This window comes from Triturus cristatus, chromosome 10, assembly GCF_964204655.1.
Source record: "Triturus cristatus chromosome 10, aTriCri1.1, whole genome shotgun sequence".
Classification (NCBI taxonomy): domain Eukaryota; kingdom Metazoa; phylum Chordata; class Amphibia; order Caudata; family Salamandridae; genus Triturus; species Triturus cristatus.
The window spans coordinates 877,117,345-877,189,433 of NC_140593.1; positions in this window are offsets into that span (position 1 = coordinate 877,117,345).

The following is a 72,089-nucleotide window of genomic DNA, read 5'->3' on the forward strand; positions in this document are numbered from 1 at the left end:
TGCCATTATTACAGACTTTTTCTCCTATTCAGAAGCTTTTGTTTCAACCAATTTCAGGCATTAAAGTGACTCTAAACACACTTATTTTTCTTCCAAAAGTGATAATTTACATGGAATAGTCATTTACAGTCAAAAAATTAAAGATAAAAAAATTTCCATTTCTGACCATCTGGAGAAATTTCGACAGGTCACGGGTCATCGTTTTTCATCAGAAAATTGATTTTTTTGGACTGTAGAAAAATTGATTCAAAATGTCATTTGGAATGTGCCTCATGTTGAATGACTACTTCTTAAAGCCTCAATGTGACCAAAATTGCCATTATTACAGACTTTTTCTCCTATTCAGAAGCTTTTGTTTCAACCAATTTCAGGCATTAAAGTGACTCTAAACACACTTATTTTTCTTCCAAAAGTGATAATTTACATGGAATAGTCATTTACAGTCAAAAAATGAAACATTAAAAAATTTCCATTTCTGACCATCTGGAGAAATTTCGACAGGTCACGGGTCATCGTTTTTCATCAGAAAATTGATTTTTTTGGACTGTAGAAAAATTGATTCAAAATGTCATTTGGAATGTGCCTCATGTTGAATGACTACTTTTTAAAGCCTCAATGTGACCAAAATTGCCATTATTACAGACTTTTTCTCCTATTCAGAAGCTTTTGTCTTAACCAATTTCAGGCATTAAAGTGACTCTAAACACACTTATTTTTCTTCCAAAAGTGATAATTTACATGGAATAGTCATTTACAGTCAAAAAATGAAACATTAAAAAATTTCCATTTCTGACCATCTGGATAAATTTCGACAGGTCACGGGTCATCGTTTTTCATCAGAAAATTTATTTTTTTGGACTGTAGAAAAATTGATTCAAAATGTCATTTGGAATGTGCCTCATGCTGAATAACTACTTTTTGAAGCCTCAATGTGACCAAAATTGCCATTTTTACAGACATTTTCTCCTATTCAGAAGCGTCTATTTCGACCAATTTCAGTCATAAAGTGACTCTAAACACACTTATTTTTGTTCCAAAAGTGATAATTTACATGGAATAGTCATTTGCAGTCAAAAAATTAAACATAAAAAAATTTCCATTTCTGACCATCTGGAGAAATTTCGACAGGTCACGGGTCATCGTTTTTTATCAGAAAATTGATTTTTTTGGACTGTAGAAAAATTGATTCAAAATGTCATTTGGAATGTGCCTCATGTTGAATGACTACTTTTTAAAGCCTCAATGTGACCAAAATTGCCATTATTACAGACTTTTTCTCCTATTCAGAAGCTTTTGTTTCAACCAATTTCAGGCATTAAAGTGACTCTAAACACACTTATTTTTCTTCCAAAAGTGATAATTTACATGGAATAGTCATTTACAGTCAAAAAATTAAAGATAAAAAAATTTCCATTTCTGACCATCTGGAGAAATTTCGACAGGTCACGGGTCATCGTTTTTCATCAGAAAATTGATTTTTTTGGACTGTAGAAAAATTGATTCAAAATGTCATTTGGAATGTGCCTCATGTTGAATGACTACTTTTTAAAGCCTCAATGTGACCAAAATTGCCATTATTACAGACTTTTTCTCCTATTCAGAAGCTTTTGTTTCAACCAATTTCAGGCATTAAAGTGACTCTAAACACACTTATTTTTCTTCCAAAAGTGATCATTTACATGGAATAGTCATTTACAGTCAAAAAATGAAACATTAAAAAATTTCCATTTCTGACCATCTGGATAAATTTCGACAGGTCACGGGTCATCGTTTTTCATCAGAAAATTTATTTTTTTGGACTGTAGAAAAATTGATTCAAAATGTCATTTGGAATGTGCCTCATGCTGAATAACTACTTTTTGAAGCCTCAATGTGACCAAAATTGCCATTTTTACAGACATTTTCTCCTATTCAGAAGCGTCTATTTCGACCAATTTCAGTCATAAAGTGACTCTAAACACACTTATTTTTGTTCCAAAAGTGATAATTTACATGGAATAGTCATTTGCAGTCAAAAAATTAAACATTAAAAAATTTCCATTTCTGACCATCAGGAGAAATTTCGACAGGTCACGGGTCATCGTTTTTCATCAGAAAATTGATTTTTTTGGACTGTAGAAAAATTGATTCAAAATGTCATTTGGAATGTGCCTCATGTTGAATGACTACTTTTTAAAGCCTCAATGTGACCAAAATTGCCATTATTACAGACTTTTTCTCCTATTCAGAAGCTTTTGTTTCAACCAATTTCAGGCATTAAAGTGACTCTAAACACACTTATTTTTCTTCCAAAAGTGATAATTTACATGGAATAGTCATTTACAGTCAAAAAATTAAACATTAAAAAATTTCCATTTCTGACCATCTGGAGAAATTTCGACAGGTCACGGGTCATCGTTTTTCATCAGAAAATTGATTTTTTGGACTGTAGAAAAATTGATTCAAAATGTCATTTGGAATGTGCCTCATGTTGAATGACTACTTTTTGAAGCCTCAATGTGACCAAAATTGCCATTTTTACAGACATTTTCTCCTATTCAGAAGCGTCTATTTCGACCAATTTCAGGCATTAAAGTGACTCTAAACACACTTATTTTGTTCCAAAAGTGATAATTTACATGGAATAGTCATTTGCAGTCAAAAAATTAAACATTAAAAAATTTCCATTTCTGACCATCTGGAGAAATTTCGACAGGTCACGGGTCATTGTTTTTCATCAGAAAATTGATTTTTTTGGACTGTAGAAAAATTGATTCAAAATGTCATTTGGAATGTGCCTCATGTTGAATGACTACTTTTTAAAGCCTCAATGTGACCAAAATTGCCATTATTACAGACTTTTTCTCCTATTCAGAAGCTTTTGTTTCAACCAATTTCAGGCATTAAAGTGACTCTAAACACACTTTTTTTTCTTCCAAAAGTGATAATTTACATGGAATAGTCATTTACAGTCAAAAAATTAAAGATAAAAAAATTTCCATTTCTGACCATCTGGAGAAATTTCGACAGGTCACGGGTCATCGTTTTTTATCAGAAAATTGATTTTTTTGGACTGTAGAAAAATTGATTCAAAATGTCATTTGGAATGTGCCTCATGTTGAATGACTACTTTTTAAAGCCTCAATGTGACCAAAATTGCCATTATTACAGACTTTTTCTCCTATTCAGAAGCTTTTGTTTCAACCAATTTCAGGCATTAAAGTGACTCTAAACACACTTATTTTTCTTCCAAAAGTGATAATTTACATGGAATAGTCATTTACAGTCAAAAAATTAAAGATAAAAAAATTTCCATTTCTGACCATCTGGAGAAATTTCGACAGGTCACGGGTCATCGTTTTTCATCAGAAAATTGATTTTTTTGGACTGTAGAAAAATTGATTCAAAATGTCATTTGGAATGTGCCTCATGTTGAATGACTACTTTTTAAAGCCTCAATGTGACCAAAATTGCCATTATTACAGACTTTTTCTCCTATTCAGAAGCTTTTGTTTCAACCAATTTCAGGCATTAAAGTGACTCTAAACACACTTATTTTTCTTCCAAAAGTGATAATTTACATGGAATAGTCATTTACAGTCAAAAAATGAAACATTAAAAAATTTCCATTTCTGACCATCTGGATAAATTTCGACAGGTCACGGGTCATCGTTTTTCATCAGAAAATTTATTTTTTTGGACTGTAGAAAAATTGATTCAAAATGTCATTTGGAATGTGCCTCATGCTGAATAACTACTTTTTGAAGCCTCAATGTGACCAAAATTGCCATTTTTACAGACATTTTCTCCTATTCAGAAGAGTCTATTTCGACCAATTTCAGTCATAAAGTGACTCTAAACACACTTATTTTTGTTCCAAAAGTGATAATTTACATGGAATAGTCATTTGCAGTCAAAAAATTAAACATTAAAAAATTTCCATTTCTGACCATCAGGAGAAATTTCGACAGGTCACGGGTCATCGTTTTTCATCAGAAAATTGATTTTTTTGGACTGTAGAAAAATTGATTCAAAATGTCATTTGGAATGTGCCTCATGTTGAATGACTACTTTTTAAAGCCTCAATGTGACCAAAATTGCCATTATTACGGACTTTTTCTCCTATTCAGAAGCTTTTGTTTCAACCAATTTCAGGCATTAAAGTGACTCTAAACACACTTATTTTTCTTCCAAAAGTGATAATTTACATGGAATAGTCATTTACAGTCAAAAAATTAAACATTAAAAAATTTCCATTTCTGACCATCTGGAGAAATTTCGACAGGTCACGGGTCATCGTTTTTCATCAGAAAATTGATTTTTTGGACTGTAGAAAAATTGATTCAAAATGTCATTTGGAATGTGCCTCATGTTGAATGACTACTTTTTGAAGCCTCAATGTGACCAAAATTGCCATTTTTACAGACATTTTCTCCTATTCAGAAGCGTCTATTTCGACCAATTTCAGGCATTAAAGTGACTCTAAACACACTTATTTTGTTCCAAAAGTGATAATTTACATGGAATAGTCATTTGCAGTCAAAAAATTAAACATTAAAAAATTTCCATTTCTGACCATCTGGAGAAATTTCGACAGGTCACGGGTCATTGTTTTTCATCAGAAAATTGATTTTTTTGGACTGTAGAAAAATTGATTCAAAATGTCATTTGGAATGTGCCTCATGTTGAATGACTACTTTTTAAAGCCTCAATGTGACCAAAATTGCCATTATTACAGACTTTTTCTCCTATTCAGAAGCTTTTGTTTCAACCAATTTCAGGCATTAAAGTGACTCTAAACACACTTTTTTTTCTTCCAAAAGTGATAATTTACATGGAATAGTCATTTACAGTCAAAAAATTAAAGATAAAAAAATTTCCATTTCTGACCATCTGGAGAAATTTCGACAGGTCACGGGTCATCGTTTTTCATCAGAAAATTGATTTTTTTGGACTGTAGAAAAATTGATTCAAAATGTCATTTGGAATGTGCCTCATGTTGAATGACTACTTTTTAAAGCCTCAATGTGACCAAAATTGCCATTATTACAGACTTTTTCTCCTATTCAGAAGCTTTTGTTTCAACCAATTTCAGGCATTAAAGTGACTCTAAACACACTTATTTTTCTTCCAAAAGTGATAATTTACATGGAATAGTCATTTACAGTCAAAAAATGAAACATTAAAAAATTTCCATTTCTGACCATCTGGATAAATTTCGACAGGTCACGGGTCATCGTTTTTCCTCAGAAAATTTATTTTTTTGGACTGTAGAAAAATTGATTCAAAATGTCATTTGGAATGTGCCTCATGCTGAATAACTACTTTTTGAAGCCTCAATGTGACCAAAATTGCCATTTTTACAGACATTTTCTCCTATTCAGAAGCGTCTATTTCGACCAATTTCAGTCATAAAGTGACTCTAAACACACTTATTTTTGTTCCAAAAGTGATAATTTACATGGAATAGTCATTTGCAGTCAAAAAATTAAACATTAAAAAATTTCCATTTCTGACCATCAGGAGAAATTTCGACAGGTCACGGGTCATCGTTTTTCATCAGAAAATTGATTTTTTTGGACTGTAGAAAAATTGATTCAAAATGTCATTTGGAATGTGCCTCATGTTGAATGACTACTTTTTAAAGCCTCAATGTGACCAAAATTGCCATTATTACAGACTTTTTCTCCTATTCAGAAGCTTTTGTTTCAAACAATTTCAGGCATTAAAGTGACTCTAAACACACTTATTTTTCTTCCAAAAGTGATAATTTACATGGAATAGTCATTTACAGTCAAAAAATTAAACATTAAAAAATTCCATTTCTGACCATCTGGAGAAATTTCGACAGGTCACGGGTCATCGTTTTTCATCAGAAAATTGATTTTTTGGACTGTAGAAAAATTGATTCAAAATGTCATTTGGAATGTGCCTCATGTTGAATGACTACTTTTTGAAGCCTCAATGTGACCAAAATTGCCATTTTTACAGACATTTTCTCCTATTCAGAAGCGTCTATTTCGACCAATTTCAGGCATTAAAGTGACTCTAAACACACTTATTTTGTTCCAAAAGTGATAATTTACATGGAATAGTCATTTGCAGTCAAAAAATTAAACATTAAAAAATTTCCATTTCTGACCATCTGGAGAAATTTCGACAGGTCACGGGTCATTGTTTTTCATCAGAAAATTGATTTTTTTGGACTGTAGAAAAATTGATTCAAAATGTCATTTGGAATGTGCCTCATGTTGAATGACTACTTTTTAAAGCCTCAATGTGACCAAAATTGCCATTATTACAGACTTTTTCTCCTATTCAGAAGCTTTTGTTTCAACCAATTTCAGGCATTAAAGTGACTCTAAACACACTTTTTTTTCTTCCAAAAGTGATAATTTACATGGAATAGTCATTTACAGTCAAAAAATTAAAGATAAAAAAATTTCCATTTCTGACCATCTGGAGAAATTTCGACAGGTCACGGGTCATCGTTTTTCATCAGAAAATTGATTTTTTTGGACTGTAGAAAAATTGATTCAAAATGTCATTTGGAATGTGCCTCATGTTGAATGACTACTTTTTAAAGCCTCAATGTGACCAAAATTGCCATTATTACAGACTTTTTCTCCTATTCAGAAGCTTTTGTTTCAACCAATTTCAGGCATTAAAGTGACTCTAAACACACTTATTTTTCTTCCAAAAGTGATAATTTACATGGAATAGTCATTTACAGTCAAAAAATGAAACATTAAAAAATTTCCATTTCCGACCATCTGGATAAATTTCGACAGGTCACGGGTCATCGTTTTTCCTCAGAAAATTTATTTTTTTGGACTGTCGAAAAATTGATTCAAAATGTCATTTGGAATGTGCCTCATGCTGAATAACTACTTTTTGAAGCCTCAATGTGACCAAAATTGCCATTTTTACAGACATTTTCTCCTATTCAGAAGCGTCTATTTCGACCAATTTCAGTCATAAAGTGACTCTAAACACACTTATTTTTGTTCCAAATGTGATAATTTACATGGAATAGTCATTTGCAGTCAAAAAATGAAACATTAAAAAATATCCATTTCTGACCATCTGGATAAATTTCGACAGGTCACGGGTCATCGTTTTTCATCAGAAAATTTATTTTTTTGGACTGTAGAAAAATTGATTCAAAATGTCATTTGGAATGTGCCTCATGCTGAATAACTACTTTTTGAAGCCTCAATGTGACCAAAATTGCCATTTTTACAGACATTTTCTCCTATTCAGAAGCGTCTATTTCGACCAATTTCAGTCATAAAGTGACTCTAAACACACTTATTTTTGTTCCAAAAGTGATAATTTACATGGAATAGTCATTTGCAGTCAAAAAATTAAACATTAAAAAATTTCCATTTCTGACCATCTGGAGAAATTTCGACAGGTCACGGGTCATCGTTTTTCATCAGAAAATTGATTTTTTTGGACTGTAGAAAAATTGATTCAAAATGTCATTTGGAATGTGCCTCATGTTGAATGACTACTTTTTAAAGCCTCAATGTGACCAAAATTGCCATTATTACAGACTTTTTCTCCTATTCAGAAGCTTTTGTTTCAACCAATTTCAGGCATTAAAGTGACTCTAAACACACTTATTTTTCTTCCAAAAGTGATAATTTACATGGAATAGTCATTTACAGTCCAAAAATTAAACATTAAAAAATTTCCATTTCTGACCATCTGGAGAAATTTCGACAGGTCACGGGTCATCGTTTTTCATCAGAAAATTGATTTTTTGGACTGTAGAAAAATTGATTCAAAATGTCATTTGGAATGTGCCTCATGCTGAATAACTACTTTTTAAAGCCTCATTGTGACCAAAATTGCCATTATTACAGACATTTTCTCCTATTCAGAAGCTTCTATTTCGACCAATTTCGGGCATTAAAGTGACTGTAAACACACTTATTTTAGTTCCAAAAGTGATAATTCACATGGAATAGTCATTTACAGTAAAAAAACGTAAACATTAAAAAATTTCCATTTCTGACCATCTGGAGAAATTTCGACAGGTCACGGGTCATCGTTTTTCATCAGAAAATTGATTTTTTGGACTGTAGAAAAGTTGATTCAAAATGTCATTTGGAATGTGCCTCATGCTGAATAACTACTTTTTGAAGCCTCAATGTGACCAAAATTGCCATTTTTACAGACATTTTCTCCTATTCAGAAGCGTCTATTTCGACCAATTTCAGGCATTAAAGTGACTCTAAACACACTTATTTTGTTCCAAAAGTGATAATTTACATGGAATAGTCATTTGCAGTCAAAAAATTAAACATTAAAAAATTTCCATTTCTGACCATCTGGAGAAATTTCGACAGGTCACGGGTCATCGTTTTTCATCAGAAAATTGATTTTTTTGGACTGTAGAAAAATTGATTCAAAATGTCATTTGGAATGTGCCTCATGTTGAATGACTACTTTTTAAAGCCTCAATGTGACCAAAATTGCCATTATTACAGACTTTTTCTCCTATTCAGAAGCTTTTGTTTCAACCAATTTCAGGCATTAAAGTGACTCTAAACACACTTATTTTTCTTCCAAAAGTGATAATTTACATGGAATAGTCATTTACAGTCAAAAAATGAAACATTAAAAAATTTCCATTTCTGACCATCTGGATAAATTTCGACAGGTCACGGGTCATCGTTTTTCATCAGAAAATTTATTTTTTTGGACTGTAGAAAAATTGATTCAAAATGTCATTTGGAATGTGCCTCATGCTGAATAACTACTTTTTGAAGCCTCAATGTGAACAAAATTGCCATTTTTACAGACATTTTCTCCTATTCAGAAGCGTCTATTTCGACCAATTTCAGTCATAAAGTGACTCTAAACACACTTATTTTTGTTCCAAAAGTGATAATTTACATGGAATAGTCATTTGCAGTCAAAAAATTAAACATTAAAAAATTTCCATTTCTGACCATCAGGAGAAATTTCGACAGGTCACGGGTCATCGTTTTTCATCAGAAAATTGATTTTTTTGGACTGTAGAAAAATTGATTCAAAATGTCATTTGGAATGTGCCTCATGTTGAATGACTACTTTTTAAAGCCTCAATGTGACCAAAATTGCCATTATTACAGACTTTTTCTCCTATTCAGAAGCTTTTGTTTCAACCAATTTCAGGCATTAAAGTGACTCTAAACACACTTATTTTTCTTCCAAAAGTGATAATTTACATGGAATAGTCATTTACAGTCAAAAAATTAAACATTAAAAAATTTCCATTTCTGACCATCTGGAGAAATTTCGACAGGTCATGGGTCATCGTTTTTCATCAGAAAATTGATTTTTTGGACTGTAGAAAAATTGATTCAAAATGTCATTTGGAATGTGCCTCATGTTGAATGACTACTTTTTAAAGCCTCAATGTGACCAAAATTGCCATTATTACAGACTTTTTCTCCTATTCAGAAGCTTTTGTTTCAACCAATTTCAGGCATTAAAGTGACTCTAAACACACTTTTTTTCTTCCAAAAGTGATAATTTACATGGAATAGTCATTTACAGTCAAAAAATTAAAGATAAAAAAATTTCCATTTCTGACCATCTGGAGAAATTTCGACAGGTCACGGGTCATCGTTTTTTATCAGAAAATTGATTTTTTTGGACTGTAGAAAAATTGATTCAAAATGTCATTTGGAATGTGCCTCATGTTGAATGACTACTTTTTAAAGCCTCAATGTGACCAAAATTGCCATTATTACAGACTTTTTCTCCTATTCAGAAGCTTTTGTTTCAACCAATTTCAGGCATTAAAGTGACTCTAAACACACTTATTTTTCTTCCAAAAGTGATAATTTACATGGAATAGTCATTTACAGTCAAAAAATTAAAGATAAAAAAATTTCCATTTCTGACCATCTGGAGAAATTTCGACAGGTCACGGGTCATCGTTTTTCATCAGAAAATTGATTTTTTTGGACTGTAGAAAAATTGATTCAAAATGTCATTTGGAATGTGCCTCATGTTGAATGACTACTTTTTAAAGCCTCAATGTGACCAAAATTGCCATTATTACAGACTTTTTCTCCTATTCAGAAGCTTTTGTTTCAACCAATTTCAGGCATTAAAGTGACTCTAAACACACTTATTTTTCTTCCAAAAGTGATAATTTACATGGAATAGTCATTTACAGTCAAAAAATGAAACATTAAAAAATTTCCATTTCTGACCATCTGGATAAATTTCGACAGGTCACGGGTCATGGTTTTTCCTCAGAAAATTTATTTTTTTGGACTGTAGAAAAATTGATTCAAAATGTCATTTGGAATGTGCCTCATGCTGAATAACTACTTTTTGAAGCCTCAATGTGACCAAAATTGCCATTTTTACAGACATTTTCTCCTATTCAGAAGCGTCTATTTCGACCAATTTCAGTCATAAAGTGACTCTAAGCACACTTATTTTTGTTCCAAAAGTGATAATTTACATGGAATAGTCATTTGCAGTCAAAAAATGAAACATTAAAAAATTTCCATTTCTGACCATCTGGATAAATTTCGACAGGTCACGGGTCATCGTTTTTCATCAGAAAATTTATTTTTTTGGACTGTAGAAAAATTGATTCAAAATGTCATTTGGAATGTGCCTCATGCTGAATAACTACTTTTTGAAGCCTCAATGTGACCAAAATTGCCATTTTTACAGACATTTTCTCCTATTCAGAAGCGTCTATTTCGACCAATTTCAGTCATAAAGTGACTCTAAACACACTTATTTTTGTTCCAAAAGTGATAATTTACATGGAATAGTCATTTGCAGTCAAAAAATTAAACATTAAAAAATTTCCATTTCTGACCATCTGGAGAAATTTCGACAGGTCACGGGTCATCGTTTTTCATGAGAAAATTGATTTTTTTGGACTGTAGAAAAATTGATTCAAAATGTCATTTGGAATGTGCCTCATGTTGAATGACTACTTTTTAAAGCCTCAATGTGACCAAAATTGCCATTATTACAGACTTTTTCTCCTATTCAGAAGCTTTTGTTTCAACCAATTTCAGGCATTAAAGTGACTCTAAACACACTTATTTTTCTTCCAAAAGTGATAATTTACATGGAATAGTCATTTACAGTCAAAAAATTAAACATTAAAAAATTTCCATTTCTGACCATCTGGAGAAATTTCGACAGGTCACGGGTCATCGTTTTTCATCAGAAAATTGATTTTTTGGACTGTAGAAAAATTGATTCAAAATGTCATTTGGAATGTGCCTCATGCTGAATAACTACTTTTTAAAGCCTCATTGTGACCAAAATTGCCATTATTACAGACATTTTCTCCTATTCAGAAGCTTCTATTTCGACCAATTTCGGGCATTAAAGTGACTGTAAACACACTTATTTTAGTTCCAAAAGTGATAATTCACATGGAATAGTCATTTACAGTAAAAAAACGTAAACATTAAAAAATTTCCATTTCTGACCATCTGGAGAAATTTCGACAGGTCACGGGTCATCGTTTTTCATCAGAAAATTGATTTTTTGGACTGTAGAAAAGTTGATTCAAAATGTCATTTGGAATGTGCCTCATGCTGAATAACTACTTTTTGAAGCCTCAATGTGACCAAAATTGCCATTTTTACAGACATTTTCTCCTATTCAGAAGCGTCTATTTCGACCAATTTCAGGCATTAAAGTGACTCTAAACACACTTATTTTGTTCCAAAAGTGATAATTTACATGGAATAGTCATTTGCAGTCAAAAAATTAAACATTAAAAAATTTCCATTTCTGACCATCTGGAGAAATTTCGACAGGTCACGGGTCATTGTTTTTCATCAGAAAATTGATTTTTTTGGACTGTAGAAAAATTGATTCAAAATGTCATTTGGAATGTGCCTCATGTTGAATGACTACTTTTTAAAGCCTCAATGTGACCAAAATTGCCATTATTACAGACTTTTTCTCCTATTCAGAAGCTTTTGTTTCAACCAATTTCAGGCATTAAAGTGACTCTAAACACACTTATTTTTCTTCCAAAAGTGATAATTTACATGGAATAGTCATTTACAGTCAAAAAATTAAACATTAAAAAATGTACATTTCTGACAATCTGGAGAAATTTCAACTGGTCATGGGTCATCGTTTTTCATCAGAAAATTGATTTTTTGGACTGTAGAAAAATTGATTCAAAATGTCATTTGGATTGTGCCTCATGTTGAATAACTACTTTTTAAAGCCTGAATGTGACCAAAATTTCAATTTTTACAGACATTTTCTCCTATTCAGAAGCTTTTATTTCGACCAATTTCAGGCATTAAAGTGACTCTAAACACACTTATTTTTGTTCCAAAAGTGATAATTTAAATGGAATAGTCATTTGCAGTCAAAAAACTTAAACATTAAAAAAATTCAATTTCTGACCAACTGGAGAAATGTCGACAGGTCACGGGTCATCGTTTTTCATCAGAAAATTGATTTTTTGGACTGTAGAAAAATTTATTCAAAATGTCATTTCGAATGTGCCTCATGTTGAATAACTACTTTTTAAAGCCTCAATGTGACCAAAATTGCCATTATTACAGACATTTTCTCGTATTCAGAAGCTTCTATTTCGACCAATTTCAGGCATTAAAGTGACTCTAAACACACTTAATGTTGTTCCAAAAGTGATAATTTACATGGAATAGTCATTTACAATCAAAAAATTAAACATTAAAAAATGTCCATTTCTGACCATATGGAGAAATTTTGACAGGTCACGGGTCATCGTTTTTCATTAGAAAATTGATTTTTTGGACTGTAGAAAAATTGATTCAAAATGTCATTTGGAATTTGCCTCATGCTGAATAACTACTTTTTGAAGCCTCAATGTGACCAAAATTGCCATTTTTACAGATATTTTCTCCTATTCAGAAGCGTCTATTTCGACCAATTTCAGGCATTAAAGTGACTCTAAACACACTTATTTTTCTTCCAAAAGTGATAATTTACATGGAATAGTCATTTGCAGTCAAAAAATTAAACATTAAAAAATTTCCATTTCTGACTATCTGGAGAAATTTCGACAGGTCACGGGTCATCGTTTTTCATCAGAAAATTGATTTTTTGGACTGTAGAAAAATTGATTCAAAATGTCATTTCGAATGTGCTTCATGTTGAATAACTACTTTTTAAAGCCTCAATGTGACCAAAATTGCCATTATTACCGACATTTTCTCGTATTCAGAAGCTTCTATTTCGACCAATTTCAGGCATAAAAGTGACTCTAAACACACTTAATGTTGTTCCAAAAGTGATAATTTACATGGAATAGTCATTTGCATTCAAAAAATTAAACATTAAAAAATTTCCATTTCTGACCATCTGGATAAATTTCGACAGGTCACGGGTCATCGTTTTTCATCAGAAAATTGATTTTTTTGGACTGTAGAAAAATTGATTCAAAATGTCATTTGGAATGTGCCTCATGTTGAATGACTACTTTTTAAAGCCTCAATGTGACCAAAATTGCCATTATTACAGACTTTTTCTCCTATTCAGAAGCTTTTGTTTCAACCAATTTCAGGCATTAAAGTGACTCTAAACACACTTATTTTTCTTCCAAAAGTGATAATTTACATGGAATAGTCATTTACAGTCAAAAAATTAAACATTAAAAAATTTCTATTTCTGACCATCTGGAGAAATTTCGACAGGTCACAGGTCATCGTTTTTCATCAGAAAATTGATTTTTTGGACTGTAGAAAAATTGATTCAAAATGTCATTTGGAAAGTGCCTCATGTTGAATGACTACTTTTTAAAGCCTCAATGTGACCAAAATTGCCATTATTACAGACTTTTTCTCCTATTCAGAAGCTTCTATTTCTACCAATTTCAGGCATTAAAGTGACTCTAAACACACTTATTTTTGTTCCAAAAGTGATAATTTACATGGAATAGTCATTTGCAGTCAAAAAATTAAACATTAAAAAATTTCCATTTCTGACCATCTGGATAAATTTCGACAGGTCACGGGTCATCGTTTTTCATCAGAAAATTGATTTTTTTGGACTGTAGAAAAATTGATTCAAAATGTCATTTGGAATGTGCCTCATGTTGAATGACTACTTTTTAAAGCCTCAATGTGTCCAAAATTGCCATTATTACAGACTTTTTCTCCTATTCAGAAGCTTTTGTTTCAACCAATTTCAGGCATTAAAGTGTCTCTAAACACACTTATTTTTCTTCCAAAAGTGATAATTTACATGGAATAGTCATTTACATTCAAAAAATTAAACATTAAAAAATGTCCATTTTTGACCATATGGAGAAATTTTGACAGGTCACGGGTCATCGTTTTTCATCAGAAAATTGATTTTTTGGACTGTAGAAAAATTGATTCAAAATGGCATTTGGAATGTGCCTCATGCTGAATAACTACTTTTTGAAGCCTCAATGTGACCAAAATTGCCATTTTTACAGACATTTTCTCCTATTCAGAAGCTTCTATTTCGACCAATTTCAGGCATTAAAGTGACTTTAAACACACTTATTTTGTTCCAAAAGTGATAATTTGCATGGAATAGTCATTTGCAGTCAAAAAATTAAACATTAAAAAATGTCCATTTCTGACCATCTGGAGAAATTTCGACAGGTCACGGGTCATCGTTTTTCATCAGAAAATTGATTTTTTTGGACTGTAGAAAAATTGATTCAAAATGTCATTTGGAATGTGCCTCATGTTGAATGACTACTTTTTAAAGCCTCAATGTGACCAAAATTGCCATTATTACAGACTTTTTCTCCTATTCAGAAGCTTTTGTTTCAACCAATTTCAGGCATTAAAGTGTCTCTAAACACACTTATTTTTCTTTCAAAAGTGATAATTTACATGGAATAGTCATTTGCAGTCAAAAAATTAAACATTAAAAAATTTCCATTTCTGACCATCTGGAGAAATTTCGACAGGTCACAGGTCATCGTTTTTTATCAGAAAATTGATTTTTTGGACTGTAGAGAAATTGATTCAAAATGTCATTTGGAAAGTGCCTCATGTTGAATGACTACTTTTTAAAGCCTCAATGTGACCAAAATTGCCATTATTACAGACTTTTTCTCCTATTCAGAAGCTTCTATTTCTACCAATTTCAGGCATTAAAGTGACTCTAAACACACTTATTTTTGTTCCAAAAGTGATAATTTACATGGAATAGTCATTTGCAGTCAAAAAATTAAACATTAAAAAATTTCCATTTCTGACCATCTGGATAAATTTCGACAGGTCACGGGTCATCGTTTTTCATCAGAAAATTGATTTTTTTGGACTGTAGAAAAATTTATTCAAAATGTCATTTGGAATGTGCCTCATGTTGAATGACTACTTTTTAAAGCCTCAATGTGACCAAAATTGCCATTATTACAGACTTTTTCTCCTATTCAGAAGCTTTTGTTTCAACCAATTTCAGGCATTAAAGTGTCTCTAAACACACTTATTTTTCTTCCAAAAGTGATAATTTACATGGAATAGTCATTTGCAGTCAAAAAATTAAACATTAAAAAATGTCCATTTCTGACCATCTGGAGAAATTTCGACAGGTCACGGGTCATCGTTTTTCATCAGAAAATTGATTTTTTTGGACTGTAGAAAAATTGATTCAAAATGTCATTTGGAATGTGCCTCATGTTGAATGACTACTTTTTAAAGCCTCAATGTGACCAAAATTGCCATTATTACAGACTTTTTCTCCTATTCAGAAGCTTTTGTTTCAACCAATTTTAGGCATTAAAGTGACTCTAAACACACTTATTTTTGTTCCAAAAGTGATAATTTACATGGAATAGTCATTTGCAGTCAAAAAATTAAACATTAAAAAATTTCCATTTCTGACCATCTGGATAAATTTCGACAGGTCACGGGTCATCGTTTTTCATCAGAAAATTGATTTTTTTGGACTGTAGAAAAATTGATTCAAAATGTCATTTGGAATGTGCCTCATGCTGAATAACTACTTTTTGAAGCCTCAATGTGACCAAAATTGCCATTTTTACAGACATTTTCTCCTATTCAGAAGCGTCTATTTCGACCAATTTCAGTCATAAAGTGACTCTAAACACACTTATTTTTGTTCCAAAAGTGATAATTTACATGGAATAGTCATTTGCAGTCAAAAAATTAAACATTAAAAAATTTCCATTTCTGACCATCTGGAGAAATTTCGACAGGTCACGGGTCATCGTTTTTCATCAGAAAATTGATTTTTTTGGACTGTAGAAAAATTGATTCAAAATGTCATTTGGAATGTGCCTCATGTTGAATGACTACTTTTTAAAGCCTCAATGTGACCAAAATTGCCATTATTACAGACTTTTTCTCCTATTCAGAAGCTTTTGTTTCAACCAATTTCAGGCATTAAAGTGACTCTAAACACACTTATTTTTCTTCCAAAAGTGATAATTTACATGGAATAGTCATTTACAGTCAAAAAATTAAACATTAAAAAATGTACATTTCTGACAATCTGGAGAAATTTCAACTGGTCACGGGTCATCGTTTTTCATCAGAAAATTGATTTTTTGGACTGTAGAAAAATTGATTCAAAATGTCATTTGGATTGTGCCTCATGTTGAATAACTACTTTTTAAAGCCTGAATGTGACCAAAATTTCAATTTTTACAGACATTTTCTCCTATTCAGAAGCTTTTATTTCGACCAATTTCAGGCATTAAAGTGACTCTAAACACACTTATTTTTGTTCCAAAAGTGATAATTTAAATGGAATAGTCATTTGCAGTCAAAAAACTTAAACATTAAAAAAATTCAATTTCTGACCAACTGGAGAAATGTCGACAGGTCACGGGTCATCGTTTTTCATCAGAAAATTGATTTTTTGGACTGTAGAAAAATTGATTCAAAATGTCATTTCGAATGTGCCTCATGTTGAATAACTACTTTTTAAAGCCTCAATGTGACCAAAATTGCCATTATTACAGACATTTTCTCGAATTCTGAAGCTTCTATTTCGACCAATTTCAGGCAGTAAAGTGACTCTAAACACACTTAATGTTGTTCCAAAAGTGATAATTTACATGGAATAGTCATTTGCATTCAAAAAATTAAACATTAAAAAATTTCCATTTCTGACCAACTGGAGAAATGTCGACAGGTCACGGGTCATCGTTTTTCATCAGAAAATTGATTTTTTGGACTGTAGAAAAATTTATTCAAAATGTCATTTCGAATGTGCCTCATGTTGAATAACTACTTTTTAAAGCCTCAATGTGACCAAAATTGCCATTATTACAGACATTTTCTCGTACTCAGAAGCTTCTATTTCGACCAATTTCAGGCATTAAAGTGACTCTAAACACACTTAATGTTGTTCCAAAAGTGATAATTTACATGGAATAGTCATTTGCATTAAAAAAATTAAACATTAAAAAATTTCTATTTCTGACCATCTGGATAAATTTCGACAGGTCACGGGTCATCGTTTTTCATCAGAAAATTGATTTTTTTGGACTGTAGAAAAATTGATTCAAAATGTCATTTGGAATGTGCCTCATGTTGAATGACTACTTTTTAAAGCCTCAATGTGACCAAAATTGCCATTATTACAGACTTTTTCTCCTATTCAGAAGCTTTTGTTTCAACCAATTTCAGGCATTAAAGTGACTCTAAACACACCTATTTTTCTTCCAAAAGTGATAATTTACATGGAATAGCCATTTACAGACAAAAAATTAAACATTAAAAAATTTCCATTTCTGACCATCTGGAGAAATTTCGACAGGTCACGGGTCATCATTTTTCATCAGAAAATTGATTTTTTGGACTGTAGAAAAATTGATTCAAAATGTCATTTGGAATGTGCCTCATGCTGAATAACTACTTTTTAAAGCCTCAATGTGACCAAAATTGCCATTATTACAGACATTTTCTCCTATTCAGAAGCGTCTATTTCGACCAATTTCAGGCATTAAAGTGACTCTAAACACACTTATTTGTGTTCCAAAAGTGATAATTTACATGGAATAGTCATTTGCAGTCAAAAAATTAAACATGAAATAATTTCCATTTCTGACCATCTGGACAAATTTCGACAGGTCACGGGTCATCGTTTTTCATCAGAAAATTGATTTTTTTGGACTGTAGAAAAATTGATTCAAAATGTCATTTGGAATGTGCCTCATGTTGAATGACTACTTTTTAAAGCCTAAATGTGACCAAAATTGCCTTTATTACAGACTTTTTCTCCTATTCAGAAGCTTTTGTTTCAACCAATTTCAGGCATTAAAGTGACTCTAAACACACTTATTTTTCTTCCAAAAGTGATAATTTACATGGAATAGTCATTTACAATCAAAAAATTAAACATTAAAAAATGTCCATTTCTGACCATATGGAGAAATTTTGACAGGTCACGGGTCATCGTTTTTCATTAGAAAATTGATTTTTTGGACTGTAGAAAAATTGATTCAAAATGTCATTTGGAATTTGCCTCATGCTGAATAACTACTTTTTGAAGCCTCAATGTGACCAAAATTGCCATTTTTACAGATATTTTCTCCTATTCAGAAGCGTCTATTTCGACCAATTTCAGGCATTAAAGTGACTCTAAACACACTTATTTTTCTTCCAAAAGTGATAATTTACATGGAATAGTCATTTGCAGTCAAAAAATTAAACATTAAAAAATTTCCATTTCTGACTATCTGGAGAAATTTCGACAGGTCATGGGTCATCGTTTTTCATCAGAAAATTGATTTTTTGGACTGTAGAAAAATTGATTCAAAATGTCATTTCGAATGTGCCTCATGTTGAATAACTACTTTTTAAAGCCTCAATGTGACCAAAATTGCCATTATTACCGACATTTTCTCGTATTCAGAAGCTTCTATTTCGACCAATTTCAGGCATAAAAGTGACTCTAAACACACTTAATGTTGTTCCAAAAGTGATAATTTACATGGAATAGTCATTTGCATTCAAAAAATTAAACATTAAAAAATTTCCATTTCTGACCATCTGGATAAATTTCGACAGGTCACGGGTCATCGTTTTTCATCAGAAAATTGATTTTTTTGGACTGTAGAAAAATTGATTCAAAATGTCATTTGGAATGTGCCTCATGTTGAATGACTACTTTTTAAAGCCTCAATGTGACCAAAATTGCCATTATTACAGACTTTTTCTCCTATTCAGAAGCTTTTGTTTCAACCAATTTCAGGCATTAAAGTGACTCTAAACACACTTATTTTCTTCCAAAAGTGATAATTTACATGGAATAGTCATTTGCAGTCAAAAAATGAAACATTAAAAATTTCCAGTTCTGACCATCTGGAGAAATTTCGACAGGTCACCACGGGTCATCGTTTTTCATCAGAAAATTGATTTTTTGGACTGTAGAAAAATTGATTCAAAATGTCATTTGGAATGTGCCTCATGTTGAATGACTACTTTTTAAAGCCTCAATGTGACCAAAATTGCCATTATTACAGACTTTTTCTCCTATTCAGAAGCTTCTATTTCGACCAATTTCAGGCATTAAAGTGACTCTAAACACACTTATTTACTTCCAAAAGTGATAATTTACATGGAATAGTCATTTGCAGTCAAAAAATGAAACATTAAAAAATTTCCATTTCTGACCATCTGGAGAGATTTCGACAGGTCACGGGTCATCGTTTTTCATCAGAAAATTGATTTTTTGGACTGTAGAAAAATTGATTCAAAATGTCATTTGGAATGTGCCTCATGTTGAATGACTACTTTTTATAGCCTCAATGTGACCAAAATTGCCATTATTACAGACTTTTTCTCCTATTCAGAAGCTTTTGTTTCAACCAATTTCAGGCATTAAAGTGACTCTAAACACACTTATTTTTGTTCCAAAAGTGATAATTTACATGGAATAGTCATTTGCAGTCAAAAAATTAAACATTAAAAAATTTCCATTTCTGACCATCTGGATAAATTTCGACAGGTCACGGGTCATCGTTTTTCATCAGAAAATTGATTTTTTGGACTGTAGAAAAACTGATTCAAAATGTCATTTGGAATGTGCCTCATGCTGAATAACTACTTTTTGAAGCCTCAATGTGACCAAAATTGCCATTTTTACAGACATTTTCTCCTATTCAGAAGCGTCTATTTCGACCAATTTCAGGCATTAAAGTGACTCTAAACACACTTATTTTTGTTCCAAAAGTGATAATTTACATGGAATAGTCATTTGCAGTCAAAAAATTAAACATTAAAAAATTTCCATTTCTGACCATCTGGATAAATTTCGACAGGTCACGGGTCATCGTTTTTCATCAGAAAATTGATTTTTTTCGACTGTAGAAAAATTTATTTAAAATGTCATTTGGAATGTGCCTCATGTTGAATGACTACTTTTTAAAGCCTCAATGTGACCAAAATTGCCATTATTACAGACTTTTTCTCCTATTCAGAAGCTTCTATTTCTACCAATTTCAGGCATTAAAGTGACTCTAAACACACTTATTTTTGTTCCAAAAGTGATAATTTACATGGAATAGTCATTTGCAGTCAAAAAATTAAACATTAAAAAATTTCCATTTCTGACCATCTGGATAAATTTCGACAGGTCACGGGTCATCGTTTTTCATCAGAAAATTGATTTTTTTGGACTGTAGAAAAATTTATTCAAAATGTCATTTGGAATGTGCCTCATGTTGAATGACTACTTTTTAAAGCCTCAATGTGACCAAAATTGCCATTATTACAGACTTTTTCTCCTATTCAGAAGCTTTTGTTTCAACCAATTTCAGGCATTAAAGTGTCTCTAAACACACTTATTTTTCTTCCAAAAGTGATAATTTACATGGAATAGTCATTTACAATCAAAAAATTAAACATTAAAAAATTTCCATTTCTGACCATCTGGAGAAATTTCGACAGGTCACGGGTCATTGTTTACATCAGAAAATTGATTTTTTTGGACTGTAGAAAAATTGATTCAAAATGTCATTTGGAATGTGCCTCATGTTGAATGACTACTTTTTAAAGCCTCAATGTGACCAAAATTGCCATTATTACAGACTTTTTCTCCTATTCAGAAGCTTTTGTTTCAACCAATTTCAGGCATTAAAGTGACTCTAAACACACTTAATGTTGTTCCAAAAGTGATAATTTACATGGAATAGTGATTTGCATTCAAAAAATAAAACATTAAAAAATTTCCATTTCTGACCAACTGGAGAAATGTCGACAGGTCACGGGTCATCGTTTTTCATCAGAAAATTGATTTTTTGGACTGTAGAAAAATTGATTCAAAATGTCATTTCGAATGTGCCTCATGTTGAATAACTACTTTTTAAAGCCTCAATGTGACCAAAATTGCCATTATTACAGACATTTTCTCGTACTCAGAAGCTTCTATTTCGACCAATTTCAGGCATTAAAGTGACTCTAAACACACTTAATGTTGTTCCAAAAGTGATAATTTACATGGAATAGTCATTTGCATTCTAAAAATTAAACATTAAAAAATTTCTATTTCTGACCATCTGGATAAATTTCGACAGGTCACGGGTCATTGTTTTTCATCAGAAAATTGATTTTTTTGGACTGTAGAAAAATTGATTCAAAATGTCATTTGGAATGTGCCTCATGCTGAATAACTACTTTTTGAAGCCTCAATGTGACCAAAATTGCCATTTTTACAGACATTTTCTCCTATTCAGAAGCTTCTATTTCGACCAATTTCAGGCATTAAAGTGTCTCTAAACACACTTATATTTCTTCCAAAAGTGATAATGTACATGGAATAGTCATTTACAATCAAAAAATTAAACATAAAAAAATTTCCATTTCTGACCATATGGAGAAATTTTGACAGGTCACGGGTCATCGTTTTTCATCAGAAAATTGATTTTTTGGACTGTAGAAAAACTGATTCAAAATGTCATTTGGAATGTGCCTCATGCTGAATAACTACTTTTTGAAGCCTCAATGTGACCAAAATTGCCATTTTTACAGACATTTTCTCCTATTCAGAAGCGTCTATTTCGACCAATTTCAGGCATTAAAGTGACTCTAAACACACTTATTTTTGTTCCAAAAGTGATAATTTACATGGAATAGTCATTTGCAGTCAAAAAATTAAACATTAAAAAATTTCCATTTCTGACCATCTGGAGAATTTTCGACAGGTCATGGGTCATCGTTTTTCATCAGAAAATTTATTTTTTGGGACTGTAGAAAAATTGATTCAAAATGTCATTTGGAATGTGCCTCATGCTGAATAACTACTTTTTGAAGCCTCAATGTGACCAAAATTGCCATTTTTACAGACATTTTCTCCTGTTCAGAAGCGTCTATTTCGACCAATTTCAGTCATAAAGTGACTCTAAACACACTTATTTTTGTTCCAAAAGTGATAATTTACATGGAATAGTCATTTGCAGTCAAAAAATTAAACATTAAAAAATTTCCATTTCTGACCATCTGGAGAAATTTCGACAGGTCACGGGTCATCGTTTTTCATCAGAAAATTGATTTTTTTGGACTGTAGAAAAATTGATTCAAAATGTCATTTGGAATGTGCCTCATGTTGAATGACTACTTTTTAAAGCCTCAATGTGACCAAAATTGCCATTATTACAGACTTTTTCTCCTATTCAGAAGCTTTTGTTTCAACCAATTTCAGGCATTAAAGTGACTCCAAACACACTTATTTTTCTTCCAAAAGTGATAATTTACATGGAATAGTCATTTACAGTCAAAAAATTAAACATTAAAAAATGTACATTTCTGACAATCTGGAGAAATTTCAACAGGTCACGGGTCATCGTTTTTCATCAGAAAATGGATTTTTTGGACTGTAGAAAAATTGATTCAAAATGTCATTTGGATTGTGCCTCATGTTGAATAACTACTTTTTAAAGCCTGAATGTGACCAAAATTTCAATTTTTACAAACATTTTCTCCTATTCAGAAGCTTCTATTTCGACCAATTTCAGGCATTAAAGTGACTCTAAACACACTTATTTTTGTTCCAAAAGTGATAATTTACATGGAATAGTCATTTGCAGTCAAAAAATTAAACATTAAAAAATTTCCATTTCTGACCATCTGGATACATTTCGACAGGTCACGGGTCATCGTTTTTCATCAGAAAATTGATTTTTTTGAACTGTAGAAAAATTTATTCAAAATGTCATTTGGAATGTGCCTCATGTTGAATGACTACTTTTTAAAGCCTCAATGTGACCAAAATTGCCATTATTACAGACTTTTTCTCCTATTCAGAAGCTTCTATTTCTACCAATTTCAGGCATTAAAGTGACTCTAAACACACTTATTTTTGTTCCAAAAGTGATAATTTACATGGAATAGTCATTTGCAGTCAAAAAATTAAACATTAAAAAATTTCCATTTCTGACCATCTGGATAAATTTCGACAGGTCACGGGTCATCGTTTTTCATCAGAAAATTGATTTTTTTGGACTGTAGAAAAATTTATTCAAAATGTCATTTGGAATGTGCCTCATGTTGAATGACTACTTTTTAAAGCCTCAATGTGACCAAAATTGCCATTATTACAGACTTTTTCTCCTATTCAGAAGCTTTTGTTTCAACCAATTTCAGGCATTAAAGTGTCTCTAAACACACTTATTTTTCTTCCAAAAGTGATAATTTACATGGAATAGTCATTTACAATCAAAAAATTAAACATTAAAAAATTTCCATTTCTGACCATCTGGAGAAATTTCGACAGGTCACGGGTCATTGTTTTTCATCAGAAAATTGATTTTTTTGGACTGTAGAAAAATCGATTCAAAATGTCATTTGGAATGTGCCTCATGTTGAATGACTACTTTTTAAAGCCTCAATGTGACCAAAATTGCCATTATTACAGACTTTTTCTCCTATTCAGAAGCTTTTGTTTCAACCAATTTCAGGCATTAAAGTGACTCTAAACACACTTAATGTTGTTCCAAAAGTGATAATTTACATGGAATAGTGATTTGCATTCAAAAAATAAAACATTAAAAAATTTTCATTTCTGACCAACTGGAGAAATGTCGACAGGTCACGGGTCATCGTTTTTCATCAGAAAATTGATTTTTTGGACTGTAGAAAAATTGATTCAAAATGTCATTTCGAATGTGCCTCATGTTGAATAACTACTTTTTAAAGCCTCAATGTGACCAAAATTGCCATTATTACAGACATTTTCTCGTACTCAGAAGCTTCTATTTTGACCAATTTCAGGCATTAATGTGACTCTAAACACACTTAATGTTGTTCCAAAAGTGATAATTTACATGGAATAGTCATTTGCATTCAAAAAATTAAACATTAAAAAATTTCTATTTCTGACCATCTGGATAAATTTCGACGGGTCATCGTTTTTCATCAGAAAATTGATTTTTTTGGACTGTAGAAAAATTGATTCAAAATGTCATTTGGAATGTGCCTCATGCTGAATAACTACTTTTTGAAGCCTCAATGTGACCAAAATTGCCATTTTTACAGACATTTTCTCCTATTTAGAAGCTTCTATTTCGACCAATTTCAGGCATTAAAGTGTCTCTAAACACACTTATATTTCTTCCAAAAGTGATAATGTACATGGAATAGTCATTTACAATCAAAAAATTAAACATTAAAAAATTTCCATTTCTGACCATATGGAGAAATTTTGACAGGTCACGGGTCATCGTTTTTCATCAGAAAATTGATTTTTTTGGACTGTAGAAAAATTGATTCAAAATGTCATTTGGAATGTGCCTCATGCTGAATAACTACTTTTTGAAGCCTCAATGTGACCAAAATTGCCATTTTTACAGACATTTTCTCCTATTCAGAAGCGTCTATTTCGACCAATTTCAGGCATTAAAGTGAGTCTAAACACACTTATTTTTGTTCCAAAAGTGATAATTTACATGGAATAGTCATTTGCAGTCAAAAAATTAAACATTAAAAAATTTCCATTTCTGACCATCTGGAGAATTTTCGACAGGTCATGGGTCATCGTTTTTCATCAGAAAATTTATTTTTTGGGACTGTAGAAAAATTGATTCAAAATGTCATTTGGAATGTGCCTCATGCTGAATAACTACTTTTTGAAGCCTCAATGTGACCAAAATTGCCATTTTTACAGACATTTTCTCCTATTCAGAAGCGTCTATTTCGACCAATTTCAGTCATAAAGTGACTCTAAACACACTTATTTTTGTTCCAAAAGTGATAATTTACATGGAATAGTCATTTGCAGTCAAAAAATTAAACATTAAAAAATTTCCGTTTCTGACTATCTGGAGAAATTTCGACAGGTCACGGGTCATCGTTTTTCATCAGAAAATTGATTTTTTTGGATTGTAGAAAAATTGATTCAAAATGTCATTTGGAATGTGCCTCATGTTGAATGACTACTTTTTAAAGCCTCAATGTGACCAAAATTGCCATTATTACAGACTTTTTCTCCTATTCAGAAGCTTTTGTTTCAACCAATTTCAGGCATTAAAGTGACTCCAAACACACTTATTTTTCTTCCAAAAGTGATAATTTACATGGAATAGTCATTTACAGTCAAAAAATTAAACATTAAAAAATGTACATTTCTGACAATCTGGAGAAATTTCAACAGGTCACGGGTCATCGTTTTTCATCAGAAAATGGATTTTTTGGACTGTAGAAAAATTGATTCAAAATGTCATTTGGATTGTGCCTCATGTTGAATAACTACTTTTTAAAGCCTGAATGTGACCAAAATTTCAATTTTTACAGACATTTTCTCCTATTCAGAAGCTTCTATTTCGACCAATTTCAGGCATTAAAGTGACTCTAAACACACTTATTTTTGTTCCAAAAGTGATAATTTAAATGGAATAGTCATTTGCAGTAAAAAAACTTAAACATTAAAAAAATTCCATTTCTGACCATCTGGAGAAATTTCGACAGGTCACGGGTCATCGTTTTTCATCAGAAAATTGATTTTTTGGACTGTTGAAAAATTGATTCAAAATGTCATTTGGAATGTGCCTCATGCTGAATAACTACTTTTTGAAGCCTCAATGTGACCAAAATTGCCATTTTTACAGACATTTTCTCCTATTCAGAAGCTTCTATTTCGACCAATTTCAGGCATTAAAGTGACTCTAAACACACTTATTTTGTTCCAAAAGTAATAATTTACATGGAATAGTCATTTGCAGTCAAAAAATGAAACATTAAAAAATTTCCATTTCTGACCATCTGGAGAAATTTCGACAGGTCACAGGTCATCGTTTTTCATCAGAAAATTGATTTTTTGGACTGTAAAAAAATTGATTCAAAATGTCATTTGGAATGTGCCTCATGTTGAATGACTACTTTTTAAAGCCTCAATGTGACCAAAATTGCCATTATTACAGACTTTTTCTCCTATTCAGAAGCTTCTATTTCTACCAATTTCAGGCATTAAAGTGACTCTAAACACACTTATTTTTGTTCCAAAAGTGATAATTTACATGGAATAGTCATTTACATTCAAAAAATTAAACATTAAAAAATGTCCATTTCTGACCATATGGAGAAATTTTGACAGGTCACGGGTCATCGTTTTTCATCAGAAAATTGATTTTTTGGACTGTAGAAAAATTGATTCAAAATGTCATTTGGAATGTGCCTCATGCTGAATAACTACTTTTTGAAGCCTCAATGTGACCAAAATTGCCATTTTTACAGACATTTTCTCCTATTCAGAAGCTTCTATTTCGACCAATTTCAGGCATTAAAGTGACTTTAAACACACTTATTTTGTTCCAAAAGTGATAATTTGCATGGAATAGTCATTTGCAGTCAAAAAATTAAACATTAAAAAATTTCCATTTCTGACCATCTGGAGAAATTTCGACAGGTCACGGGTCATCGTTTTTCATCAGAAAATTGATTTTTTTGGACTGTAGAAAAATTGATTCAAAATGTCATTTGGAATGTGCCTCATGTTGAATGACTACTTTTTAAAGCCTCAATGTGACCAAAATTGCCATTATTACACACTTTTTCTCCTATTCAGAAACTTTTGTTTCAACCAATTTCAGGCATTAAAGTGACTCTAAACACACTTATTTTTCTTCCAAAAGTGATAATTTACATGGAATAGTCATTTACAGTCAAAACATTAAACATTAAAAAATTTCCATTTCTGACCAACTGGAGAAATGTCGACAGGTCGCGGGTCATCGTTTTTCATCAGAAAATTGATTTTTTGGACTGTAGAAAAATTGATTCAAAATGTCATTTCGAATGTGCCTCATGTTGAATAACTACTTTTTAAAGCCTCAATGTGACCAAAATTGCCATTATTACAGACATTTTCTCGTACTCAGAAGCTTCTATTTCGACCAATTTCAGGCCTTAAAGTGACTCTAAACACACTTAATGTTGTTCCAAAAGTGATAATTTACATGGAATAGTCATTTGCATTCAAAAAATTAAACATTAAAAAATTATTATTTCTGACCATCTGGATAAATTTCGACAGGTCACGGGTCATCGTTTTTCATCAGAAAATTGATTTTTTTGGACTGTAGAAAAATTGATTCAAAATGTCATTTGGAATGTGCCTCATGTTGAATGACTACTTTTTAAAGCCTCAATGTGACCAAAATTGCCATTATTACAGACTTTTTCTCCTATTCAGAAGCTTTTGTTTCAACCAATTTCAGGCATTAAAGTGACTCTAAACACACCTATTTTTCTTCCAAAAGTGATAATTTACATGGAATAGCCATTTACAGTCAAAAAATTAAACATAAAAAAATTTCCATTTCTGACCATCTGGAGAAATTTCGACAGGTCACCCACCGATCATCGTTTTTCATCAGAAAATTGATTTTTTTGGACTGTAGAAAAATTGATTCAAAATGTCATTTGGAATGTGCCTCATGTTGAATGACTACTTTTTAAAGCCTCAATGTGACCAAAATTGCCATTATTACAGACTTTTTCTCCTATTCAGAAGCTGCTATTTCGACCAATTTCAGGCATTAAAGTGACTCTAAACACACTTATTTTAGTTCCAAAAGTGATAATTCACATGGAATAGTCATTTACAGTAAAAAAAATTAAACATTAAAAAATTTCCATTTCTGACCATCTGGAGAAATTTCGACAGGTCACGGGTCATCGTTTTTCATCAGAAAATTGATTTTTTTGGACTGTAGAAAAATTGATTCAAAATGTCATTTGGAATGTGCCTCATGTTGAATGACTACTTTTTAAAGCCTCAATGTGACCAAAATTGCCATTATTACAGACTTTTTCTCCTATTCAGAAGCTTTTGTTTCAACCAATTTCAGGCATTAAAGTGACTCTAAACACACTTATTTTTCTTCCAAAAGTGATAATTTACATGGAATAGTCATTTACAGTCAAAAAATTAAACATTAAAAAATGTACATTTCTGACAATCTGGAGAAATTTCAACAGGTCACGGGTCATCGTTTTTCATCAGAAAATTGATTTTTTGGACTGTAGAAAAATTGATTCAAAATGTCATTTGGATTGTGCCTCATGTTGAATAACTACTTTTTAAAGCCTCAATGTGACCAAAATTTCAATTTTTACAGACATTTTCTCCTATTCAGAAGCTTTTGTTTCAACCAATTTCAGGCATTAAAGTGACTCTAAACACACTTAATGTTGTTCCAAAAGTGATAATTTACATGGAATAGTGATTTGCATTCAAAAAATAAAACATTAAAAAATTTCCATTTCTGACCAACTGGAGAAATGTCGACAGGTCACGGGTCATCGTTTTTCATCAGAAAATTGATTTTTTGGACTGTAGAAAAATTGATTCAAAATGTCATTTCGAATGTGCCTCATGTTGAATAACTACTTTTTAAAGCCTCAATGTGACCAAAATTGCCATTATTACAGACATTTTCTCGTACTCAGAAGCTTCTATTTTGACCAATTTCAGGCATTAATGTGACTCTAAACACACTTAATGTTGTTCCAAAAGTGATAATTTACATGGAATAGTCATTTGCATTCAAAAAATTAAACATTAAAAAATATCTATTTCTGACCATCTCGATAAATTTCGACGGGTCATCGTTTTTCATCAGAAAATTGATTTTTTTGGACTGTAGAAAAATTGATTCAAAATGTCATTTGGAATGTGCCTCATGCTGAATAACTACTTTTTGAAGCCTCAATGTGACCAAAATTGCCATTTTTACAGACATTTTCTCCTATTTAGAAGCTTCTATTTCGACCAATTTCAGGCATTAAAGTGTCTCTAAACACACTTATATTTCTTCCAAAAGTGATAATGTACATGGAATAGTCATTTACAATCAAAAAATTAAACATTAAAAAATTTCCATTTCTGACCATATGGAGAAATTTTGACAGGTCACGGGTCATCGTTTTTCATCAGAAAATTGATTTTTTTGGACTGTAGAAAAATTGATTCAAAATGTCATTTGGAATGTGCCTCATGCTGAATAACTACTTTTTGAAGCCTCAATGTGACCAAAATTGCCATTTTTACAGACTTTTTCTCCTATTCAGAAGCTTCTATTTCGACCAATTTAAGGCATTCCAGTGACTCTAAACACACTTGTTTTTGTTCCAAAAGTGATAATTTACATGGAATAGTCATTTGCAGTAAAAAAACTTAAACATTAAAAAAATTCCATTTCTGACCATCTGGAGAAATTTCGACAGGTCACGGGTCATCGTTTTTCATCAGAAAATTGATTTTTTGGACTGTTGAAAAATTGATTCAAAATGTCATTTGGAATGTGCCTCATGCTGAATAACTACTTTTTGAAGCCTCAATGTGACCAAAATTGCCATTTTTACAGACATTTTCTCCTATTCAGAAGCTTCTATTTCGACCAATTTCAGGCATTAAAGTGACTCTAAACACACTTATTTTGTTCCAAAAGTAATAATTTACATGGAATAGTCATTTGCAGTCAAAAAATGAAACATTAAAAAATTTCCATTTCTGACCATCTGGAGAAATTTCGACAGGTCACAGGTCATCGTTTTTCATCAGAAAATTGATTTTTTGGACTGTAAAAAAATTGATTCAAAATGTCATTTGGAATGTGCCTCATGTTGAATGACTACTTTTTAAAGCCTCAATGTGACCAAAATTGCCATTATTACAGACTTTTTCTCCTATTCAGAAGCTTCTATTTCTACCAATTTCAGGCATTAAAGTGACTCTAAACACACTTATTTTTGTTCCAAAAGTGATAATTTACATGGAATAGTCATTTACATTCAAAAAATTAAACATTAAAAAATGTCCATTTCTGACCATATGGAGAAATTTTGACAGGTCACGGGTCATCGTTTTTCATCAGAAAATTGATTTTTTGGACTGTAGAAAAATTGATTCAAAATGTCATTTGGAATGTGCCTCATGCTGAATAACTACTTTTTGAAGCCTCAATGTGACCAAAATTGCCATTTTTACAGACATTTTCTCCTATTCAGAAGCTTCTATTTCGACCAATTTCAGGCATTAAAGTGACTTTAAACACACTTATTTTGTTCCAAAAGTGATAATTTGCATGGAATAGTCATTTGCAGTCAAAAAATTAAACATTAAAAAATTTCCATTTCTGACCATCTGGAGAAATTTCGACAGGTCACGGGTCATCGTTTTTCATCAGAAAATTGATTTTTTTGGACTGTAGAAAAATTGATTCAAAATGTCATTTGGAATGTGCCTCATGTTGAATGACTACTTTTTAAAGCCTCAATGTGACCAAAATTGCCATTATTACACACTTTTTCTCCTATTCAGAAACTTTTGTTTCAACCAATTTCAGGCATTAAAGTGACTCTAAACACACTTATTTTTCTTCCAAAAGTGATAATTTACATGGAATAGTCATTTACAGTCAAAACATTAAACATTAAAAAATTTCCATTTCTGACCAACTGGAGAAATGTCGACAGGTCGCGGGTCATCGTTTTTCATCAGAAAATTGATTTTTTGGACTGTAGAAAAATTGATTCAAAATGTCATTTCGAATGTGCCTCATGTTGAATAACTACTTTTTAAAGCCTCAATGTGACCAAAATTGCCATTATTACAGACATTTTCTCGTACTCAGAAGCTTCTATTTCGACCAATTTCAGGCCTTAAAGTGACTCTAAACACACTTAATGTTGTTCCAAAAGTGATAATTTACATGGAATAGTCATTTGCATTCAAAAAATTAAACATTAAAAAATTATTATTTCTGACCATCTGGATAAATTTCGACAGGTCACGGGTCATCGTTTTTCATCAGAAAATTGATTTTTTTGGACTGTAGAAAAATTGATTCAAAATGTCATTTGGAATGTGCCTCATGTTGAATGACTACTTTTTAAAGCCTCAATGTGACCAAAATTGCCATTATTACAGACTTTTTCTCCTATTCAGAAGCTTTTGTTTCAACCAATTTCAGGCATTAAAGTGACTCTAAACACACCTATTTTTCTTCCAAAAGTGATAATTTACATGGAATAGCCATTTACAGTCAAAAAATTAAACATAAAAAAATTTCCATTTCTGACCATCTGGAGAAATTTCGACAGGTCACCCACCGATCATCGTTTTTCATCAGAAAATTGATTTTTTTGGACTGTAGAAAAATTGATTCAAAATGTCATTTGGAATGTGCCTCATGTTGAATGACTACTTTTTAAAGCCTCAATGTGACCAAAATTGCCATTATTACAGACTTTTTCTCCTATTCAGAAGCTGCTATTTCGACCAATTTCAGGCATTAAAGTGACTCTAAACACACTTATTTTAGTTCCAAAAGTGATAATTCACATGGAATAGTCATTTACAGTAAAAAAAATTAAACATTAAAAAATTTCCATTTCTGACCATCTGGAGAAATTTCGACAGGTCACGGGTCATCGTTTTTCATCAGAAAATTGATTTTTTTGGACTGTAGAAAAATTGATTCAAAATGTCATTTGGAATGTGCCTCATGTTGAATGACTACTTTTTAAAGCCTCAATGTGACCAAAATTGCCATTATTACAGACTTTTTCTCCTATTCAGAAGCTTTTGTTTCAACCAATTTCAGGCATTAAAGTGACTCTAAACACACTTATTTTTCTTCCAAAAGTGATAATTTACATGGAATAGTCATTTACAGTCAAAAAATTAAACATTAAAAAATGTACATTTCTGACAATCTGGAGAAATTTCAACAGGTCACGGGTCATCGTTTTTCATCAGAAAATTGATTTTTTGGACTGTAGAAAAATTGATTCAAAATGTCATTTGGATTGTGCCTCATGTTGAATAACTACTTTTTAAAGCCTCAATGTGACCAAAATTTCAATTTTTACAGACATTTTCTCCTATTCAGAAGCTTTTGTTTCAACCAATTTCAGGCATTAAAGTGACTCTAAACACACTTAATGTTGTTCCAAAAGTGATAATTTACATGGAATAGTGATTTGCATTCAAAAAATAAAACATTAAAAAATTTCCATTTCTGACCAACTGGAGAAATGTCGACAGGTCACGGGTCATCGTTTTTCATCAGAAAATTGATTTTTTGGACTGTAGAAAAATTGATTCAAAATGTCATTTCGAATGTGCCTCATGTTGAATAACTACTTTTTAAAGCCTCAATGTGACCAAAATTGCCATTATTACAGACATTTTCTCGTACTCAGAAGCTTCTATTTTGACCAATTTCAGGCATTAATGTGACTCTAAACACACTTAATGTTGTTCCAAAAGTGATAATTTACATGGAATAGTCATTTGCATTCAAAAAATTAAACATTAAAAAATTTCTATTTCTGACCATCTCGATAAATTTCGACGGGTCATCGTTTTTCATCAGAAAATTGATTTTTTTGGACTGTAGAAAAATTGATTCAAAATGTCATTTGGAATGTGCCTCATGCTGAATAACTACTTTTTGAAGCCTCAATGTGACCAAAATTGCCATTTTTACAGACATTTTCTCCTATTTAGAAGCTTCTATTTCGACCAATTTCAGGCATTAAAGTGTCTCTAAACACACTTATATTTCTTCCAAAAGTGATAATGTACATGGAATAGTCATTTACAATCAAAAAATTAAACATTAAAAAATTTCCATTTCTGACCATATGGAGAAATTTTGACAGGTCACGGGTCATCGTTTTTCATCAGAAAATTGATTTTTTTGGACTGTAGAAAAATTGATTCAAAATGTCATTTGGAATGTGCCTCATGCTGAATAACTACTTTTTGAAGCCTCAATGTGACCAAAATTGCCATTTTTACAGACATTTTCTCCTATTCAGAAGCGTCTATTTCGACCAATTTCAGGCATTAAAGTGAGTCTAAACACACTTATTTTTGTTCCAAAAGTGATAATTTACATGGAATAGTCATTTGCAGTCAAAAAATTAAACATTAAAAAATTTCCATTTCTGACCATCTGGAGAATTTTCGACAGGTCATGGGTCATCGTTTTTCATCAGAAAATTTATTTTTTGGGACTGTAGAAAAATTGATTCAAAATGTCATTTGGAATGTGCCTCATGCTGAATAACTACTTTTTGAAGCCTCAATGTGACCAAAATTGCCATTTTTACAGACATTTTCTCCTATTCAGAAGCGTCTATTTCGACCAATTTCAGTCATAAAGTGACTCTAAACACACTTATTTTTGTTCCAAAAGTGATAATTTACATGGAATAGTCATTTGCAGTCAAAAAATTAAACATTAAAAAATTTCCGTTTCTGACCATCTGGAGAAATTTCGACAGGTCACGGGTCATCGTTTTTCATCAGAAAATTGATTTTTTTGGATTGTAGAAAAATTGATTCAAAATGTCATTTGGAATGTGCCTCATGTTGAATGACTACTTTTTAAAGCCTCAATGTGACCAAAATTGCCATTATTACAGACTTTTTCTCCTATTCAGAAGCTTTTGTTTCAACCAATTTCAGGCATTAAAGTGACTCCAAACACACTTATTTTTCTTCCAAAAGTGATAATTTACATGGAATAGTCATTTACAGTCAAAAAATTAAACATTAAAAAATGTACATTTCTGACAATCTGGAGAAATTTCAACAGGTCACGGGTCATCGTTTTTCATCAGAAAATGGATTTTTTGGACTGTAGAAAAATTGATTCAAAATGTCATTTGGATTGTGCCTCATGTTGAATAACTACTTTTTAAAGCCTGAATGTGACCAAAATTTCAATTTTTACAGACATTTTCTCCTATTCAGAAGCTTCTATTTCGACCAATTTCAGGCATTAAAGTGACTCTAAACACACTTATTTTTGTTCCAAAAGTGATAATTTAAATGGAATAGTCATTTGCAGTAAAAAAACTTAAACATTAAAAAAATTCCATTTCTGACCATCTGGAGAAATTTCGACAGGTCACGGGTCATCGTTTTTCATCAGAAAATTGATTTTTTGGACTGTTGAAAAATTGATTCAAAATGTCATTTGGAATGTGCCTCATGCTGAATAACTACTTTTTGAAGCCTCAATGTGACCAAAATTGCCATTATTACAGACATTTTCTCCTATTCAGAAGCTTCTATTTCGACCAATTTCGGGCATTAAAGTGACTGTAAACACACTTATTTTAGTTCCAAAAGTGATAATTCACATGGAATAGTCATTTACAGTAAAAAAACGTAAACATTAAAAAATTTCCATTTCTGACCATCTGGAGAAATTTCGACGGGTCATCGTTTTTCATCAGAAAATTGATTTTTTGGACTGTAGAAAAGTTGATTCAAAATGTCATTTGGAATGTGCCTCATGCTGAATAACTACTTTTTGAAGCCTCAATGTGACCAAAATTGCCATTTTTACAGACATTTTCTCCTATTCAGAAGCGTCTATTTCGACCAATTTCAGTCATAAAGTGACTCTAAACACACTTATTTTTGTTCCAAAAGTGATAATTTACATGGAATAGTCATTTACAATCAAAAAATTAAACATTAAAAAATTTCCATTTCTGACCATCTGGAGAAATTTCGACAGGTCACGGGTCATTGTTTTTCATCAGAAAATTGATTTTTTTGGACTGTAGAAAAATTGATTCAAAATGTCATTTGGAATGTGCCTCATGTTGAATGACTACTTTTTAAAGCCTCAATGTGACCAAAATTGCCATTATTACAGACTTTTTCTCCTATTCAGAAGCTTTTGTTTCAACCAATTTCAGGCATTAAAGTGACTCTAAACACACTTAATGTTGTTCCAAAAGTGATAATTTACATGGAATAGTGATTTGCATTCAAAAAATAAAACATTAAAAAATTTCCATTTCTGACCAACTGGAGAAATGTCGACAGGTCACGGGTCATCGTTTTTCATCAGAAAATTGATTTTTTGGACTGTAGAAAAATTGATTCAAAATGTCATTTCGAATGTGCCTCATGTTGAATAACTACTTTTTAAAGCCTCAATGTGACCAAAATTGCCATTATTACAGACATTTTCTCGTACTCAGAAGCTTCTATTTCGACCAATTTCAGGCATTAAAGTGACTCTAAACACACTTAATGTTGTTCCAAAAGTGATAATTTACATGGAATAGTCATTTGCATTCAAAAAATTAAACATTAAAAAATTTCTATTTCTGACCATCTGGATAAATTTCGACAGGTCACGGGTCATTGTTTTTCATCAGAAAATTGATTTTTTTGGACTGTAGAAAAATTGATTCAAAATGTCATTTGGAATGTGCCTCATGCTGAATAACTACTTTTTGAAGCCTCAATGTGACCAAAATTGCCATTTTTACAGACATTTTCTCCTATTCAGAAGCTTCTATTTCGACCAATTTCAGGCATTAAAGTGTCTCTAAACACACTTATATTTCTTCCAAAAGTGATAATGTACATGGAATAGTCATTTACAATCAAAAAATTAAACATTAAAAAATTTCCATTTCTGACCATATGGAGAAATTTTGACAGGTCACGGGTCATCGTTTTTCATCAGAAAATTGATTTTTTGGACTGTAGAAAAACTGATTCAAAATGTCATTTGGAATGTGCCTCATGCTGAATAACTACTTTTTGAAGCCTCAATGTGACCAAAATTGCCATTTTTACAGACATTTTCTCCTATTCAGAAGCGTCTATTTCGACCAATTTCAGGCATTAAAGTGACTCTAAACACACTTATTTTTGTTCCAAAAGTGATAATTTACATGGAATAGTCATTTGCAGTCAAAAAATTAAACATTAAAAAATTTCCATTTCTGACCATCTGGAGAATTTTCGACAGGTCATGGGTCATCGTTTTTCATCAGAAAATTTATTTTTTGGGACTGTAGAAAAATTGATTCAAAATGTCATTTGGAATGTGCCTCATGCTGAATAACTACTTTTTGAAGCCTCAATGTGACCAAAATTGCCATTTTTACAGACATTTTCTCCTGTTCAGAAGCGTCTATTTCGACCAATTTCAGTCATAAAGTGACTCTAAACACACTTATTTTTGTTCCAAAAGTGATAATTTACATGGAATAGTCATTTGCAGTCAAAAAATTAAACATTAAAAAATTTCCATTTCTGACCATCTGGAGAAATTTCGACAGGTCACGGGTCATCGTTTTTCATCAGAAAATTGATTTTTTTGGACTGTAGAAAAATTGATTCAAAATGTCATTTGGAATGTGCCTCATGTTGAATGACTACTTTTTATAGCCTCAATGTGACCAAAATTGCCATTATTACAGACTTTTTCTCCTATTCAGAAGCTTTTGTTTCAACCAATTTCAGGCATTAAAGTGACTCTAAACACACTTATTTTTGTTCCAAAAGTGATAATTTACATGGAATAGTCATTTGCAGTCAAAAAATTAAACATTAAAAAATTTCCATTTCTGACCATCTGGATAAATTTCGACAGGTCACGGGTCATCGTTTTTCATCAGAAAATTGATTTTTTGGACTGTAGAAAAACTGATTCAAAATGTCATTTGGAATGTGCCTCATGCTGAATAACTACTTTTTGAAGCCTCAATGTGACCAAAATTGCCATTTTTACAGACATTTTCTCCTATTCAGAAGCGTCTATTTCGACCAATTTCAGGCATTAAAGTGACTCTAAACACACTTATTTTTGTTCCAAAAGTGATAATTTACATGGAATAGTCATTTGCAGTCAAAAAATTAAACATTAAAAAATTTCCATTTCTGACCATCTGGATAAATTTCGACAGGTCACGGGTCATCGTTTTTCATCAGAAAATTGATTTTTTTCGACTGTAGAAAAATTTATTCAAAATGTCATTTGGAATGTGCCTCATGTTGAATGACTACTTTTTAAAGCCTCAATGTGACCAAAATTGCCATTATTACAGACTTTTTCTCCTATTCAGAAGCTTCTATTTCTACCAATTTCAGGCATTAAAGTGACTCTAAACACACTTATTTTTGTTCCAAAAGTGATAATTTACATGGAATAGTCATTTGCAGTCAAAAAATTAAACATTAAAAAATTTCCATTTCTGACCATCTGGATAAATTTCGACAGGTCACGGGTCATCGTTTTTCATCAGAAAATTGATTTTTTTGGACTGTAGAAAAATTTATTCAAAATGTCATTTGGAATGTGCCTCATGTTGAATGACTACTTTTTAAAGCCTCAATGTGACCAAAATTGCCATTATTACAGACTTTTTCTCCTATTCAGAAGCTTTTGTTTCAACCAATTTCAGGCATTAAAGTGTCTCTAAACACACTTATTTTTCTTCCAAAAGTGATAATTTACATGGAATAGTCATTTACAATCAAAAAATTAAACATTAAAAAATTTCCATTTCTGACCATCTGGAGAAATTTCGACAGGTCACGGGTCATTGTTTACATCAGAAAATTGATTTTTTTGGACTGTAGAAAAATTGATTCAAAATGTCATTTGGAATGTGCCTCATGTTGAATGACTACTTTTTAAAGCCTCAATGTGACCAAAATTGCCATTATTACAGACTTTTTCTCCTATTCAGAAGCTTTTGTTTCAACCAATTTCAGGCATTAAAGTGACTCTAAACACACTTAATGTTGTTCCAAAAGTGATAATTTACATGGAATAGTGATTTGCATTCAAAAAATAAAACATTAAAAAATTTCCATTTCTGACCAACTGGAGAAATGTCGACAGGTCACGGGTCATCGTTTTTCATCAGAAAATTGATTTTTTGGACTGTAGAAAAATTGATTCAAAATGTCATTTCGAATGTGCCTCATGTTGAATAACTACTTTTTAAAGCCTCAATGTGACCAAAATTGCCATTATTACAGACATTTTCTCGTACTCAGAAGCTTCTATTTCGACCAATTTCAGGCATTAAAGTGACTCTAAACACACTTAATGTTGTTCCAAAAGTGATAATTTACATGGAATAGTCATTTGCATTCAAAAAATTAAACATTAAAAAATTTCTATTTCTGACCATCTGGATAAATTTCGACAGGTCACGGGTCATTGTTTTTCATCAGAAAATTGATTTTTTTGGACTGTAGAAAAATTGATTCAAAATGTCATTTGGAATGTGCCTCATGCTGAATAACTACTTTTTGAAGCCTCAATGTGACCAAAATTGCCATTTTTACAGACATTTTCTCCTATTCAGAAGCTTCTATTTCGACCAATTTCAGGCATTAAAGTGTCTCTAAACACACTTATATTTCTTCCAAAAGTGATAATGTACATGGAATAGTCATTTACAATCAAAAAATTAAACATAAAAAAATTTCCATTTCTGACCATATGGAGAAATTTTGACAGGTCACGGGTCATCGTTTTTCATCAGAAAATTGATTTTTTGGACTGTAGAAAAACTGATTCAAAATGTCATTTGGAATGTGCCTCATGCTGAATAACTACTTTTTGAAGCCTCAATGTGACCAAAATTGCCATTTTTACAGACATTTTCTCCTATTCAGAAGCGTCTATTTCGACCAATTTCAGGCATTAAAGTGACTCTAAACACACTTATTTTTGTTCCAAAAGTGATAATTTACATGGAATAGTCATTTGCAGTCAAAAAATTAAACATTAAAAAATTTCCATTTCTGACCATCTGGAGAATTTTCGACAGGTCATGGGTCATCGTTTTTCATCAGAAAATTTATTTTTTGGGACTGTAGAAAAATTGATTCAAAATGTCATTTGGAATGTGCCTCATGCTGAATAACTACTTTTTGAAGCCTCAATGTGACCAAAATTGCCATTTTTACAGACATTTTCTCCTGTTCAGAAGCGTCTATTTCGACCAATTTCAGTCATAAAGTGACTCTAAACACACTTATTTTTGTTCCAAAAGTGATAATTTACATGGAATAGTCATTTGCAGTCAAAAAATTAAACATTAAAAAATTTCCATTTCTGACCATCTGGAGAAATTTCGACAGGTCACGGGTCATCGTTTTTCATCAGAAAATTGATTTTTTTGGACTGTAGAAAAATTGATTCAAAATGTCATTTGGAATGTGCCTCATGTTGAATGACTACTTTTTAAAGCCTCAATGTGACCAAAATTGCCATTATTACAGACTTTTTCTCCTATTCAGAAGCTTTTGTTTCAACCAATTTCAGGCATTAAAGTGACTCCAAACACACTTATTTTTCTTCCAAAAGTGATAATTTACATGGAATAGTCATTTACAGTCAAAAAATTAAACATTAAAAAATGTACATTTCTGACAATCTGGAGAAATTTCAACAGGTCACGGGTCATCGTTTTTCATCAGAAAATGGATTTTTTGGACTGTAGAAAAATTGATTCAAAATGTCATTTGGATTGTGCCTCATGTTGAATAACTACTTTTTAAAGCCTGAATGTGACCAAAATTTCAATTTTTACAAACATTTTCTCCTATTCAGAAGCTTCTATTTCGACCAATTTCAGGCATTAAAGTGACTCTAAACACACTTATTTTTGTTCCAAAAGTGATAATTTACATGGAATAGTCATTTGCAGTCAAAAAATTAAACATTAAAAAATTTCCATTTCTGACCATCTGGATAAATTTCGACAGGTCACGGGTCATCGTTTTTCATCAGAAAATTGATTTTTTTGAACTGTAGAAAAATTTATTCAAAATGTCATTTGGAATGTGCCTCATGTTGAATGACTACTTTTTAAAGCCTCAATGTGACCAAAATTGCCATTATTACAGACTTTTTCTCCTATTCAGAAGCTTCTATTTCTACCAATTTCAGGCATTAAAGTGACTCTAAACACACTTATTTTTGTTCCAAAAGTGATAATTTACATGGAATAGTCATTTGCAGTCAAAAAATTAAACATTAAAAAATTTCCATTTCTGACCATCTGGATAAATTTCGACAGGTCACGGGTCATCGTTTTTCATCAGAAAATTGATTTTTTTGGACTGTAGAAAAATTTATTCAAAATGTCATTTGGAATGTGCCTCATGTTGAATGACTACTTTTTAAAGCCTCAATGTGACCAAAATTGCCATTATTACAGACTTTTTCTCCTATTCAGAAGCTTTTGTTTCAACCAATTTCAGGCATTAAAGTGTCTCTAAACACACTTATTTTTCTTCCAAAAGTGATAATTTACATGGAATAGTCATTTACAATCAAAAAATTAAACATTAAAAAATTTCCATTTCTGACCATCTGGAGAAATTTCGACAGGTCACGGGTCATTGTTTTTCATCAGAAAATTGATTTTTTTGGACTGTAGAAAAATCGATTCAAAATGTCATTTGGAATGTGCCTCATGTTGAATGACTACTTTTTAAAGCCTCAATGTGACCAAAATTGCCATTATTACAGACTTTTTCTCCTATTCAGAAGCTTTTGTTTCAACCAATTTCAGGCATTAAAGTGACTCTAAACACACTTAATGTTGTTCCAAAAGTGATAATTTACATGGAATAGTGATTTGCATTCAAAAAATAAAACATTAAAAAATTTTCATTTCTGACCAACTGGAGAAATGTCGACAGGTCACGGGTCATCGTTTTTCATCAGAAAATTGATTTTTTGGACTGTAGAAAAATTGATTCAAAATGTCATTTCGAATGTGCCTCATGTTGAATAACTACTTTTTAAAGCCTCAATGTGACCAAAATTGCCATTATTACAGACATTTTCTCGTACTCAGAAGCTTCTATTTTGACCAATTTCAGGCATTAATGTGACTCTAAACACACTTAATGTTGTTCCAAAAGTGATAATTTACATGGAATAGTCATTTGCATTCAAAAAATTAAACATTAAAAAATTTCTATTTCTGACCATCTGGATAAATTTCGACGGGTCATCGTTTTTCATCAGAAAATTGATTTTTTTGGACTGTAGAAAAATTGATTCAAAATGTCATTTGGAATGTGCCTCATGCTGAATAACTACTTTTTGAAGCCTCAATGTGACCAAAATTGCCATTTTTACAGACATTTTCTCCTATTTAGAAGCTTCTATTTCGACCAATTTCAGGCATTAAAGTGTCTCTAAACACACTTATATTTCTTCCAAAAGTGATAATGTACATGGAATAGTCATTTACAATCAAAAAATTAAACATTAAAAAATTTCCATTTCTGACCATATGGAGAAATTTTGACAGGTCACGGGTCATCGTTTTTCATCAGAAAATTGATTTTTTTGGACTGTAGAAAAATTGATTCAAAATGTCATTTGGAATGTGCCTCATGCTGAATAACTACTTTTTGAAGCCTCAATGTGACCAAAATTGCCATTTTTACAGACATTTTCTCCTATTCAGAAGCGTCTATTTCGACCAATTTCAGGCATTAAAGTGAGTCTAAACACACTTATTTTTGTTCCAAAAGTGATAATTTACATGGAATAGTCATTTGCAGTCAAAAAATTAAACATTAAAAAATTTCCATTTCTGACCATCTGGAGAATTTTCGACAGGTCATGGGTCATCGTTTTTCATCAGAAAATTTATTTTTTGGGACTGTAGAAAAATTGATTCAAAATGTCATTTGGAATGTGCCTCATGCTGAATAACTACTTTTTGAAGCCTCAATGTGACCAAAATTGCCATTTTTACAGACATTTTCTCCTATTCAGAAGCGTCTATTTCGACCAATTTCAGTCATAAAGTGACTCTAAACACACTTATTTTTGTTCCAAAAGTGATAATTTACATGGAATAGTCATTTGCAGTCAAAAAATTAAACATTAAAAAATTTCCGTTTCTGACTATCTGGAGAAATTTCGACAGGTCACGGGTCATCGTTTTTCATCAGAAAATTGATTTTTTTGGATTGTAGAAAAATTGATTCAAAATGTCATTTGGAATGTGCCTCATGTTGAATGACTACTTTTTAAAGCCTCAATGTGACCAAAATTGCCATTATTACAGACTTTTTCTCCTATTCAGAAGCTTTTGTTTCAACCAATTTCAGGCATTAAAGTGACTCCAAACACACTTATTTTTCTTCCAAAAGTGATAATTTACATGGAATAGTCATTTACAGTCAAAAAATTAAACATTAAAAAATGTACATTTCTGACAATCTGGAGAAATTTCAACAGGTCACGGGTCATCGTTTTTCATCAGAAAATGGATTTTTTGGACTGTAGAAAAATTGATTCAAAATGTCATTTGGATTGTGCCTCATGTTGAATAACTACTTTTTAAAGCCTGAATGTGACCAAAATTTCAATTTTTACAGACATTTTCTCCTATTCAGAAGCTTCTATTTCGACCAATTTCAGGCATTAAAGTGACTCTAAACACACTTATTTTTGTTCCAAAAGTGATAATTTAAATGGAATAGTCATTTGCAGTAAAAAAACTTAAACATTAAAAAAATTCCATTTCTGACCATCTGGAGAAATTTCGACAGGTCACGGGTCATCGTTTTTCATCAGAAAATTGATTTTTTGGACTGTTGAAAAATTGATTCAAAATGTCATTTGGAATGTGCCTCATGCTGAATAACTACTTTTTGAAGCCTCAATGTGACCAAAATTGCCATTTTTACAGACATTTTCTCCTATTCAGAAGCTTCTATTTCGACCAATTTCAGGCATTAAAGTGACTCTAAACACACTTATTTTGTTCCAAAAGTAATAATTTACATGGAATAGTCATTTGCAGTCAAAAAATGAAACATTAAAAAATTTCCATTTCTGACCATCTGGAGAAATTTCGACAGGTCACAGGTCATCGTTTTTCATCAGAAAATTGATTTTTTGGACTGTAAAAAAATTGATTCAAAATGTCATTTGGAATGTGCCTCATGTTGAATGACTACTTTTTAAAGCCTCAATGTGACCAAAATTGCCATTATTACAGACTTTTTCTCCTATTCAGAAGCTTCTATTTCTACCAATTTCAGGCATTAAAGTGACTCTAAACACACTTATTTTTGTTCCAAAAGTGATAATTTACATGGAATAGTCATTTACATTCAAAAAATTAAACATTAAAAAATGTCCATTTCTGACCATATGGAGAAATTTTGACAGGTCACGGGTCATCGTTTTTCATCAGAAAATTGATTTTTTGGACTGTAGAAAAATTGATTCAAAATGTCATTTGGAATGTGCCTCATGCTGAATAACTACTTTTTGAAGCCTCAATGTGACCAAAATTGCCATTTTTACAGACATTTTCTCCTATTCAGAAGCTTCTATTTCGACCAATTTCAGGCATTAAAGTGACTTTAAACACACTTATTTTGTTCCAAAAGTGATAATTTGCATGGAATAGTCATTTGCAGTCAAAAAATTAAACATTAAAAAATTTCCATTTCTGACCATCTGGAGAAATTTCGACAGGTCACGGGTCATCGTTTTTCATCAGAAAATTGATTTTTTTGGACTGTAGAAAAATTGATTCAAAATGTCATTTGGAATGTGCCTCATGTTGAATGACTACTTTTTAAAGCCTCAATGTGACCAAAATTGCCATTATTACACACTTTTTCTCCTATTCAGAAACTTTTGTTTCAACCAATTTCAGGCATTAAAGTGACTCTAAACACACTTATTTTTCTTCCAAAAGTGATAATTTACATGGAATAGTCATTTACAGTCAAAACATTAAACATTAAAAAATTTCCATTTCTGACCAACTGGAGAAATGTCGACAGGTCACGGGTCATCGTTTTTCATCAGAAAATTGATTTTTTGGACTGTAGAAAAATTGATTCAAAATGTCATTTCGAATGTGCCTCATGTTGAATAACTACTTTTTAAAGCCTCAATGTGACCAAAATTGCCATTATTACAGACATTTTCTCGTACTCAGAAGCTTCTATTTCGACCAATTTCAGGCCTTAAAGTGACTCTAAACACACTTAATGTTGTTCCAAAAGTGATAATTTACATGGAATAGTCATTTGCATTCAAAAAATTAAACATTAAAAAATTATTATTTCTGACCATCTGGATAAATTTCGACAGGTCACGGGTCATCGTTTTTCATCAGAAAATTGATTTTTTTGGACTGTAGAAAAATTGATTCAAAATGTCATTTGGAATGTGCCTCATGTTGAATGACTACTTTTTAAAGCCTCAATGTGACCAAAATTGCCATTATTACAGACTTTTTCTCCTATTCAGAAGCTTTTGTTTCAACCAATTTCAGGCATTAAAGTGACTCTAAACACACCTATTTTTCTTCCAAAAGTGATAATTTACATGGAATAGCCATTTACAGTCAAAAAATTAAACATAAAAAAATTTCCATTTCTGACCATCTGGAGAAATTTCGACAGGTCACCCACCGATCATCGTTTTTCATCAGAAAATTGATTTTTTTGGACTGTAGAAAAATTGATTCAAAATGTCATTTGGAATGTGCCTCATGTTGAATGACTACTTTTTAAAGCCTCAATGTGACCAAAATTGCCATTATTACAGACTTTTTCTCCTATTCAGAAGCTGCTATTTCGACCAATTTCAGGCATTAAAGTGACTCTAAACACACTTATTTTAGTTCCAAAAGTGATAATTCACATGGAATAGTCATTTACAGTAAAAAAAATTAAACATTAAAAAATTTCCATTTCTGACCATCTGGAGAAATTTCGACAGGTCACGGGTCATCGTTTTTCATCAGAAAATTGATTTTTTTGGACTGTAGAAAAATTGATTCAAAATGTCATTTGGAATGTGCCTCATGTTGAATGACTACTTTTTAAAGCCTCAATGTGACCAAAATTGCCATTATTACAGACTTTTTCTCCTATTCAGAAGCTTTTGTTTCAACCAATTTCAGGCATTAAAGTGACTCTAAACACACTTATTTTTCTTCCAAAAGTGATAATTTACATGGAATAGTCATTTACAGTCAAAAAATTAAACATTAAAAAATGTACATTTCTGACAATCTGGAGAAATTTCAACAGGTCACGGGTCATCGTTTTTCATCAGAAAATTGATTTTTTGGACTGTAGAAAAATTGATTCAAAATGTCATTTGGATTGTGCCTCATGTTGAATAACTACTTTTTAAAGCCTCAATGTGACCAAAATTTCAATTTTTACAGACATTTTCTCCTATTCAGAAGCTTTTGTTTCAACCAATTTCAGGCATTAAAGTGACTCTAAACACACTTAATGTTGTTCCAAAAGTGATAATTTACATGGAATAGTGATTTGCATTCAAAAAATAAAACATTAAAAAATTTCCATTTCTGACCAACTGGAGAAATGTCGACAGGTCACGGGTCATCGTTTTTCATCAGAAAATTGATTTTTTGGACTGTAGAAAAATTGATTCAAAATGTCATTTCGAATGTGCCTCATGTTGAATAACTACTTTTTAAAGCCTCAATGTGACCAAAATTGCCATTATTACAGACATTTTCTCGTACTCAGAAGCTTCTATTTTGACCAATTTCAGGCATTAATGTGACTCTAAACACACTTAATGTTGTTCCAAAAGTGATAATTTACATGGAATAGTCATTTGCATTCAAAAAATTAAACATTAAAAAATTTCTATTTCTGACCATCTGGATAAATTTCGACGGGTCATCGTTTTTCATCAGAAAATTGATTTTTTTGGACTGTAGAAAAATTGATTCAAAATGTCATTTGGAATGTGCCTCATGCTGAATAACTACTTTTTGAAGCCTCAATGTGACCAAAATTGCCATTTTTACAGACATTTTCTCCTATTTAGAAGCTTCTATTTCGACCAATTTCAGGCATTAAAGTGTCTCTAAACACACTTATATTTCTTCCAAAAGTGATAATGTACATGGAATAGTCATTTACAATCAAAAAATTAAACATTAAAAAATTTCCATTTCTGACCATATGGAGAAATTTTGACAGGTCACGGGTCATCGTTTTTCATCAGAAAATTGATTTTTTTGGACTGTAGAAAAATTGATTCAAAATGTCATTTGGAATGTGCCTCATGCTGAATAACTACTTTTTGAAGCCTCAATGTGACCAAAATTGCCATTTTTACAGACATTTTCTCCTATTCAGAAGCGTCTATTTCGACCAATTTCAGGCATTAAAGTGAGTCTAAACACACTTATTTTTGTTCCAAAAGTGATAATTTACATGGAATAGTCATTTGCAGTCAAAAAATTAAACATTAAAAAATTTCCATTTCTGACCATCTGGAGAATTTTCGACAGGTCATGGGTCATCGTTTTTCATCAGAAAATTTATTTTTTGGGACTGTAGAAAAATTGATTCAAAATGTCATTTGGAATGTGCCTCATGCTGAATAACTACTTTTTGAAGCCTCAATGTGACCAAAATTGCCATTTTTACAGACATTTTCTCCTATTCAGAAGCGTCTATTTCGACCAATTTCAGGCATTAAAGTGAGTCTAAACACACTTATTTTTGTTCCAAAAGTGATAATTTACATGGAATAGTCATTTGCAGTCAAAAAATTAAACATTAAAAAATTTCCGTTTCTGACCATCTGGAGAAATTTCGACAGGTCACGGGTCATCGTTTTTCATCAGAAAATTGATTTTTTTGGATTGTAGAAAAATTGATTCAAAATGTCATTTGGAATGTGCCTCATGTTGAATGACTACTTTTTAAAGCCTCAATGTGACCAAAATTGCCATTATTACAGACTTTTTCTCCTATTCAGAAGCTTTTGTTTCAACCAATTTCAGGCATTAAAGTGACTCCAAACACACTTATTTTTCTTCCAAAAGTGATAATTTACATGGAATAGTCATTTACAGTCAAAAAATTAAACATTAAAAAATGTACATTTCTGACAATCTGGAGAAATTTCAACAGGTCACGGGTCATCGTTTTTCATCAGAAAATGGATTTTTTGGACTGTAGAAAAATTGATTCAAAATGTCATTTGGATTGTGCCTCATGTTGAATAACTACTTTTTAAAGCCTGAATGTGACCAAAATTTCAATTTTTACAGACATTTTCTCCTATTCAGAAGCTTCTATTTCGACCAATTTCAGGCATTAAAGTGACTCTAAACACACTTATTTTTGTTCCAAAAGTGATAATTTAAATGGAATAGTCATTTGCAGTAAAAAAACTTAAACATTAAAAAAATTCCATTTCTGACCATCTGGAGAAATTTCGACAGGTCACGGGTCATCGTTTTTCATCAGAAAATTGATTTTTTGGACTGTTGAAAAATTGATTCAAAATGTCATTTGGAATGTGCCTCATGCTGAATAACTACTTTTTGAAGCCTCAATGTGACCAAAATTGCCATTTTTACAGACATTTTCTCCTATTCAGAAGCTTCTATTTCGACCAATTTCAGGCCTTAAAGTGACTCTAAACACACTTATTTTGTTCCAAAAGTAATAATTTACATGGAATAGTCATTTGCAGTCAAAAAATGAAACATTAAAAAATTTCCATTTCTGACCATCTGGAGAAATTTCGACAGGTCACAGGTCATCGTTTTTCATCAGAAAATTGATTTTTTGGACTGTAAAAAAATTGATTCAAAATGTCATTTGGAATGTGCCTCATGTTGAATGACTACTTTTTAAAGCCTCAATGTGACCAAAATTGCCATTATTACAGACTTTTTCTCCTATTCAGAAGCTTCTATTTCTACCAATTTCAGGCATTAAAGTGACTCTAAACACACTTATTTTTGTTCCAAAAGTGATAATTTACATGGAATAGTCATTTACATTCAAAAAATTAAACATTAAAAAATGTCCATTTCTGACCATATGGAGAAATTTTGACAGGTCACGGGTCATCGTTTTTCATCAGAAAATTGATTTTTTGGACTGTAGAAAAATTGATTCAAAATGTCATTTGGAATGTGCCTCATGCTGAATAACTACTTTTTGAAGCCTCAATGTGACCAAAATTGCCATTTTTACAGACATTTTCTCCTATTCAGAAGCTTCTATTTCGACCAATTTCAGGCATTAAAGTGACTTTAAACACACTTATTTTGTTCCAAAAGTGATAATTTGCATGGAATAGTCATTTGCAGTCAAAAAATTAAACATTAAAAAATTTCCATTTCTGACCATCTGGAGAAATTTCGACAGGTCACGGGTCATCGTTTTTCATCAGAAAATTGATTTTTTTGGACTGTAGAAAAATTGATTCAAAATGTCATTTGGAATGTGCCTCATGTTGAATGACTACTTTTTAAAGCTTCAATGTGACCAAAATTGCCATTATTACAGACATTTTCTCGTATTCAGAAGCTTCTATTTCGACCAATTTCAGGCATAAAAGTGACTCTAAACACACTTAATGTTGTTCCAAAAGTGATAATTTACATGGAATAGTCATTTGCATTCAAAAAATTAAACATTAAAAAATTTCCATTTCTGACCATCTGGATAAATTTCGACAGGTCACGGGTCATCGTTTTTCATCAGAAAATTTATTTTTTTGGACTGTAGAAAAATTGATTCAAAATGTCATTTGGAATGTGCCTCATGTTGAATGACTACTTTTTAAAGCTTCAATGTGACCAAAATTGCCATTTTTACAGACATTTTCTCCTATTCAGAAGCTTCTATTTCTACCAATTTCAGGCATTAAAGTGACTCTAAACACACTTATTTTTGTTCCAAAAGTGATAATTTAAATGGAATAGTCATTTGCAGTCCAAAAACTTAAACATTAAAAAAATTCAATTTCTGACCAACTGGAGAAATGTCGACAGGTCACGGGTCATCGTTTTTCATCAGAAAATTGATTTTTTTGGACTGTAGAAAAATTGATTCAAAATGTCATTTCGAATGTGCCTCATGTTGAATAACTACTTTTTAAAGCCTCAATGTGACCAAAATTACCATTATTACAGACTTTTTCTCCTATTCAGAAGCTTTTGTTTCAACCAATTTCAGGCATTAAAGTGACTCTAAACACACCTATTTTTCTTCCAAAAGTGATAATTTACATGGAATAGCCATTTACAGTCAAAAAATTAAACATAAAAAAATTTCCATTTCTGACCATCTGGAGAAATTTCGACAGGTCACCCACCGATCATCGTTTTTCATCAGAAAATTGATTTTTTTGGACTGTAGAAAAATTGATTCAAAATGTCATTTGGAATGTGCCTCATGTTGAATGACTACTTTTTAAAGCCTCAATGTGACCAAAATTGCCATTATTACAGACTTTTTCTCCTATTCAGAAGCTGCTATTTCGACCAATTTCAGGCATTAAAGTGACTCTAAACACACTTATTTTAGTTCCAAAAGTGATAATTCACATGGAATAGTCATTTACAGTAAAAAAAATTAAACATTAAAAAATTTCCATTTCTGACCATCTGGAGAAATTTCGACAGGTCACGGGTCATCGTTTTTCATCAGAAAATTGATTTTTTTGGACTGTAGAAAAATTGATTCAAAATGTCATTTGGAATGTGCCTCATGTTGAATGACTACTTTTTAAAGCCTCAATGTGACCAAAATTGCCATTATTACAGACTTTTTCTCCTATTCAGAAGCTTTTGTTTCAACCAATTTCAGGCATTAAAGTGACTCTAAACACACTTATTTTTCTTCCAAAAGTGATAATTTACATGGAATAGTCATTTACAGTCAAAAAATTAAACATTAAAAAATGTACATTTCTGACAATCTGGAGAAATTTCAACAGGTCACGGGTCATCGTTTTTCATCAGAAAATTGATTTTTTGGACTGTAGAAAAATTGATTCAAAATGTCATTTGGATTGTGCCTCATGTTGAATAACTACTTTTTAAAGCCTCAATGTGACCAAAATTTCAATTTTTACAGACTTTTTCTCCTATTCAGAAGCTTTTGTTTCAACCAATTTCAGGCATTAAAGTGACTCCAAACACACTTATTTTTCTTCCAAAAGTGATAATTTACATGGAATAGTCATTTACAGTCAAAAAATTAAACATTAAAAAATGTACATTTCTGACAATCTGGAGAAATTTCAACAGGTCACGGGTCATCGTTTTTCATCAGAAAATGGATTTTTTGGACTGTAGAAAAATTGATTCAAAATGTCATTTGGATTGTGCCTCATGTTGAATAACTACTTTTTAAAGCCTGAATGTGACCAAAATTTCAATTTTTACAGACATTTTCTCCTATTCAGAAGCTTCTATTTCGACCAATTTCAGGCATTAAAGTGACTCTAAACACACTTATTTTTGTTCCAAAAGTGATAATTTAAATGGAATAGTCATTTGCAGTAAAAAAACTTAAACATTAAAAAAATTCCATTTCTGACCATCTGGAGAAATTTCGACAGGTCACGGGTCATCGTTTTTCATCAGAAAATTGATTTTTTGGACTGTTGAAAAATTGATTCAAAATGTCATTTGGAATGTGCCTCATGCTGAATAACTACTTTTTGAAGCCTCAATGTGACCAAAATTGCCATTTTTACAGACATTTTCTCCTATTCAGAAGCTTCTATTTCGACCAATTTCAGGCCTTAAAGTGACTCTAAACACACTTATTTTGTTCCAAAAGTAATAATTTACATGGAATAGTCATTTGCAGTCAAAAAATGAAACATTAAAAAATTTCCATTTCTGACCATCTGGAGAAATTTCGACAGGTCACAGGTCATCGTTTTTCATCAGAAAATTGATTTTTTGGACTGTAAAAAAATTGATTCAAAATGTCATTTGGAATGTGCCTCATGTTGAATGACTACTTTTTAAAGCCTCAATGTGACCAAAATTGCCATTTTTACAGACATTTTCTCCTATTCAGAAGCTTCTATTTCGACCAATTTCAGGCATTAAAGTGACTTTAAACACACTTATTTTGTTCCAAAAGTGATAATTTGCATGGAATAGTCATTTGCAGTCAAAAAATTAAACATTAAAAAATTTCCATTTCTGACCATCTGGAGAAATTTCGACAGGTCACGGGTCATCGTTTTTCATCAGAAAATTGATTTTTTTGGACTGTAGAAAAATTGATTCAAAATGTCATTTGGAATGTGCCTCATGTTGAATGACTACTTTTTAAAGCCTCAATGTGACCAAAATTGCCATTATTACACACTTTTTCTCCTATTCAGAAACTTTTGTTTCAACCAATTTCAGGCATTAAAGTGACTCTAAACACACTTATTTTTCTTCCAAAAGTGATAATTTACATGGAATAGTCATTTACAGTCAAAACATTAAACATTAAAAAATTTCCATTTCTGACCAACTGGAGAAATGTCGACAGGTCACGGGTCATCGTTTTTCATCAGAAAATTGATTTTTTGGACTGTAGAAAAATTGATTCAAAATGTCATTTCGAATGTGCCTCATGTTGAATAACTACTTTTTAAAGCCTCAATGTGACCAAAATTGCCATTATTACAGACATTTTCTCGTACTCAGAAGCTTCTATTTCGACCAATTTCAGGCCTTAAAGTGACTCTAAACACACTTAATGTTGTTCCAAAAGTGATAATTTACATGGAATAGTCATTTGCATTCAAAAAATTAAACATTAAAAAATTATTATTTCTGACCATCTGGATAAATTTCGACAGGTCACGGGTCATCGTTTTTCATCAGAAAATTGATTTTTTTGGACTGTAGAAAAATTGATTCAAAATGTCATTTGGAATGTGCCTCATGTTGAATGACTACTTTTTAAAGCCTCAATGTGACCAAAATTGCCATTATTACAGACTTTTTCTCCTATTCAGAAGCTTTTGTTTCAACCAATTTCAGGCATTAAAGTGACTCTAAACACACCTATTTTTCTTCCAAAAGTGATAATTTACATGGAATAGCCATTTACAGTAAAAAAATTAAACATAAAAAAATTTCCATTTCTGACCATCTGGAGAAATTTCGACAGGTCACCCACCGATCATCGTTTTTCATCAGAAAATTGATTTTTTTGGACTGTAGAAAAATTGATTCAAAATGTCATTTGGAATGTGCCTCATGTTGAATGACTACTTTTTAAAGCCTCAATGTGACCAAAATTGCCATTATTACAGACTTTTTCTCCTATTCAGAAGCTGCTATTTCGACCAATTTCAGGCATTAAAGTGACTCTAAACACACTTATTTTAGTTCCAAAAGTGATAATTCACATGGAATAGTCATTTACAGTAAAAAAAATTAAACATTAAAAAATTTCCATTTCTGACCATCTGGAGAAATTTCGACAGGTCACGGGTCATCGTTTTTCATCAGAAAATTGATTTTTTGGACTGTAGAAAAATTGATTCAAAATGGCATTTGGAATGTGCCTCATGCTGAATAACTACTTTTTGAAGCCTCAATGTGACCAAAATTGCCATTTTTACAGACATTTTCTCCTATTCAGAAGCTTCTATTTCGACCAATTTCAGGCATTAAAGTGACTCTAAACACACTAATTTTGTTCCAAAAGTGATCATTTACATGGAATAGTCATTTGCAGTCAAAAAATGAAACATTAAAAAATTTCCATTTCTGACCATCTGGAGAAATTTCGACAGGTCACGGGTCATCGTTTTTCATCAGAAAATTGATTTTTTTGGACTGTAGAAAAATTGATTCAAAATGTCATTTGGAATGTGCCTCATGTTGAATGACTACTTTTTAAAGCCTCAATGTGACCAAAATTGCCATTATTACAGACTTTTTCTCCTATTCAGAAGCTTTTGTTTCAACCAATTTCAGGCATTAAAGTGACTCTAAACACACTTATTTTTCTTCCAAAAGTGATAATTTACATGGAATAGTCATTTACAGTCAAAAAATTAAACATTAAAAAATGTACATTTCTGACAATCTGGAGAAATTTCAACAGGTCACGGGTCATCGTTTTTCATCAGAAAATTGATTTTTTGGACTGTAGAAAAATTGATTCAAAATGTCATTTGGATTGTGCCTCATGTTGAATAACTACTTTTTAAAGCCTCAATGTGACCAAAATTTCAATTTTTACAGACATTTTCTCCTATTCAGAAGCTTTTATTTCGACCAATTTCAGGCATTAAAGTGACTCTAAACACACTTATTTTTGTTCCAAAAGTGATAATTTAAATGGAATAGTCATTTGCAGTAAAAAAACTTAAACATTAAAAAAATTCAATTTCTGACCAACTGGAGAAATGTCGACAGGTCACGGGTCATCGTTTTTCATCAGAAAATTGATTTTTTGGACTGTAGAAAAATTGATTCAAAATGTCATTTCGAATGTGCCTCATGTTGAATGACTACTTTTTAAAGCCTCAATGTGACCAAAATTGCCATTATTACAGACATTTTCTCGTATTCAGAAGCTTCTATTTCGACCAATTTCAGGCATAAAAGTGACTCTAAACACACTTATTTTTCTTCCAAAAGTGATAATTTACATGGAATAGTCATTTACAGTCAAAAAATTAAAGATAAAAAAATTTCCATTTCTGACCATCTGGAGAAATTTCGACAGGTCACGGGTCATCGTTTTTCATCAGAAAATTGATTTTTTTGGACTGTGGAAAAATTGATTCAAAATGTCATTTGAAATGTGCCTCATGTTGAATGACTACTTTTTAAAGCCTCAATGTGACCAAAATTGCCATTATTACAGACTTTTTCTCCTATTCAGAAGCTTTTGTTTCAACCATTTTCAGGCATTAAAGTGACTCTAAACACACTTATTTTTCTTCCAAAAGTGATAATTTACATGGAATAGTCATTTACAGTCAAAAAATGAAACATTAAAAAATTTCCATTTCTGACCATCTGGATAAATTTCGACAGGTCACGGGTCATCGTTTTTCATCAGAAAATTGATTTTTTTGGACTGTAGAAAAATTGATTCAAAATGTCATTTGGAATGTGCCTCATGCTGAATAACTACTTTTTGAAGCCTCAATGTGACCAAAATTGCCATTTTTACAGACATTTTCTCCTATTCAGAAGCGTCTATTTCGACCAATTTCACTCATAAAGTGACTCTAAACACACTTATTTTTGTTCCAAAAGTGATAATTTACATGGAATAGTCATTTGCAGTCAAAAAATTAAACATTAAAAAATTTCCATTTCTGACCATCTGGAGAAATTTCGACAGGTCACGGGTCATCGTTTTTCATCAGAAAATTTATTTTTTTGGACTGTAGAAAAATTGATTCAAAATGTCATTTGGAATGTGCCTCATGTTGAATGACTACTTTTTAAAGCCTCAATGTGACCAAAATTGCCATTATTACAGACATTTTCTCGTATTCAGAAGCTTCTATTTCGACCAATTTCAGGCATAAAAGTGACTCTAAACACACTTAATGTTGTTCCAAAAGTGATAATTTACATGGAATAGTCATTTGCATTCAAAAAATTAAACATTAAAAAATTTCCATTTCTGACCATCTGGATAAATTTCGACAGGGCACGGGTCATCGTTTTTCATCAGAAAATTGATTTTTTTGGACTGTAGAAAAATTGATTCAAAATGTCATTTGGAATGTGCCTCATGTTGAATGACTACTTTTTAAAGCCTCAATGTGACCAAAATTGCCATTATTACAGACTTTTTCTCCTATTCAGAAGCTTTTGTTTCAATCAATTTCAGGCATTAAAGTGACTCTAAACACACTTATTTTTCTTCCAAAAGTGATAATTTACATGGAATAGTCATTTGCAGTCAAAAAATTAAACATTAAAAAATTTCCATTTCTGACCATCTGGAGAAATTTCGACAGGTCACGGGTCATCGTTTTTCATCAGAAAATTGATTTTTTTGGACTGTAGAAAAATTTATTCAAAATGTCATTTGGAATGTGCCTCATGTTGAATGACTACTTTTTAAAGCCTCAATGTGACCAAAATTGCCATTATTACAGACTTTTTCTCCTATTCAGAAGCTTTTGTTTCAACCAATTTCAGGCATTAAAGTGACTCTAAACACACTTATTTTTCTTCCAAAAGTGATAATTTACATGGAATAGTCATTTACAGTCAAAAAATTAAACATTAAAAAATGTACATTTCTGACAATCTGGAGAAATTTCAACAGGTCACGGGTCATCGTTTTTCATCAGAAAATTGATTTTTTGGACTGTAGAAAAATTGATTCAAAATGTCATTTGGATTGTGCCTCATGTTGAATAACTACTTTTTAAAGCCTGAATGTGACCAAAATTTCAATTTTTACAGACATTTTCTCCTATTCAGAAGCTTTTATTTCGACCAATTTCAGGCATTAAAGTGACTCTAAACACACTTATTTTTGTTCCAAAAGTGATAATTTAAATGGAATAGTCATTTGCAGTCCAAAAACTTAAACATTAAAAAAATTCAATTTCTGACCAACTGGAGAAATGTCGACAGGTCACGGGTCATCGTTTTTCATCAGAAAATTGATTTTTTTGGACTGTAGAAAAATTGATTCAAAATGTCATTTGGATTGTGCCTCATGTTGAATAACTACTTTTTAAAGCCTGAATGTGACCAAAATTTCAATTTTTACAGACATTTTCTCCTATTCAGAAGCTTCTATTTCGACCAATTTCAGGCATTAAAGTGACTCTAAACACACTTATTTTTGTTCCAAAAGTGATAATTTAAATGGAATAGTCATTTGCAGTAAAAAAACTTAAACATTAAAAAAATTCAATTTCTGACCAACTGGAGAAATGTCGACAGGTCACGGGTCATCGTTTTTCATCAGAAAATTGATTTTTTGGACTGTAGAAAAATTGATTCAAAATGTCATTTCGAATGTGCCTCATGTTGAATAACTACTTTTTAAAGCCTCAATGTGACCAAAATTGCCATTATTACAGACATTTTCTCGTATTCAGAAGCTTCTATTTCGACCAATTTCAGGCATTAAAGTGACTCTAAACACACTTATTTTTGTTCCAAAAGTGATAATTTAAATGGAATAGTCATTTGCAGTAAAAAAACTTAAACATTAAAAAAATTCAATTTCTGACCAACTGGAGAAATGTCGACAGGTCACGGGTCATCGTTTTTCATCAGAAAATTGATTTTTTGGACTGTAGAAAAATTGATTCAAAATGTCATTTCGAATGTGCCTCATGTTGAATAACTACTTTTTAAAGCCTCAATGTGACCAAAATTGCCATTATTACAGACATTTTCTCGTATTCAGAAGCTTCTATTTCGACCAATTTCAGGCATAAAAGTGACTCTAAACACACTTAATGTTGTTCCAAAAGTGATAATTTACATGGAATAGTCATTTGCAGTCAAAAAATTAAACATTAAAAAATTTCCATTTCTGACCATCTGGATAAATTTCGACAGGTCACGGGTCATCGTTTTTCATCAGAAAATTTATTTTTTTGGACTGTAGAAAAATTGATTCAAAATGTCATTTGGAATGTGCCTCATGTTGAATGACTACTTTTTAAAGCCTCAATGTGACCAAAATTGCCATTTTTACAGACATTTTCTCCTATTCAGAAGCTTCTATTTCTACCAATTTCAGGCATTAAAGTGACTCTAAACACACTTATTTTTGTTCCAAAAGTGATAATTTAAATGGAATAGTCATTTGCAGTCCAAAAACTTAAACATTAAAAAAATTCAATTTCTGACCAACTGGAGAAATGTCGACAGGTCACGGGTCATCGTTTTTCATCAGAAAATTGATTTTTTTGGACTGTAGAAAAATTGATTCAAAATGTCATTTCGAATGTGCCTCATGTTGAATAACTACTTTTTAAAGCCTCAATGTGACCAAAATTGCCATTATTACAGACATTTTCTCGTACTCAGAAGCTTCTATTTCGACCAATTTCAGGCCTTAAAGTGACTCTAAACACACTTAATGTTGTTCCAAAATTGATAATTTACATGGAATAGTCATTTGCATTCAAAAAATTAAACATTAAAAAATTATTATTTCTGACCATCTGGATAAATTTCGACAGGTCACGGGTCATCGTTTTTCATCAGAAAATTGATTTTTTTGGACTGTAGAAAAATTGATTCAAAATGTCATTTGGAATGTGCCTCATGTTGAATGACTACTTTTTAAAGCCTCAATGTGACCAAAATTGCCATTATTACAGACTTTTTCTCCTATTCAGAAGCTTTTGTTTCAACCAATTTCAGGCATTAAAGTGACTCTAAACACACCTATTTTTCTTCCAAAAGTGATAATTTACATGGAATAGCCATTTACAGTCAAAAAATTAAACATTAAAAAATTTCCATTTCTGACCATCTGGAGAAATTTCGACAGGTCACCGGTCATCGTTTTTCATCAGAAAATTGATTTTTTTGGACTGTAGAAAAATTGATTCAAAATGTCATTTGGAATGTGCCTCATGTTGAATGACTACTTTTTAAAGCCTCAATGTGACCAAAATTGCCATTATTACAGACTTTTTCTCCTATTCAGAAGCTTTTGTTTCAACCAATTTCAGGCATTAAAGTGACTCTAAACACACTTATTTTTTTTCCAAAAGTGATAATTTACATGGAATAGCCATTTACAGTCAAAAAATTAAACATTAAAAAATTTCCATTTCTGACCATCTGGAGAAATTTCGACAGGTCACCGGTCATCGTTTTTCATCAGAAAATTGATTTTTTTTGACTGTAGAAAAATTGATTCAAAATGTCATTTGGATTGTGCCTCATGTTGAATAACTACTTTTTAAAGCCTGAATGTGACCAAAATTTCAATTTTTACAGACATTTTCTCCTATTCAGAAGCTTCTATTTCGACCAATTTCAGGCATTAAAGTGACTCTAAACACACTTATTTTTGTTCCAAAAGTGATAATTTAAATAGAATAGTCATTTGCAGTAAAAAAACTTAAACATTAAAAAAATTCAATTTCTGACCAACTGGAGAAATGTCGACAGGTCACGGGTCATCGTTTTTCATCAGAAAATTGATTTTTTGGACTGTAGAAAAATTGATTCAAAATGTCATTTCGAATGTGCCTCATGTTGAATAACTACTTTTTAAAGCCTCAATGTGACCAAAATTGCCATTATTACAGACATTTTCTCGTATTCAGAAGCTTCTATTTCGACCAATTTCAGGCATAAAAGTGACTCTAAACACACTTAATGTTGTTCCAAAAGTGATAATTTACATGGAATAGTCATTTGCATTCAAAAAATTAAACATTAAAAAATTTCCATTTCTGACCATCTGGATAAATTTCGACAGGTCACGGGTCATCGTTTTTCATCAGAAAATTTATTTTTTTGGACTGTAGAAAAATTGATTCAAAATGTCATTTGGAATGTGCCTCATGTTGAATGACTACTTTTTAAAGCCTCAATGTGACCAAAATTGCCATTTTTACAGACATTTTCTCCTATTCAGAAGCTTCTATTTCTACCAATTTCAGGCATTAAAGTGACTCTAAACACACTTATTTTGTTCCAAAAGTGATAATTTACATGGAATAGTCATTTGCAGTCAAAAAATGAAACATTAAAAAATTTCCATTTCTGACCATCTGGAGAAATTTCGACAGGTCACGGGTCATCGTTTTTGATCAGAAAATTGATTTTTTGGACTGTAGAAAAATTGATTCAAAATGTCATTTGGAATGTGCCTCATGCTGAATAACTACTTTTTAAAGCCTCAATGTGACCAAAATTGCCATTATTACAGCCATTTTCTCCTATTCAGAAGCTTCTATTTCGACCAATTTCAGGCATTAAAGTGACTCTAAACACACTTATTTTAGTTCCAAAAGTGATAATTCACATGGAATAGTCATTTACAGTAAAAAAATTTAAACATTAAAAAATTTCCATTTCTGACCATCTGGAGACATTTCGACAGGTCACGGGTCATCGTTTTTCATCAGAAAATTGATTTTTTGGACTGTAGAAAAATTGATTCAAAATGTCATTTGGAATGTGCCTCATGTTGAATGACTACTTTTGAAAGCCTCAATGTGACCAAAATTGCCATTATTACAGACTTTTTCTCCTATTCAGAAGCTTTTGTTTCAACCAATTTCAGGCATTAAAGTGTCTCTAAACACACTTATTTTTCTTCCAAAAGTGATAATTTACATGGAATAGTCATTTGCAGTCAAAAAATTAAACATTAAAAAATTTCCATTTCTGACCATCTGGAGAAATTTCGACAGGTCACGGGTCATCGTTTTTCATCAGAAAATTGATTTTTTGGACTGTAGAAAAATTGATTCAAAATGTCATTTGGAATGTGCCTCATGCTGAATAACTACTTTTTGAAGCCTCAATGTGACCAAAATTGCCATTTTTACAGACATTTTCTCCTATTCAGAAGCGTCTATTTCGACCAATTTCAGTCATAAAGTGACTCTAAACACACTTATTTTTGTTCCAAAAGTGATAATTTACATGGAATAGTCATTTGCAGTCAAAAAATTAAACATTAAAAAATTTCCGTTTCTGACTATCTGGAGAAATTTCGACAGGTCACGGGTCATCGTTTTTCATCAGAAAATTGATTTTTTTGGATTGTAGAAAAATTGATTCAAAATGTCATTTGGAATGTGCCTCATGTTGAATGACTACTTTTTAAAGCCTCAATGTGACCAAAATTGCCATTATTACAGACTTTTTCTCCTATTCAGAAGCTTTTGTTTCAACCAATTTCAGGCATTAAAGTGACTCCAAACACACTTATTTTTCTTCCAAAAGTGATAATTTACATGGAATAGTCATTTACAGTCAAAAAATTAAACATTAAAAAATGTACATTTCTGACAATCTGGAGAAATTTCAACAGGTCACGGGTCATCGTTTTTCATCAGAAAATGGATTTTTTGGACTGTAAAAAAATTGATTCAAAATGTCATTTGGAATGTGCCTCATGCTGAATAACTACTTTTTGAAGCCTCAATGTGACCAAAATTGCCATTTTTACAGACATTTTCTCCTATTCAGAAGCTTCTATTTCGACCAATTTCAGGCATTAAAGTGACTCTAAACACACTTATTTTGTTCCAAAAGTAATAATTTACATGGAATAGTCATTTGCAGTCAAAAAATGAAACATTAAAAAATTTCCATTTCTGACCATCTGGAGAAATTTCGACAGGTCACAGGTCATCGTTTTTCATCAGAAAATTGATTTTTTGGACTGTAAAAAAATTGATTCAAAATGTCATTTGGAATGTGCCTCATGTTGAATGACTACTTTTTAAAGCCTCAATGTGACCAAAATTGCCATTATTACAGACTTTTTCTCCTATTCAGAAGCTTCTATTTCTACCAATTTCAGGCATTAAAGTGACTCTAAACACACTTATTTTTGTTCCAAAAGTGATAATTTACATGGAATAGTCATTTACATTCAAAAAATTAAACATTAAAAAATGTCCATTTCTGACCATATGGAGAAATTTTGACAGGTCACGGGTCATCGTTTTTCATCAGAAAATTGATTTTTTGGACTGTAGAAAAATTGATTCAAAATGTCATTTGGAATGTGCCTCATGCTGAATAACTACTTTTTGAAGCCTCAATGTGACCAAAATTGCCATTTTTACAGACATTTTCTCCTATTCAGAAGCTTCTATTTCGACCAATTTCAGGCATTAAAGTGACTTTAAACACACTTATTTTGTTCCAAAAGTGATAATTTGCATGGAATAGTCATTTGCAGTCAAAAAATTAAACATTAAAAAATTTCCATTTCTGACCATCTGGAGAAATTTCGACAGGTCACGGGTCATCGTTTTTCATCAGAAAATTGATTTTTTTGGACTGTAGAAAAATTGATTCAAAATGTCATTTGGAATGTGCCTCATGTTGAATGACTACTTTTTAAAGCCTCAATGTGACCAAAATTGCCATTATTACACACTTTTTCTCCTATTCAGAAACTTTTGTTTCAACCAATTTCAGGCATTAAAGTGACTCTAAACACACTTATTTTTCTTCCAAAAGTGATAATTTACATGGAATAGTCATTTACAGTCAAAACATTAAACATTAAAAAATTTCCATTTCTGACCAACTGGAGAAATGTCGACAGGTCACGGGTCATCGTTTTTCATCAGAAAATTGATTTTTTGGACTGTAGAAAAATTGATTCAAAATGTCATTTCGAATGTGCCTCATGTTGAATAACTACTTTTTAAAGCCTCAATGTGACCAAAATTGCCATTATTACAGACATTTTCTCGTACTCAGAAGCTTCTATTTCGACCAATTTCAGGCCTTAAAGTGACTCTAAACACACTTAATGTTGTTCCAAAAGTGATAATTTACATGGAATAGTCATTTGCATTCAAAAAATTAAACATTAAAAAATTATTATTTCTGACCATCTGGATAAATTTCGACAGGTCACGGGTCATCGTTTTTCATCAGAAAATTGATTTTTTTGGACTGTAGAAAAATTGATTCAAAATGTCATTTGGAATGTGCCTCATGTTGAATGACTACTTTTTAAAGCCTCAATGTGACCAAAATTGCCATTATTACAGACTTTTTCTCCTATTCAGAAGCTTTTGTTTCAACCAATTTCAGGCATTAAAGTGACTCTAAACACACCTATTTTTCTTCCAAAAGTGATAATTTACATGGAATAGCCATTTACAGTCAAAAAATTAAACATAAAAAAATTTCCATTTCTGACCATCTGGAGAAATTTCGACAGGTCACCCACCGATCATCGTTTTTCATCAGAAAATTGATTTTTTTGGACTGTAGAAAAATTGATTCAAAATGTCATTTGGAATGTGCCTCATGTTGAATGACTACTTTTTAAAGCCTCAATGTGACCAAAATTGCCATTATTACAGACTTTTTCTCCTATTCAGAAGCTGCTATTTCGACCAATTTCAGGCATTAAAGTGACTCTAAACACACTTATTTTAGTTCCAAAAGTGATAATTCACATGGAATAGTCATTTACAGTAAAAAAAATTAAACATTAAAAAATTTCCATTTCTGACCATCTGGAGAAATTTCGACAGGTCACGGGTCATCGTTTTTCATCAGAAAATTGATTTTTTTGGACTGTAGAAAAATTGATTCAAAATGTCATTTGGAATGTGCCTCATGTTGAATGACTACTTTTTAAAGCCTCAATGTGACCAAAATTGCCATTATTACAGACTTTTTCTCCTATTCAGAAGCTTTTGTTTCAACCAATTTCAGGCATTAAAGTGACTCTAAACACACTTATTTTTCTTCCAAAAGTGATAATTTACATGGAATAGTCATTTACAGTCAAAAAATTAAACATTAAAAAATGTACATTTCTGACAATCTGGAGAAATTTCAACAGGTCACGGGTCATCGTTTTTCATCAGAAAATTGATTTTTTGGACTGTAGAAAAATTGATTCAAAATGTCATTTGGATTGTGCCTCATGTTGAATAACTACTTTTTAAAGCCTCAATGTGACCAAAATTTCAATTTTTACAGACATTTTCTCCTATTCAGAAGCTTTTGTTTCAACCAATTTCAGGCATTAAAGTGACTCTAAACACACTTAATGTTGTTCCAAAAGTGATAATTTACATGGAATAGTGATTTGCATTCAAAAAATAAAACATTAAAAAATTTCCATTTCTGACCAACTGGAGAAATGTCGACAGGTCACGGGTCATCGTTTTTCATCAGAAAATTGATTTTTTGGACTGTAGAAAAATTGATTCAAAATGTCATTTCGAATGTGCCTCATGTTGAATAACTACTTTTTAAAGCCTCAATGTGACCAAAATTGCCATTATTACAGACATTTTCTCGTACTCAGAAGCTTCTATTTTGACCAATTTCAGGCATTAATGTGACTCTAAACACACTTAATGTTGTTCCAAAAGTGATAATTTACATGGAATAGTCATTTGCATTCAAAAAATTAAACATTAAAAAATTTCTATTTCTGACCATCTGGATAAATTTCGACGGGTCATCGTTTTTCATCAGAAAATTGATTTTTTTGGACTGTAGAAAAATTGATTCAAAATGTCATTTGGAATGTGCCTCATGCTGAATAACTACTTTTTGAAGCCTCAATGTGACCAAAATTGCCATTTTTACAGACATTTTCTCCTATTTAGAAGCTTCTATTTCGACCAATTTCAGGCATTAAAGTGTCTCTAAACACACTTATATTTCTTCCAAAAGTGATAATGTACATGGAATAGTCATTTACAATCAAAAAATTAAACATTAAAAAATTTCCATTTCTGACCATATGGAGAAATTTTGACAGGTCACGGGTCATCGTTTTTCATCAGAAAATTGATTTTTTTGGACTGTAGAAAAATTGATTCAAAATGTCATTTGGAATGTGCCTCATGCTGAATAACTACTTTTTGAAGCCTCAATGTGACCAAAATTGCCATTTTTACAGACATTTTCTCCTATTCAGAAGCGTCTATTTCGACCAATTTCAGGCGTTAAAGTGAGTCTAAACACACTTATTTTTGTTCCAAAAGTGATAATTTACATGGAATAGTCATTTGCAGTCAAAAAATTAAACATTAAAAAATTTCCATTTCTGACCATCTGGAGAATTTTCGACAGGTCATGGGTCATCGTTTTTCATCAGAAAATTTATTTTTTGGGACTGTAGAAAAATTGATTCAAAATGTCATTTGGAATGTGCCTCATGCTGAATAACTACTTTTTGAAGCCTCAATGTGACCAAAATTGCCATTTTTACAGACATTTTCTCCTATTCAGAAGCGTCTATTTCGACCAATTTCAGTCATAAAGTGACTCTAAACACACTTATTTTTGTTCCAAAAGTGATAATTTACATGGAATAGTCATTTGCAGTCAAAAAATTAAACATTAAAAAATTTCCGTTTCTGACCATCTGGAGAAATTTCGACAGGTCACGGGTCATCGTTTTTCATCAGAAAATTGATTTTTTTGGATTGTAGAAAAATTGATTCAAAATGTCATTTGGAATGTGCCTCATGTTGAATGACTACTTTTTAAAGCCTCAATGTGACCAAAATTGCCATTATTACAGACTTTTTCTCCTATTCAGAAGCTTTTGTTTCAACCAATTTCAGGCATTAAAGTGACTCCAAACACACTTATTTTTCTTCCAAAAGTGATAATTTACATGGAATAGTCATTTACAGTCAAAAAATTAAACATTAAAAAATGTACATTTCTGACAATCTGGAGAAATTTCAACAGGTCACGGGTCATCGTTTTTCATCAGAAAATGGATTTTTTGGACTGTAGAAAAATTGATTCAAAATGTCATTTGGATTGTGCCTCATGTTGAATAACTACTTTTTAAAGCCTGAATGTGACCAAAATTTCAATTTTTACAGACATTTTCTCCTATTCAGAAGCTTCTATTTCGACCAATTTCAGGCATTAAAGTGACTCTAAACACACTTATTTTTGTTCCAAAAGTGATAATTTAAATGGAATAGTCATTTGCAGTAAAAAAACTTAAACATTAAAAAAATTCCATTTCTGACCATCTGGAGAAATTTCGACAGGTCACGGGTCATCGTTTTTCATCAGAAAATTGATTTTTTGGACTGTTGAAAAATTGATTCAAAATGTCATTTGGAATGTGCCTCATGCTGAATAACTACTTTTTGAAGCCTCAATGTGACCAAAATTGCCATTTTTACAGACATTTTCTCCTATTCAGAAGCTTCTATTTCGACCAATTTCAGGCCTTAAAGTGACTCTAAACACACTTATTTTGTTCCAAAAGTAATAATTTACATGGAATAGTCATTTGCAGTCAAAAAATGAAACATTAAAAAATTTCCATTTCTGACCATCTGGAGAAATTTCGACAGGTCACAGGTCATCGTTTTTCATCAGAAAATTGATTTTTTGGACTGTAAAAAAATTGATTCAAAATGTCATTTGGAATGTGCCTCATGTTGAATGACTACTTTTTAAAGCCTCAATGTGACCAAAATTGCCATTATTACAGACTTTTTCTCCTATTCAGAAGCTTCTATTTCGACCAATTTCAGGCATTAAAGTGACTTTAAACACACTTATTTTGTTCCAAAAGTGATAATTTGCATGGAATAGTCATTTGCAGTCAAAAAATTAAACATTAAAAAATGTCCATTTCTGACCATCTGGAGAAATTTCGACAGGTCACGGGTCATCGTTTTTCATCAGAAAATTGATTTTTTTGGACTGTAGAAAAATTGATTCAAAATGTCATTTGGAATGTGCCTCATGTTGAATGACTACTTTTTAAAGCCTCAATGTGACCAAAATTGCCATTATTACACACTTTTTCTCCTATTCAGAAACTTTTGTTTCAACCAATTTCAGGCATTAAAGTGACTCTAAACACACTTATTTTTCTTCCAAAAGTGATAATTTACATGGAATAGTCATTTACAGTCAAAACATTAAACATTAAAAAATTTCCATTTCTGACCAACTGGAGAAATGTCGACAGGTCACGGGTCATCGTTTTTCATCAGAAAATTGATTTTTTGGACTGTAGAAAAATTGATTCAAAATGTCATTTCGAATGTGCCTCATGTTGAATAACTACTTTTTAAAGCCTCAATGTGACCAAAATTGCCATTATTACAGACATTTTCTCGTACTCAGAAGCTTCTATTTCGACCAATTTCAGGCCTTAAAGTGACTCTAAACACACTTAATGTTGTTCCAAAAGTGATAATTTACATGGAATAGTCATTTGCATTCAAAAAATTAAACATTAAAAAATTATTATTTCTGACCATCTGGATAAATTTCGACAGGTCACGGGTCATCGTTTTTCATCAGAAAATTGATTTTTTTGGACTGTAGAAAAATTGATTCAAAATGTCATTTGGAATGTGCCTCATGTTGAATGACTACTTTTTAAAGCCTCAATGTGACCAAAATTGCCATTATTACAGACTTTTTCTCCTATTCAGAAGCTTTTGTTTCAACCAATTTCAGGCATTAAAGTGACTCTAAACACACCTATTTTTCTTCCAAAAGTGATAATTTACATGGAATAGCCATTTACAGTCAAAAAATTAAACATAAAAAAATTTCCATTTCTGACCATCTGGAGAAATTTCGACAGGTCACCCACCGATCATCGTTTTTCATCAGAAAATTGATTTTTTTGGACTGTAGAAAAATTGATTCAAAATGTCATTTGGAATGTGCCTCATGTTGAATGACTACTTTTTAAAGCCTCAATGTGACCAAAATTGCCATTATTACAGACTTTTTCTCCTATTCAGAAGCTGCTATTTCGACCAATTTCAGGCATTAAAGTGACTCTAAACACACTTATTTTAGTTCCAAAAGTGATAATTCACATGGAATAGTCATTTACAGTAAAAAAAATTAAACATTAAAAAATTTCCATTTCTGACCATCTGGAGAAATTTCGACAGGTCACGGGTCATCGTTTTTCATCAGAAAATTGATTTTTTGGACTGTAGAAAAATTGATTCAAAATGGCATTTGGAATGTGCCTCATGCTGAATAACTACTTTTTGAAGCCTCAATGTGACCAAAATTGCCATTTTTACAGACATTTTCTCCTATTCAGAAGCTTCTATTTCGACCAATTTCAGGCATTAAAGTGACTCTAAACACACTAATTTTGTTCCAAAAGTGATCATTTACATGGAATAGTCATTTGCAGTCAAAAAATGAAACATTAAAAAATTTCCATTTCTGACCATCTGGAGAAATTTCGACAGGTCACGGGTCATCGTTTTTCATCAGAAAATTGATTTTTTTGGACTGTAGAAAAATTGATTCAAAATGTCATTTGGAATGTGCCTCATGTTGAATGACTACTTTTTAAAGCCTCAATGTGACCAAAATTGCCATTATTACAGACTTTTTCTCCTATTCAGAAGCTTTTGTTTCAACCAATTTCAGGCATTAAAGTGACTCTAAACACACTTATTTTTCTTCCAAAAGTGATAATTTACATGGAATAGTCATTTACAGTCAAAAAATTAAACATTAAAAAATGTACATTTCTGACAATCTGGAGAAATTTCAACAGGTCACGGGTCATCGTTTTTCATCAGAAAATTGATTTTTTGGACTGTAGAAAAATTGATTCAAAATGTCATTTGGATTGTGCCTCATGTTGAATAACTACTTTTTAAAGCCTCAATGTGACCAAAATTTCAATTTTTACAGACATTTTCTCCTATTCAGAAGCTTTTATTTCGACCAATTTCAGGCATTAAAGTGACTCTAAACACACTTATTTTTGTTCCAAAAGTGATAATTTAAATGGAATAGTCATTTGCAGTAAAAAAACTTAAACATTAAAAAAATTCAATTTCTGACCAACTGGAGAAATGTCGACAGGTCACGGGTCATCGTTTTTCATCAGAAAATTGATTTTTTGGACTGTAGAAAAATTGATTCAAAATGTCATTTCGAATGTGCCTCATGTTGAATAACTACTTTTTAAAGCCTCAATGTGACCAAAATTGCCATTATTACAGACATTTTCTCGTATTCAGAAGCTTCTATTTCGACCAATTTCAGGCATAAAAGTGACTCTAAACACACTTAATGTTGTTCCAAAAGTGATAATTTACATGGAATAGTCATTTGCATTCAAAAAATTAAACATTAAAAAATTTCCATTTCTGACCATCTGGATAAATTTCGACAGGTCACGGGTCATCGTTTTTCATCAGAAAATTGATTTTTTTGGACTGTAGAAAAATTGATTCAAAATGTCATTTGGAATGTGCCTCATGTTGAATGACTACTTTTTAAAGCCTCAATGTGACCAAAATTGCCATTATTACAGACTTTTTCTCCTATTCAGAAGCTTTTGTTTCAATCAATTTCAGGCATTAAAGTGACTCTAAACACACTTATTTTTCTTCCAAAAGTGATAATTTACATGGAATAGTCATTTGCAGTCAAAAAATTAAACATTAAAAAATTTCCATTTCTGACCATCTGGAGAAATTTCGACAGGTCACGGGTCATCGTTTTTCATCAGAAAATTGATTTTTTTGGACTGTAGAAAAATTTATTCAAAATGTCATTTGGAATGTGCCTCATGTTGAATGACTACTTTTTAAAGCCTCAATGTGACCAAAATTGCCATTATTACAGACTTTTTCTCCTATTCAGAAGCTTTTGTTTCAACCAATTTCAGGCATTAAAGTGACTCTAAACACACTTATTTTTCTTCCAAAAGTGATAATTTACATGGAATAGTCATTTACAGTCAAAAAATTAAACATTAAAAAATGTACATTTCTGACAATCTGGAGAAATTTCAACAGGTCACGGGTCATCGTTTTTCATCAGAAAATTGATTTTTTGGACTGTAGAAAAATTGATTCAAAATGTCATTTGGATTGTGCCTCATGTTGAATAACTACTTTTTAAAGCCTGAATGTGACCAAAATTTCAATTTTTACAGACATTTTCTCCTATTCAGAAGCTTTTATTTCGACCAATTTCAGGCATTAAAGTGACTCTAAACACACTTATTTTTGTTCCAAAAGTGATAATTTAAATGGAATAGTCATTTGCAGTCCAAAAACTTAAACATTAAAAAAATTCAATTTCTGACCAACTGGAGAAATGTCGACAGGTCACAGGTCATCGTTTTTCATCAGAAAATTGATTTTTTTGGACTGTAGAAAAATTGATTCAAAATGTCATTTGGATTGTGCCTCATGTTGAATAACTACTTTTTAAAGCCTGAATGTGACCAAAATTTCAATTTTTACAGACATTTTCTCCTATTCAGAAGCTTCTATTTCGACCAATTTCAGGCATTAAAGTGACTCTAAACACACTTATTTTTGTTCCAAAAGTGATAATTTAAATGGAATAGTCATTTGCAGTAAAAAAACTTAAACATTAAAAAAATTCAATTTCTGACCAACTGGAGAAATGTCGACCGGTCACGGGTCATCGTTTTTCATCAGAAAATTGATTTTTTGGACTGTAGAAAAATTGATTCAAAATGTCATTTCGAATGTGCCTCATGTTGAATAACTACTTTTTAAAGCCTCAATGTGACCAAAATTGCCATTATTACAGACATTTTCTCGTATTCAGAAGCTCCTATTTCGACCAATTTCAGGCATTAAAGTGACTCTAAACACACTTATTTTTGTTCCAAAAGTGATAATTTAAATGGAATAGTCATTTGCAGTAAAAAAACTTAAACATTAAAAAAATTCAATTTCTGACCAACTGGAGAAATGTCGACAGGTCACGGGTCATCGTTTTTCATCAGAAAATTGATTTTTTGGACTGTAGAAAAATTGATTCAAAATGTCATTTCGAATGTGCCTCATGATGAATAACTACTTTTTAAAGCCTCAATGTGACCAAAATTGCCATTATTACAGACATTTTCTCGTATTCAGAAGCTTCTATTTCGACCAATTTCAGGCATAAAAGTGACTCTAAACACACTTAATGTTGTTCCAAAAGTGATAATTTACATGGAATAGTCTTTTGCATTCAAAAAATTAAACATTAAAAAATTTCCATTTCTGACCATCTGGATAAATTTCGACAGGTCACGGGTCATCGTTTTTCATCAGAAAATTTATTTTTTTGGACTGTAGAAAAATTGATTCAAAATGTCATGTGGAATGTGCCTCATGTTGAATGACTACTTTTTAAAGCCTCAATGTGACCAAAATTGCCATTTTTACAGACATTTTCTCCTATTCAGAAGCTTCTATTTCTACCAATTTCAGGCATTAAAGTGACTCTAAACACACTTATTTGTGTTCCAAAAGTGATAATTTAAATGGAATAGTCATTTGCAGTCCAAAAACTTAAACATTAAAAAAATTCAATTTCTGACCAACTGGAGAAATGTCGACAGGTCACGGGTCATCGTTTTTCATCAGAAAATTGATTTTTTTGGACTGTAGAAAAATTGATTCAAAATGTCATTTCGAATGTGCCTCATGTTGAATAACTACTTTTTAAAGCCTCAATGTGACCAAAATTGCCATTATTACAGACATTTTCTCGTACTCAGAAGCTTCTATTTCGACCAATTTCAGGCCTTAAAGTGACTCTAAACACACTTAATGTTGTTCCAAAATTGATAATTTACATGGAATAGTCATTTGCATTCAAAAAATTAAACATTAAAAAATTATTATTTCTGACCATCTGGATAAATTTCGACAGGTCACGGGTCATCGTTTTTCATCAGAAAATTGATTTTTTTGGACTGTAGAAAAATTGATTCAAAATGTCATTTGGAATGTGCCTCATGTTGAATGACTACTTTTTAAAGCCTCAATGTGACCAAAATTGCCATTATTACAGACTTTTTCTCCTATTCAGAAGCTTTTGTTTCAACCAATTTCAGGCATTAAAGTGACTCTAAACACACCTATTTTTCTTCCAAAAGTGATAATTTACATGGAATAGCCATTTACAGTCAAAAAATTAAACATTAAAAAATTTCCATTTCTGACCATCTGGAGAAATTTCGACAGGTCACCGGTCATCGTTTTTCATCAGAAAATTGATTTTTTTGGACTGTAGAAAAATTGATTCAAAATGTCATTTGGAATGTGCCTCATGTTGAATGACTACTTTTTAAAGCCTCAATGTGACCAAAATTGCCATTATTACAGACTTTTTCTCCTATTCAGAAGCTTTTGTTTCAACCAATTTCAGGCATTAAAGTGACTCTAAACACACTTATTTTTTTTCCAAAAGTGATAATTTACATGGAATAGCCATTTACAGTCAAAAAATTAAACATTAAAAAATTTCCATTTCTGACCATCTGGAGAAATTTCGACAGGTCACCGGTCATCGTTTTTCATCAGAAAATTGATTTTTTTGGACTGTAGAAAAATTGATTCAAAATGTCATTTGGATTGTGCCTCATGTTGAATAACTACTTTTTAAAGCCTGAATGTGACCAAAATTTCAATTTTTACAGACATTTTCTCCTATTCAGAAGCTTCTATTTCGACCAATTTCAGGCATTAAAGTGACTCTAAACACACTTATTTTTGTTCCAAAAGTGATAATTTAAATAGAATAGTCATTTGCAGTAAAAAAACTTAAACATTAAAAAAATTCAATTTCTGACCAACTGGAGAAATGTCGACAGGTCACGGGTCATCGTTTTTCATCAGAAAATTGATTTTTTGGACTGTAGAAAAATTGATTCAAAATGTCATTTCGAATGTGCCTCATGTTGAATAACTACTTTTTAAAGCCTCAATGTGACCAAAATTGCCATTATTACAGACATTTTCTCGTATTCAGAAGCTTCTATTTCGACCAATTTCAGGCATAAAAGTGACTCTAAACACACTTAATGTTGTTCCAAAAGTGATAATTTACATGGAATAGTCATTTGCATTCAAAAAATTAAACATTAAAAAATTTCCATTTCTGACCATCTGGATAAATTTCGACAGGTCACGGGTCATCGTTTTTCATCAGAAAATTTATTTTTTTGGACTGTAGAAAAATTGATTCAAAATGTCATTTGGAATGTGCCTCATGTTGAATGACTACTTTTTAAAGCCTCAATGTGACCAAAATTGCCATTTTTACAGACATTTTCTCCTATTCAGAAGCTTCTATTTCTACCAATTTCAGGCATTAAAGTGACTCTAAACACACTTATTTTGTTCCAAAAGTGATAATTTACATGGAATAGTCATTTGCAGTCAAAAAATGAAACATTAAAAAATTTCCATTTCTGACCATCTGGAGAAATTTCGACAGGTCACGGGTCATCGTTTTTGATCAGAAAATTGATTTTTTGGACTGTAGAAAAATTGATTCAAAATGTCATTTGGAATGTGCCTCATGCTGAATAACTACTTTTTAAAGCCTCAATGTGACCAAAAT